This window comes from Humulus lupulus, chromosome X (genome assembly GCF_963169125.1).
Source record: "Humulus lupulus chromosome X, drHumLupu1.1, whole genome shotgun sequence".
NCBI classification, from domain to species: Eukaryota; Viridiplantae; Streptophyta; class Magnoliopsida; order Rosales; family Cannabaceae; genus Humulus; species Humulus lupulus.
In genome coordinates, this window is record NC_084802.1 from 38681462 (window position 1) to 38753550 (window position 72089).

Genomic DNA, 72089 nt, shown 5'->3' on the forward strand with positions numbered 1-72089 from the left:
GTGCATCCCTTATCTCCTTGGCCGATTTGGTCTCGGTGTAGAGGTCATAGATCCTATCGGAAAGGGCGTTGAGGATATGACCCCTACAAAGGAGATTGTCCTCCTCCCTCTTCCTTCTTTTCTCCACCTCCTCGGGAGTGTCCTTGACAGATGGCGTTGGGAGAGGTTCTAGAGTGGATTCTAGAATGTAGGCGATTTCGAGAGTGGTCAAAAGAAACCTCACCTTATCATGCCACCTAGTGAAATTGGACCCATCAAACCTATCCAACCTCACTAGGTCTTAATTCATTATCTTGATGGTTTCCCCTTCCATTTAAACAAACAAGGGTAAGCTTTTGAATGATAGGGAAAATAGTTTTTTCCCCAATGGAAATGGTAAGAAAATACAACTCTATGCAATATATTACAAATAAATAATGATTGATTAAAAAGAGTTACAACTCTATAACTAAAAAAAAATACAAATAAACAAGGAAAAGAAGAAGAAGAAGAAGAGAATAGTGAATAATACAACGCTAAGAAAAAGATTACAAGTAAAGTAAAGGTGTTTGAAACAAAAGAAAAGAATATTACAACTCTAAACAAATTTTACAAGTAAATAGAACAAGAGAATAAGAAGAAAAGCAATAGTGTAAAAAGTAAGAACAAAAACAAAAGTAAACTCTCACTTACACAACCTAAGTGAAGAGTGTTGGGGATCACCAACTTGAACAAGGTATAAAACCTTTGTCCAAAAGCTTATTTCCCCCTAACTTAAGCACTAAGGGATCTCTCTCAGATATTGGAAATGCTTTCTGGATTTATCAAGCCTCAAGGTGTTTCTAGCCAAGTGCTCTAATGGACAGAAATGTTATATCTTTCAAGTGAGCTATAGGCTCCTATTTATAGAGTTTAGAGACACCCTTTGAATTTCAAATTCCACCAACCCCCATGGTTGTTATCAATGATTAATTGGATTATTATGGAATTAAAAATGAGATTTGGGAGTTATTTGGGTTTTTGGAACCGTTCAACATATTTGGAAAAAACTGAAAAATTGGCTTGAAATGCACCTATGGCCACGGCTAGGGACATCAGTGGTCGCAGCCACTGCTCTCTGTCCCCCATGTCGCGACCACCATCATTCAGTGGCTGCGGCCATAGCCCAGTTTCAGCACACCAATTTGTGTTGTTTTTCTAAACGATTCTGAACCCTCCCAATTGATTTTGTAACCCCCAAAACACATTATTGGGGATAAAATCATATCTCTAACAGCCATTTCACATATGGCTTTATGAAATTCATCACAATATTGTGTAACACCAAATTTACACAATAAAGGGTAATATTTGGAAGTTACAAATTTGTAACACCAAATATGTTACATATTTGGATATATCTCATATATCTAAATATTGTAACTCTCTATTATATTTTACAATATGTGACACTCTTTGTCATATTTATTTAATCTAAAACATTATATTATAATATAATATTACAAAATAATATAACATAATACACATGCCAAAGCTGCCATAAATCCAATCCGCCCTCCAAGCTTATTTTCCTGCACCATCTAAAATCAAAGGAATGAGCCTAATGCCCAGCAAGGAAAATCTACTAAAATATAACATAAATCATAAGACTAAAAACATATACTATAAAACATATAGCATAAAAACGTATATCATATAAACATAGGACTACAATATTAATGATCATTAACTCATTGCCGTAGTATGTGATAAAACCATCTAAGTACTCAGTCTACTAATAGAGGTAGGTTATATCACAAAATAGTATATGATAAACCATCTAGGTTCTCAGTCTACTAATCGAAGTAGGTTTAATCATAACTCTAATCCACGATAGTGATAAAAATCTTGGGATTTGATTTGCTGTCTAAGCAACTATAATACCCAAGTGACTATAACATAAAAATTATTCATATACATATATAACATATCACTATAACATATCATATCATATAAACATATCATAACACATATAATCTATCCTATTTTCCTTACCAAAAACCGGGATATTGGAGACATGAACGGAATTGGAAAACTCCTAAAACCAACAGTAAGAATCATGAGTTTCTAAATAAATGGAGATGAAAAGGAGATCTAAACCATCAAGATAGAAACTTGCCGAAAAACCTTAAGTTTCAAGAAACTTAAATACCTAACCAAGAAGCCATAAAATCAAGTTAAGATCTAAAAGAAAATAAAAGGACTATAAGGGGTTAAACCTGAGGGTAAGAATACCTTGGATAGACTAGAACTTCGATCTACACCTCAATACCAAAATATCTCTCTATATTACTTCCCAAGTGTTTATAAAGCTTAGATTGAAAAGCTTTTAAATCCCAAAACCCTAGTGTTTTCTCTCTAGAATAAACTTAGCAGCTTGGAGCCTCTGAAGAATACTTGAATAATGAATGAAATGGCTGAATACTAGGTCCTATTTGAAGTACTCAAGGAGTGAAACTAACCCCTTTTAAAAAGAATAAATAAATGAATATAAATTGAAAAAATTGTAATTTTCGGTTCAACATATGCCTAGAGCTCGGTCAAAAATGTTCAGGAGAAAGTCTAGGTTGTTGAGGGCTATTTCTAACTCAGATTCAACGGACTTTCAAAATATGTATGTGGAGTCAATATATCGCCCACTATAGGCAATATATCGCCTCCCCCATATTCCCAAACCTCCGTGGCTTCAATCGTGCGAAGTCAACGTGTTTTCCGTATCAAATATAGGCGATATATTGGCCCCTATAGCTGGAATATATTAGAATACACTGATATATCAAACACGTTTTTGCACTCTTTCAACATATTTTGAATTTGTTTAAACAACTTTGACTGAGTAAAACGTGATCCTAACAGATCCTGGAAGGCCCTAGAGCTTCTAGATTTATCCTTTATTAAATTATTCATCCAAAATGCTTAAATCCTTAATAAACATGCTTGTGACAAGTGTGACTTCTTATTAGTTCTATCTAAACCTTAGGTTATAATAAATAATATTTCTAGGACCAGCTATATTAATCAAACCTTATGTTATAATTAATATTTCTAAACTATAGGTTAAACTTATAAAATCTATAACTATTTCTATGAGTTTCCAACTAAATCCCGGCTTGAACCAATTACCATGAAAACTAAAATCCTAATGAGAATGATTATTTGAGGATATATTTGGAGTTAGTGATAACTGGAGGGAATTCTGAGAATTTTGACAATTTTACCCTCGGCGGCATTTTTGGGACCCGAAGCCTTGGGTTTTATTTAAGGTTACTTGAGACCTAAGTAACCTGTCATAAACAGAAAAAACAAACGTTCAGTATTTTCTCTCTCATTCGCTCTTCTTGACGTCGTTAGCGTTTTTGTAGGAAACTCAAGTTTTAGGGCTCGAATTCAAGCAAGGTCAAAGTCATAACGATTTTAGGAAAGAACGGAGGATTTAGCGGAAAAATGGCACAATCAGAGGTAATCAAAGCTTTAAGTTTCTGAGTTTTAGTTTCTTTAAGTTTCTTGAGTTTTGATTTGGATTTTATGGTTCGGTGAGTTTTTAATCAATTTGAATGGCGGGTTTTGTGGCCTGGGACATTCTAGAAATGTTGTGTGATTGAATGGTGAGTTTGGTATGGATTTGAGGTGAGTTTTGGGTGGATTTGGAGCTGAGAAACCTGGGTTCAGGGGGTCGGGCAGCGGCCCTCACGAACCCAGGAGCCTGGGAGACTTCCTGAACTGTTATCGTGCCGCGGCCCGTGTCTAGAGTAGTTTGGGATGGGCTCTTTGCTTGGGGAGATCCACGGACCTAAGTGTGGGGGCGCCGCAACCCTAATTGGGTGAGTCGCAATGCACATAGAAGATTTTGTCCATTAAGTGTTTTAAGTGCAGGAACTCAAACCTTAGGGCTCGGGATCGATCCTACTACCCGGTTTAGTAGGATTCGACGTCCCGGAGGCTAGAACTCAGCCCGGAAGCTTTTGTTAACTCGTTATTGACCGGATTCTATATTATTGTTGTGACTAGGTTATCGCTAGGGCCTCGGAACCGGTATCATTCTCGAGGGTCGTTCTTTTGTAACCTGTACTTGGACCAAAGGTAAGAAAACTGCACCCGGTATGTGATACATGTAATTATGGCTTGGCCCGAATTGTTGAACAGGAACATGAATAGAGCATGCACGCCTGAGTATATGCATGATTATGATTATGCTTGAATTAAGCATGGTTAATGCTTTGTATCTGGATATAGGATATATGATGAATGTCTGTTAGCATTATATAATTGAGAAAAACATTGACGTATTAGTCAAGGTTGACAATTGCGCCGAGCGTTGGTCGAAAAGCATTGACTTATTAGTCAAGGAAGACAATAGCGCGCTGAGCGCTGGTCATTTTTGTTAGGCTAACCAGGAGCGCATTATATGCTTTTCTGACCTATTAGTCATGGAGAAATTCAACGCCAGGTACACTTATATAGAATATAGGGCTAAGGGCCCCCGGGTGACTTATTAGCCCACATCCTAGGGCTGCCCCAGCATTGACTTATTATTCAAGAATGGCCTTAGCACATTGAGTGCTTGTAGAGTCCAAGAACTTTACTTAGCTAGATAGTAGTAGCAATAGTAATAATTGTAGTATTTTTATGACTGTGGATTTTGGTTCAGACCGGGATTTAATTGGACACTCGTAGTAACTCTTGTAGATTTTCTAAGTTTAACCTATAGTTTAAGAATATTAATTTTAACCTAAGGTTTGATTAATATGACTGACATTGATGGTGATATTTCTTATATTATAAGGTTTAGATAGACCCAATAAGAAAATGACACTTGTCATGTGTATGTTTAATGATAATTAAGTATTTTAGAGGAATAAGTTTATTAAGAAAAATATTTGAATATCCTAGGGTCTGTCAGCAACTTTGAAATCATTAGAGGACTTAGTCAAGGTTGTTTACTCAATTCAAATTAGGCTGAAAATGTGCAATTTCGTGTTTAAATATTCAGCGTATGCCAATATATCGCAGCTATAAGGGGCGATATATCGCAATACGGGGATACAAAAAACACGTAACTTCACAGGACCAACTCGACAAGCCTTGGGCATATTAGCCCAGGTGATATATCGCCTACTAGGGGCGATATATCGGCTCCTTTGAATGATTTTTGAATGTTTTTGAAACCGAGCTTAATTTAATCTTTAACCTCTTAATAAGTCCAGCATCTTTCTGACCGAGTCTTCAGCCTCTGCTGAATGATAATTCAAATATTTTTCAATTAAAAAGCCATTATTTTATTCAAGTTAAATGAAGTTCTTTTCATTCTTCAACTCTATAAATAGGACCTAGTACCCAGCCATTTATTCTTTCATCAAGCTAAGTTCAGAGGCTGCAAGCTGCTAGGTTATTTTTGAGTGCTTAAACACTTGGGTTAGGAATATAAGCTTTAACTTTATAAGCTTAATAAACACTCGGGAAGTAAGGATCATAGTATTTTTCGATTCGAGGTGTATTTCGGTCATAGAAGCATTAAAGGTATTCCAAATTCTAGTTCATTTCTGTATTGTTTCCTTAAGTTCTTATAGTTTTCTACTCAAAATCCTAACTCTATTCTTTATTCTTGGTTAGGAAATCTAAGATCTTGAACATAAGGTTCTTGGTCAGTATCTTTCGATGGTATAGTTCTTTCATTATTTTCATCCCTTTTTCTTTAGTATACTCACCTTCCTTTGATGGTTTTTAGGAGTGTCCCAAAGTCCCAAACCTGTTCTCATATCCCGGTATATTGGTAAGGAAAATAGGATAGGATTTTATATGTTATGTTATATGTTATCTTATGATTTATGTGTTATGTTATATGTTATATTATGTATGATTGTAGACTTGGGCATATGACTTGTATAACTAACAAGCCCCAATAAATTTATGGGCATATGACTTGCTTAGCTAGCAAGCCCTGCAAATCTAATGGGCATATGACTTGTTCAGTTTACGAGCCCCAAGTAATAATGGCCATTATAGTATGTGTGACATATGTTTATGATATGTTTTAGTATATGTTGATATTAATATGATTTATGTGTTAGATTTTCCTTGCTGAGCATTAGGCTCATTCCTTTATGTTTATATGTGCAGGAAAGTAGCTATGGTGGCGGAAGGGTTCTTGGTAGCTTGGGGGTTGTGTATTGAGGCAGAATGGAAATGGATTGATTGAGCGTTCGGTTCGAGGATGAAGTCGCTTCTTAGTCTTTTAAAAATTATGCTTTATATGTATTTTCCGCACTTTATTTTGTAATCCATTTTAAAGTTATGTTATGTTTTTCTTTTAAAAACAATGGGATCCCATATCCTACATTAAATTTTATGTAGTTTAACATTTGTTTTTTTACAAGTTTTAATGAAGTTATGATTATTTCACTTGTAAGTTTTATTGAAAATTAGTGTCTATGTATAGTAGTCATTAATGGTCCAAAGCCTAGAGTAGTTAGGTCATTACAGTGCTGGTCATAAAGCATTGACTTATTAGTCAAGGACGGCCTTAGCACATTGAGTGCTGGTTGTAAAGCATTGGCTTATTAGTCAAGGAAGACCTTAGCACATTGAGTGCTGGTCGTAAAGCATTGACTTATTGGTCAAGGACAGCCTTAGCACGCTGAGTGCTGGTCATAAAGCATTGACTTATTAGTCAAGGATGTAAATAGCATGTTGAGCGCTGGTCCATATTGTTATCCCTAATCAAGGGCATGATATATGCTTGACCGACCTATTGGTCGTGGAAAACTCAGCGCCAAGTACGCTGGACCTTCTCCAAGGCTTGTTATATAGAGGATAAGGCAAAGTGCCTTGGGGTGACTTATCATTCCCATATCCTAGGGCGTGGAACCTCAATATGATTTATTAATCATATCATTTGGGCATTGGACCCTGATATGATTCATTGATCGTTTATCTTGGGCTATTAGCCCATATGACACTGTAGTCATTTATATAAACGGTATGCATGCTTGAGTAGGGTTATTACTGCTAGGTATGCTTATTATGATTTGGTAACATGTTATTAACTGCTTATGAGCATGTTTAAGTTTTCTTACTGAGACTTGGCTCACGAGTGCTTTGTGGTGCAGGTAAAGAGAAAAGAAAGTTGGACCATCCTTGAGTTGGAGAGCTTAGGTGATGATGTGTACATATGCGGCTGCTCGACCACCACGGTCGAGGGTTTAAAGAGGAACTATGGTCAAACCCTATTTTTCCGCTTAGGTCGGTAGGTTGTAATCTTTTCATTGTAATTAACCTTTTAAACGTATTTTGGGATCCCATATATCAAGTAAACATTTTAATGAAACAATGGTATCTTTAACCAAAATTTTAACCCTAAATCGTTAACCACGTTTAGTTACATGGTTATGGCCAAATGACTCATTTAGTGAGTTTAGTACTATTTAAAATACACAGTGTGACGGTACCTGAGTAGTAGAGCTTTATACTTTTTATATTATTTATGATAATTGTGGGTTGATTAAGAGTTAAATGGGTTGCTTATAAGGGGTTGTTTAAGGGTTGTTGAGTAAGTTGATTAAGAGCTGCTTTTCCCCAGTAACCTCAGCAACCTCACCAACAACCTGAGTTGAACCTCCAACAACTTCTGGATCTTCAGCAACATGGAAAGTAACCTCAGAAACCTCCACATCTTAGGTTGTAACTTCAACAAATTCACCAGCAACCTTGAACGCAACATCAATAACCTCACCAGCAACCTGAGTTGCAACTCGATCAACTTCAGCATCCTGGGTAACTTGAGATGGAACTTTACAAATATCATGACAATCATCAACTTGATTAAGAGTTGCTTTTAAATTTTCATTTGGAAATTATCAAAGAAAGGCATTAAATGATAACAAAAGATTAATGATAATAAATAAATAAATGAATAACTATATGAACACTAACATGGTCAACAACAAGCTTAATAAATTGAGTTTGAAAAGTAACTCTTAAGTACAACCAATAAGTATTTTGTCTTGGCAGCAATAACATATACATTAATAAAGCTTTCTCGTTGTCTTATTGGTTGTGCCTTGCTAGCTGCCTAATCACGACAAGCATATTCTCGTGCACTCTCATTTCCACATTCTTGATTTCCCATTGCATATGAATATAGTAAATAAGCAGGCCTAGATCTATGACATTCAACATCAAAATTAGATCTTGGAATCACTTTTCCACCAATGAAATACTCAGCAAAAGAGAACATATATATCGCACTATCTCTACATAAGCACAAAAAAAAAATAACATAAGTTAGATCCTAAAAACAACATATTAAAATATAATAAAATATTTAAGATTTCTAAAAATTAGAAAGAAAGTAAAACTCACATAGACGACCCACAAGGAATGTCATAATCCATAACTACTTTAAAAGAACCAACTTGAGGTCTCCCAATATAAGGCTCTGAAGAGAAGTCTACATCGGTACACTCATAAAATCCAATGATAGAAAAATAAGTAGGCAACAACACACGAAATGGTTCTATAGCTAGCAAGGAAACATGATCCTTAAGACCACAACTTAAAGATTATAAAAATGAATCAACCTTTCTTTGAAAGTCAATATAGCAAGGAGCCAATGATTTTCATTCTTAACTAAAATAGGAAAAAGAACATGAGCTACTTATAGCCAAGAAATGTTGCAACTCAAAGCAAAGCCCAACATAACATCAACAACAACGTGGTTGCAATTCATTACCCCATGATCGCGATTCTTCTTTAAAAAAGAATCATAAATGGCTTCAATCCTCTTTTAAAAGGTGGTATCAATTGTAGTGAACTTCAAAATAGTTGAATCACAATACATACATTTCTTCCTCAAATAATAAAAGACTACATCAACATGCTGCAAAGAAAATCAAATTTATAATACATTTTAGCAACTAAATAAAGAAAGTAAACTAAAAAAAATTTAATTAAATAGCACAATATAAACAAAAAATAAAAGAAAAACAAGAACACTTACTAATTAAAAAAAACGTTGTCCACTATATTGAAGTGCATGAAACCACATTTTTTTAGTAATAACATCAACCCCAAGTTACAACCTAGGAATGACAAGGTTGTCCTCTTTAGAGTAAAATCTCTATCTATTAAAAATCAAATAAATAAGATACGATTAGAAAAATTAAAGAAATAACTAAAACAGAGATAAGAAGAAACTATATAAAAAAACCTCACTTACTTGTTATTACCTTTCATTCCTTTATCAAGACATACGTAGAATTCTTGAACGGCGACAAAGTCAGGAAATTCACCAATTTAGTCATCTAATGGGAAAAGTCCTTTGACAACCTTGACCCCTGCTGTAGATTGAATCACACTACTTTGCCCAGAAGAAGAACAAAAAGTTTTCAAAAAAAGGTGATTGCAAGCATGGTGGAAGCTTCATTCACTACAAGAAAAAATGCTTTTAACAAGACCAAAAATGTGTTATCAAAACATACCATAACACTTTTTGACATGTTAAGACCGACTATGTTATCGTAGGTCAGGGTACTTTACATTACACTTTATCATTGTTATACAGATGTGTTATTATACTGTCAACGATAACATACTTTCTGTGTTATTTTAATAAATAGATAAGTGTTTAATTATATTATTTATAGTCGATTATATAACACATTTCAATACTTATAAATTTGTGTTATACTACACTTTAGTATAACACATTTTTTGTGTTATACTACACTTTAGTATAACACATTTTTTGTGTTATATAATGAAGTTTGCATAACAAAATTCTTTACTTATAAAAAGTGTTATTGTAATAGATATTATAACACATTTTTCGTATTATTTTAATATTTAGATAAGTTTAAATTCTCATTATATATTCATTTATATAACACTAATTTATTCTATTATATTTTAATTTTTTATTTATATAATTAACATTAGCTTTCTAATATATACTAGCATCATCAAATGAACTTGATTTTCAAATAACAAAAAGTAAAAACATTCAACATTGTATTAACAATCCACAAATTAGTTTAAAACATTCAACGCTGTCATCAACAACAAAATGTTCTTTAAGTATTCAAGTAGTCTTAAATATTCAACATATTGAAAAGTTACTACTTTCAGCACAAAATATTCTACAGCTGCCCAACACAAAGCCTTCAAAATTAAGTATCTTTTTCTATTTCGCTTGTCACATCTGCAAAATAAACAAAGAAATATTTTATTGTTATTATCTAGCATCACAAATTACTTCAAGAAAAATGCTATGGAAATTATTTCCAAGAGAGGACACCACATACAAAATAATGAATTCACAACTACACCAAAGCAAACAAAGAAACCAAACACTAAATTATAAGACATTGGTTCTTTTTTGAGTATGAAAATGTACCTCTTGGAATAACTTTTTTAGAAGGCCATGCAACTGTGGAACCAACTGCTTCTTGTATTGTAAGCATCGCATTATTAGGACGAAATAAGTAAGATTCTGGTACAATATACACATACGAACTTAGCTGTAACATGTGAGATATGAAATTAATCAAGCAGAAATTATTATTATCATCCTAAGCTAGCTTATAGCTTACTAAATGTGTAAGGATGTGTATTTTTAATTCAATAAGTTCATAAGTTGTAAAGGTTTAAAAATCCAGATGTGAGAGCACTAGCAATTACTTAAAGGTTCATAATCATCAGTTCGATGGAATGAGTATCAAAAGCTATACATGAACAAAATGAAAAGACAAGCACCAAATCATGATTGAAAATCACAAAAGTTTACAAATGTAATTATATGTTTAAATGAATGTTACAAGTTTCATCACCTGCTCTGTGTGGTTTGAACATGAAGTATGGTAGTATTAGTATATAAAACACGTTAACTACTGATCTTACAAAAGAATGGTAAGTCCGAAAGCATCCAAACTAAAGAATCAACCATCATATCATTGGTTATAATTTCAAACATGTCCTGTAGAACATTCACTACTTTACCAACAAGATATCCATTTCCCTCACCCTTGAAACATTTAATACCATAAGTTAGTAAGGTTTGGACTCAGACTACGGACTCCTTACTCTAAAAAATCAAGGAGAAGCCAGAAATATGCAGGCTTACCAGAAGTTCAAGCAACTCAACAAATTTATCTCGCAAATTTGGAAGCTCAATCATTCTAAAGTCCTCAAGAAAACTTGATCTTTTAAGGCTTTCTTCAACTTCATTTATTATTTCAGATATGACCCTAGAATGCAACACAAGGACCATCATAGAAGCAGAAAGAATAAGTAAGAAGCCAGCATTTGAATGTTCTATCAGGAAAAGAAAGAGGAAATAATGTATCTACATGGTAAGAATGACATAATTTAAATATTCAAATATGTATGCATACTAAACAGCATAAAGTTTTGCAATAATTTGTCTACCTCTTTTCCAAATCTCTCACAACGAGAAACTTAAGGATGTACTTCAGTGAATCATAGCACTCTTTTACATCATAGTACATGCATTTGTCTTTTCTAATATTTTTTAAATGAATTTCATCCTTCCCCACAAAATCCCTTGCAATGCACAGTGATGTAGATAACTAGAGTGTCAACGCTTGACTCCTGAGATAGTTAATAAATGATTAGCATGTGGAGATCATTAAAAATATAGATTAACAAAAAAGAAACATAAAAATTGTATACCACATGAAATATGTTTTGAAAGAAACATTTTTGTCCCTTTTTGTCATTTTTTTATGAAGGTGGAATCAGACAAGCATCAAATGTTGATGGCAAGGTGTGGAATCTGCTTCTCAACATTCCTAACATCCGGATTTATAGCACACCAGAGTAAGAACATTGCCAATGTACTCTAATAGTGAGAAATATAGAAGAAATGGCTTACCTCACCAAGGTGATGCAAAATACCATAAAGTCCACCAAATATTGTACAGAATACAGAATACCATATCTGTGTGTCCATGAAATATACCTGTAAAGTAGAAATAAAATAATGTGTCAAGCATTTATGCTAGACCAGGTTGATCTATAAACTAAGCTTCTAACTTCTTCCCTAATTCTTTGTTCAAGATATTTTACAGTGTTCGTAATTAATAAATTTAAACTAAGATGGGCTTCCATAACTAGTGCAGATATTATCAAGAAGTGAGTATGACAAACAACACTCACAACTACTATAGGAGCCCATACTGCAATTATTGCACCAGCGTTATTCTGTACTACAAGAGAAGCAATTTTTTTGGGGGTAAGATTTAGTAGCTATACCATGTCTCTGATTAATTTTTTTGGACAAACTATATTCAAAGGAATAGAGAAAACCTTTTGGGAAAAGCTCATGCCAGTCATAACTTTTCACACCAATTTTCACGATCTGCTTTGTTGGTCCTATGAGAGGCTTTATCTGCATTATTCCACTGGTCGCAATTAACAGTAAGTATGCTTTCATGTTTATATTTAACTAGCATAAGAATCAAAAAGATTACAATGAACAGAAATGCTAAGAATTAATTAGCTCTGATTTTATGTCGAAAGTTGAGAATTAGATAGTACAATTTCCACTAAAGAAAGATATTTATGGCAATCTAAAATGAAAGATTTATTAGTAAATTATCTAATAAATAGTCATGTATTATGGAGTTATTATGTAGTTTCACATGACAGCTTACCTCAAACCAGTAGTTGAAAGAAAATCTGCTCAATAGTACTAGTATCCAGAACAATGTGTACCTACAAAATACACAAATTATAACACATTAGGGGGAAATGATAAGAATAGAGACAACCCAATAGCTAATTTAGAAGGGAGAACTGGGAAATTACTTCAGCATAGAGACATGGCTTTCTTGCATCCCACGTCCCACATATAATCTAGGCTATGTGATAAAAACAAATATTTTAGGGAATATACACAAAGCTTTAAACCAGAAGTTGATCAGACAAAGAAAGTAAATTGAATATGGGTACAATTACATGACCAGTTTTAGCTGGCCAAATATGTGGCATACTGCATAATCAAATTTTGAGTTGATCTTTGGATATTTAATAAAAAAGATTTTAAAGTGTGTTGTTTAAGATGATACGTTATCTTTTTGTATTAATAAACTAAAATCTGTTTCTTGTCAAGAAAGCGAAATAATAGCAAAAATATGAATTCTAGTATATTTCTTAAACCTTCAAAGTAATGCTAGTTGCTAAATTCAACATCTACAAAAAAACTTGGTGCAAGATTGATCTAGAACTTTTAAAAAAAGAAAAAAAAGCTTTTGTGATGAACTTAATTGTGTCCAAGCAAGTAGAGTGAATATTCTCCAATTGGATACTTCAATGTTCTTTCTAACAGTAGGAACAAAATATAACACCATCTCAATTGCATTAGGTATCATATAAATTCCAACTGCAACCAAATAGGAAGACAGACACCATACTTCTAGCCAACTTCCATATTGCGAGGAGAAACAAGTGTATTTTCTTCTAGAATAAGCATAACGTGTAGGAAGAGCGATTGTCCATATCGCTGCAACAACAAGCTTCACCACTAGTCTTATCTTGTCACTGTATTCCATCATTTGTCTGGCTTTCCATGTAAAAGTTATGTCCAATATTGCTGCAAGACGAATATGGATGAAAGCTAAATGATTATGCCACTAACAAGGGTCCATGTGACTTTCATAATTTATGCCAAATCCCTCAAAAATAAAATGAAAAAATGTGATATCTCTAGTTTAAGGGAGAAGTTATTTATTTTTTTTATGTTTAACATCAATTCTTTCATTCTCTAGTTTGAAAAACCAAATTCAAAGAAAAACAAGGAAATAACTCAAGTGATAGTGCAAATTGGGTGGTAGAAGTATTCATAAGATTCTCTGCCATTCAAGAGCCACAAGTTCACAATTAACACCAACTAAAGTTTTACTTGTAGTCTTAAAAATACACAAGGAAAACTTTTTAAAACATTGAAACACATCTTAATTTCCTTAGTGTTAATTGAAGATATAGAGGATAAGTACATGGCATACAAAAAAAAAAGAGAACACAAATAGTTTAACCAACTAAATTAGACACCAAGGCATTCATAAGTTTGTGCATACAAAATACAAAGAATAGAAAAACATAAATGAGCAAAAGTTTCTTGGTGCATTAATTTAACAGTTCTAACCATTAAATATCTCAACATAATCATAAAACTGAAGCCATTAAAATTACTGAAAGCCAATCAGATATGTGTATCATTGTAGTCTGTAAAGAGCATGTAAAGGCTATAAAAGTCCAATCAACAATATGAGACTTTCTATTCAAGTGAGGCACATGAACGAGTTGATCTTAACTAGAAAGCATGGCAAACTTGGTTGATTAGTTTGTGTTTTTTTCCATAACAAGTGCCTAAATAGTGCTATGATTTAGGATTAAGGATTGATTTCTCTGTATTTTAAATACCATGTCAAAAAAAATCATTCTACTAAGCAAATTGAATATAATGTAACCTAATTCTACCTACAAAGAAAGGCCATCAATACCACATCACTATCATCCTTTGCAAACAAACACATAACCCAAACAAACAAAAAAAAGAACTCAGTGATTTCAAAACTAAATAAATACTTAAAAGATAAAGGAAAAAAAAACCAAATTGGAAGAGAATATTGCTTCACCTTAATTCATTGGAACTGAGAGATAAATTGGAAGAGAATGTTGCTTCACCCTAATTCATTAACATCATTCATATTGGTTTTTCAAAGAATTAAAATCTGAATTCATAATGCTATTTCTTATGAAAAAGCACTTGTGTATTTCTTTAAATAAGCTTGTGGAAATAGATTTTATACCTTGCACCAAAAAGGATATTCTCAAGCTCATATAACTCAGAGCCTATAGTAAGTCCAAGCATCAACCAAAGTTCTAGATCAAAAGATCTTGTGAAAAAAAAAAAAAAAAGTTGTGCATGGGGATACCTATAGCAACAAAATAAGTGGCCCATCTTGGCCCATATGAGAGTTTGACATACAACTTAAGGCCAGCTTCAACCTAGAGCAGCCAAAAATAACAAATTATTTAGTACTGGGAATGTGAGAACTGAAATTTACATTACCCATGTTTTAAAAGAAAAAGAAAAAATAACAAATAAGGCATACAACTTATTGAGTACAAATTTTACATGTTAAACCACATGAAGCGCCGTTAGCTTTCGAGAAATTGTTACTGTCAAACTAGATGTCTTAAATTAGATATTTATCATCTAAATTTATTGTCCTAATTTATTTTCTTCACTTTACTCGAGCATTTTCCTCGTATGAACAACATACAAAGTGAAAGTGTGAATAACTGATAAAATCAATTCTTACCTGATCAGAACCAAGATTGGTTAAGACAGCTACATTTCCCTCAGGGAATAAAATTTGCATGCTACAGGACCCTTCACTGACATTGCATTTGTAATTGGCTTCACTTGTATCATATTGGGAAGCCCTTATTCTTATTTTTAGTTTCACCTGTTAAGTTCAGATGTAAATATATATGGACCAAGAAATCTAGGTTAAATATATTCCTACATTAAAATAGTAAAACTAAGGAAAGAAACTAGCTTCTATTTCATAAAAATGGAGTCAATGAGATTTAAAGTGTTGTGATTAGTACTCATTATAACTACCCTTAAATCAATTTGGAGATGGCAGATATACCAATTGATAGGCCCCAAGTAGGGATCCTCTAATTAATAGACAAAAAATAGAGATAAACTAAATGATGAAGAAAGTGGAAAATAGGCAAATCTGAACATTGTTATAGAATGATTAAAGAGATAAAAAGACATTAGAAGACCTCAACTCTCCCTAGACGCATTTGAGAGACATCAACTTTCCCTAGAGTAAAGCTCTTTACAACATATCACTCAATATCCTCTCCTCATTCTTCTTAGTTCTGACCCATCTATATATACTACCCTATTCCAGCTCATTTACTACCCCTCACTACAGTGACCCATATACCCTTTAATTTCCTATATCCTACCAATATCTAGTGTCTATCATACACGTGCAGATATTAAATTACCTTTGGCAATTATCATTCCACCTCCCATGAAAAACAATATGTTGATAGTACAATTTCAATGTCATTGCTAAGTTCTTATGTTGAAATAACAGAACTGTTGAAGTCTGACTATCAAACAATCGATGTAACAGATACAAATGAACGGATTGTGAGAACATAAGATAACAGATCCTTTATTTTATTTACTTTAAATCAATTCTCTATTCCCATAATGAACCGGAAAGGAAAAAACTTCACTGCAACGAAAATTCATGCAGAATAAACAATCATTCAGCTGCACCTCCCAGGAAAAAAAATATATATATAAATGTATAATGTAAATATCAGATATAGGTGTATAAATTTTCCTTCCATTTTTGTGGCATCATGATAACAATTATAATCTATAATTAATTTCACAGGGCTTTACTTGTTAGAACTGAACACGCTGATGAAGTTGGAGAGCATTTAAAACTTAGTCATTTTCAAAAGACTTAGCACTTTTAAGCAATCAACTTTTAATTCATTGACCACAAGTTAGAAATGCTTATAATTCTCATAACTGTAACCGACTAGTAAACAAATTAATTTTGAGTTTATAGAAATATCAAACAAGATCTTGTGACAAGTAGATTACTCGGCCAGGCCTTGTAGGTTTGATTCTTAAGGGGTCTTACTTAGGAATATGCTAGAGTTTCTTGTCTCCACAAATTTTACGGTTTAGCAAGAGACCAAAGAAACAACTATGAAATATATTTACATGTTCAAAGAAATACCTCCACATCTTCTGAATTCAAGTTACCCATTGCAACATAATAACTAGAAGACTTTGAGATATCTTGGCGAATCATACCGCTTCCTGTGAGAAAATAATTGGTCATATAAGGACATAATAATATATGCTTAACAGACATATGTGTTGTATAAAATACTAAAATTTGGATTTTAATCCAACAATGAATGATATTCCATGATAAGGTAGAATTGACATATGTTGGCTACAATTAGGAGTTCTGGGTTGATTATTCTAGAAGTGAGGATGAAACTGGGGATGTCGAAACTGACAAATACAAAGTAAATCCCAAAGTTGACAAAACATGTAATTCGAAACAACAAAATATATAAATAACATAAATAAACTAATAAAATTGAAGAATAGTTGAGAGAGAGAGCTAAATACCACACGAAAAATTTGTTTATAGTTACCAAAAAATCACAAAAGAAAAACAAAAATACTAAAATAAATAATTCATAAATGAGAGAGTGATTACCAAATCTGCTCTTCACCCGTCGAAGATCGCTGATGCTTGACTCTACGGCGTCTTCTCCCTGGCTGAGATCTCGAATCCCTTGTCGTCGGCGTGAGGAAGAGAGGCACGATGTCGTCGGTGTGAGGGAGAGAGGCGTGGTGTCATCGGGCGTGAGGGAGAGCAGCACGGTGCTGTCGGCGTGAGGGAGGCACAACGTCTTCAGGAGATTGAGGTCGATCGGGGGAGAGGTGAGAGAAGAATAGGGAGAACAAGAGAGATGCAGGTGAGACAAAAACTAGGGTTTAGGGAGAACATTGCGGATAAAAACATTTGAGGCCCGCTATTTGTTTCAAACTTATTTTTACTTTACCGCCTTTTAAAATATTTTCTATAATACTTTTTCAATAGTATTATAATGATGTATTGTGGAAAGGGGTGTTTCGTGTAGTGATTGTCCTTTTTCTAGAGCAGGAGTAACATATCCCAAGTTACTCTTGCTACTGCTAACATAAGGGACAATAGTTGTGCAAGGAATAAGAGATACCTATAAAAATAACATAATTTTAAAGAAAGTAAACATAAGAAGAAAAAAATAAAAGTGAATAAAAAAATTGTAGTTTGAACAAAATCCCATAAAAAAGCATCATTACAGCAACCAAAAAAACCATATAAACAACCACAATAACCATAAGCCATAACAACATAAATCATTTACATAAAATAACTTTAAATAAAAACAAATAAATAAGGAAACAGTGACTAAAACTATACCCTAATTGCCTTTATCACATCTACAGCTTTATAGGCATTTTGCATAGCCTCTTCCAATTCGATGTCTGATAACGAATCCAAAATAGACACTTTTGAATCTTGAGCAACTGCCTCAGCAACCTCAGCAACATCACCAGCAACCTCGCTGGCAACCTCAGCAACCTCACCAGCAACCTCACCAGTAACATCAGCAACCTCGCCAGCAACCTGAGTTGCAACTCCAGCAACTTCTGGATCTTCACCAACTTGAAAAATAACTTCATAAACCTCAACAACTGGGGTTGTAACTTCAACAACCTCACCAGCAACCTTTAATGCAACATCAGCAATCTCACCAACAACTTGACTTGCAACTCCATAAACTTCAGCAACCTAGGCAACTTCATATGGAACTTTACAAATATCATGACAATCATCAACCTACAAAATAAACATACAAATAAGCAAGCAAAAATATATAAATTATATAGGTATATTTATAAGTATTTTTGCAAAATAAAATAAACTCATCCTTAGCATCTTCATCCTTCTTTCCTCCACTAGACTTTTCATCATTTTCATCTTTCTCTTCTTCGTTACTATCATTGTCTTCTCCAAAACACTTTTCATCATCATCATCATCTCCCTCACTTTCATCCTTATCTTCTTCCTCTTCTTCTTCAGACTCCTCCTCCTCTTTTTAATCTTCTTCTTTCAAATTATTTTCAACCATTTCATCAACAACAATGTTGGTATTGCACTCCTCCTCAATATCATTTTCTTCAACAATGTTCAACTCAATAATATTTTCTTCATGTTGTTTCTTGGTTCTTATCTCATTAAGATGACTATCATCACTACCATGAGAATCCTATTAAACAATAAAAATACAAAACAAAAATAAAGAATAAGGAACAAATAATAATAGGAAAAATCACAAAAAGTTCAAAAAAGATCCATAAAATAATACATACTTGTTTCCCTAAAAAAATGAGAACTAAATAGATTATGAAGCTTCAAATGTCCTTCCTGAACACGACTCTTCAATGAACACAACTCAAAAATGACAACCTTGTTGCTTTCTTCTAATTTCTTGTTGCTTACTTCTAATCTTATGTTGCTTTCTTATAATCTCTTGTTGCGTGAGCTCGCAACTGTGCATGCATGTTTCTTATCTAAACCTGAGGCATATCAGATATAGGAGATATACAACCACCGACAGTAGACAAAGGATGAATAGTAGGCAAAGAAGGTGAAGAACCACTAGCAACAGACCGAGGAGGTATCTCCACAAAGTCATCATCTCCTAAAGCAGCAACTTTAGAATTAGTTGCTGCAATTCCATGAGCAACTCTAGCATTTTCAGGAACACCACTGTCAACTTCAGTAGAATCTTTTTCTTTTTGAAACAAAGTCTTCATTTCTAAAAAATTTCTCTCCTCAGAAGTAGGATATATATTCCTCAATTGCAACTGCAAAAAAAAAAAAAGTAAAATATATATATACAAAAAATATATCATTAAAAGCATATTATTAAAAATAAAAATACCTCTACAACATTGGAAGATAACACCTCGACTACCTTCTGAGAATGAAAGCAGAGTGTTGCTTGACCATTTAATAATGTGTGGGATAGATCCATGAGAGAGCTGACAATATTTCTCATTCAAGTATGGGCAACACTCAAAAGACCATACTTGAAAGGCATATGGGAACCCAAGCAACCAATAAAAAGACTTGTCTTTTTTCTTTTCATCATTGTTGCTATCTTTTTTATTTTTCTTTCCAACAATCTGTTTCTTTAAAGATTCAATAGTGGCCTTGAAAACTTCCTTGCCCGAAGGAAATCCAGAAAACTCATCACTATCTATAATATTGAAATCTTCTTTTGGGACAATATTAGTATCAGAAGAACTAAGCAAGAAATTGTGCAAAAAATGTATCAATGAAATCTTCAAAGCACCCTCATCATTTTGCCAGTGCTCCTCATCAAAGCATTCCTTAAGAACTTTCTTATTGATCTTCGAATCACTACAACAAAAATGGGATTTCCCGACAGTTTTTAACTGTCCTATTGAGCAATGATGACAATCGACTAACTGTCGTATTTGCCTATGCCGGCGTAGGGTAGCTACGTCGACAGTTAATAAGTGTCGTTGTTGCTGGCTACGCCGACAGTTAATATGTGTCGTCATTGCTAGCTACGCCGACAGTTAATAGATGTCGTCATTGCTGGCTACGCCGACAGTTAATACGTGTCGCCGTTGCTGGCTACGCCGACAGTTAATACGTGTCGCCTTTGCTGGCAATGCCGACAGTTAATAGGTGTCGTCATAACATTGAATTTATATATATAATAATTTTTTGATATATATTTTTTAAAACTTTTAATTATATTTTTAACAAGTGAAGTTTGATATAAATTTAAATAAAAAAATTACTCACATAATTAATTATTATTACCATAAATTGTAAAAAAAATTATATTTATCATAATAAAAATTCATATACATACAACATTTATTCATAAAATTGAAATGTAAATAATACATCTAATCCCCATGAGACTAAATAAGTCTCAATGAAAATTCATTATAATTCTCAATAAAAATTCATTATTCTCGATGTAAATAATACATCAAATCCTCACTGTACATAATTCTTACAAGCAAGAAAGAAAATAATACCCAACAACTTGAAGAAGAATTTCGTGTTGCCTTGGTTCTCTTATATAATTGTCTTGGTTCTCTTAAATATCCAAGTAGAGTTTTAGCCTACAATACAGAATAAACACCATTAAAGTTAAACCAAAACTAAAATAAATAGAGAACTTGAGGTTGCAGAATAAATAAAAAGGATGATTGTGGTTTTCAGTCACAAAAATAATTTATATAAAAGTGGTATTTTTCTTATCAAATTGGATAGCCTCATGGCTTAAGTAGTTAGTCTTAATTCTTTTTTTTTTGAGTGAAATTCATAGAATTTTATTGGGCAAACAGCCAAGATGAAGCAAAAACATCAAACATAAAGAGTTTTAAGGCCACAGACATGAAGGCAAACCAAGCCACCAAACTCTAGGGGAATCAAGAGATAATGCAAGTTTTGCTAAGGAATGAGCTGTAGAATTACTAACTCTATAACAATGACCAATGGAAATGCATACCTGTCAGTCTCAATTTAAAAGTGCTCAAGCTAGTTTGTTTATGAAATCACATAGACATTAATAAACCAAATTACCAATCATTCATAGCACATTAGCAAATATACAATAAACATCGAGAAATTAATATACATATATACACATATAAAGACATTAATATACATCGATCATAATTTCTTTTGGTCAAGCATATATATTTCTTTTAATAAATAGCCATATAATTATGAATTTTATACAAGCGCAACATTTTTAACAAAGTGATAATCAATCCATTTTAGAAAATTTTCAATTGTTTAAAGAATACATTATTTCAACTAAGGCCATCGAACATGGTAAAAACAATCACAGTTTGGAAGAAAAAAATAACTTAGATATTATTTAAGTAAGAAAATGATCAAACTATTAGACTACAATGAAACACAAAGCTATACTTCAATTAAAATAAACACAAATTGAGATAGTAGAATTGGTGCAGAAAAGGAAATCATCGAGTAAATATATAAATATATATCCTATGTCTCAATTGATTGAACCCAAAACTCACCAATTGATTTTTTTAGAAAACTTTCAATTGTTTAAAGAATACATTGTTTCAGCTAAAGCCATCGAACATGGTAAAAACAATCACAATTTGGAAGAAAACAAATAACTTAGATATTATTTAAATAAGAAAATGATCAAACTATTAGAATACAAAGAAACATAAAGCTATGATTCAATTAAAATAAACACAAATTGAGATAGTAGTTCTAGTGCAGAAAAGGAAATCATCGAGTAAATATATAAATATATATCCTATGTCTCAATTGATTGAACCCAAAACTCACCAATTGATTTTTTTAGAAAATTTTCAATTGTTTAAAGAATACATTGTTTCAACTAAGGCCATCGAACATAGTGAAAACAATTACAGTTTGGAAGAAAAAAAATAACTTGGATATTATTTAAGTAAGAAAATGATCAAACTATTAGACTACAATGAAACATAAAGCTATGCTTCAATTAAAATAAACACAAATTGAAATAGTAATTCTGGTGCAAAAAAAGAAATCATGAATTATCAACCAATATGCTAATAACATCAAACTTTTGTATAGCACTTTATACTATTGAACCTACATGTGATCACAAGAACCAAAAGTGATGCTCAATGTTATAAATCACCTCACTAAAGACATTAGACAAGGGACAAGAAGAAAACTAACATATACAAAACAAGAAATACAAAAGGTTATGCTATATGCGTATGCCAACACGCAATATATACATTCATACAAGTATATGTTATAATCAAACCAATCAAACAAACACAATTCAATTATAGGATGATCATAAACAAGTCTACATCAATTCAAACAACACACAAGTTTTATTTCTTATCTCCGCAGCACACAAATTTCTCAGATCCTACTTCACTAAAACACACAAGTTCTCAACCTTCCGTTATCACCACAGCACACAATAACAATCTCAGAATCTACTTCACTATGGATGAATATTTAAGATATTCAAACTCCTCTAACATTTGCATAGTATTAAAATAAAAGTTAGAAGCATACCTCTTGCAAACTGTTGCAAAATAGTTTCTTTGAAGTCTGTCTCAGCACATACACACATTTACAATGTTATAATATAATGAAAGTGAGTCAAATCTGAATAAAATCATTAAATAATAATGCAAAGAAGAGAAAAACCAAATTCTCATCTTACTCTTTCTTCTCAGCCTTGGGTTGAGTCAAATACATTATTCTCAAGAATTAGAAGCATAATGTAGTAGTGTATTTGCATCCAATTAATCATTATGTATAAAGAAACATGATGTTAATAATATCAAGGTCTCAAGAATTAGAAATTGAAGTGAGGTTAATAATAAAACTTCAGCAAAAAAAAAAAAAAAGCCAGTCTCAAATAGCTTATCAAATATTAACACTTAAAATTTCAGGTAAAAAATTACATTTACCAAGGCTCATTTGAATTTCTATAAATAAGTCCTATCTCAAATTTCTTGATAATTTGTTAGGCAATGTCAAGTACTTAAACTTCATGGCATTGCATGACTATATACACATCATCTGAAACAAGAATAACAGTAGGGTATAAACTTTGTTATATTTCCGGTGACTAGATAAGCAAGCCAGAACCATTCTAATATAGCCACAGAAAATTATAGTCGAAAATAATTATAGAAGTTATCATATGCTAGAGTAAAATTTTTGCAATTCTATTAAAGACGAAATGAGATTTATACTTTTAACAGCAATAATAATATCTCAATTATTTCATCTGACATCTATCTAGTCATAAGTGATAGAATTCACAACATGCCAAAAAATGCTTATTAAGTTTCATAAACATGCTCTATGTACAAATATATTTTGTATAACAATGTTGCCAAATTTAAGCTATACATAGCACACTGCGATAAAATCTTTCAATTTATGATTCAAACAAATCAGCCATACATAAAACAGGAGTATATTTAATCATGAGCATTTTTTAAAGCCAAGTAAAACTCTTTCCGAGAAGAGCATAATAGAAGGGGAAAACATATTATAAATTGCATAGTGGGAGATTAGAATTTTTTTCAACTAACTTAACATTTATCAAGTTAATATAATATACTACCAGATCAAGTTAATATAATTCTTGAAACTCTGGTTTGGCCAAACTTTTGATGATGAATCAGAACCATACACACACAACCACTAAAAATGATTGAATGTGAACTCTGGTGTCAAGCATCAGGGGAACCAGTAAACAGAAAATTGCAGAGAAGAAATAATTAACACTAGTGCCCCCAACTTTAATTTTTGCAAAGTAAAAAAGAAAGAAAACCCACAAGGCTCCCACACTACGATAAAATACACATGAGTTTGGGCCAATTATCAAGGATATATATGTATATTTATATATAACAGGGCATTTAAAAAAGGTGTAAGAGATCAAGAAACAAGAAGGAAATAGTGTGTGCAACTCAAATAGGCAACACACTAAGTGTATTTTATCAAACACTTTGTGTGCAACACAAAAGCATAAACCAAAACATATGTAAAATACAAACCTGTGATAAAAAATCTCAGACAAGAAAAACTCTAGCCTTCTCTCCTCTCTCTGCTTTCACATACTGAAAAGCATCATCAAAACTCTGGCCTTCTCTCCCAATAAGATAAGCAATTACCAAAGATGTGGACCGGGAGACCCCTTGGCAACAGTGAACGAAAACCCTCCCTTGTTGTTCCCTAACATCCTCAAAGTAATCAAAAACATCATACAAGATACTAGTAATATGTAATGACCCACTAATCTAGACTATTAGACCATTATCAAACTATACATACAAATTCTTACTAAAACATACATTTGCGAAAATACTATAATTTATTATAAATTTGTAGAAACAAAGGTTACTCTCATAAAAATAAGTAGGATATGGGTACCCATTGTCTTTAAAACAAAAATAACTTAAAGTGAAAAGAGTTACATAGAAAATGCGGAAAATACATGTAAAACCATAAAAAAATAAAATGAGACTACATCATCGAATCGAATAACGCTCGGCCCCTTGACTCCATTCACCATCGATACACATCCTCTAAGCGTCACGAATCTTACCGCCTCTAAAGCTATTTTCCTGCACATAAAACAAAAAGGAATGAGCCTAATGCCCAGTAAGGAAAATCTAACGCATAGTCATACACATAAATTTCATAATAAACGTAAAGACATATCATAACACTTAATACATACACTTATTATAATGGTCATTATTACTTGGGGTCCCATAGACTAAACAAGCTTATGCCCATGAGATTAGTGGGGTCCTACTAGCTAAGTAGGCATATGCCCATAATCTTTTTGGGGTCTTGTTAGTCAAATAGGGCATAAGCCCAAGCCTACAAACATACACATTTATAGCATATTCATAACATATCATATTTCATAACATATACATAAGATAACATAAGCAATACACATATAGATTCTATCATATTTTCCTTACCAAAGTTACCGGGATATGATGGACTGAGTTGGGACTTTTGGAACACTCCTAAAACCATATGAGAAAGAGTGAGTCTTATGAAGAAGAAGAAATGAAAATGAATAGGAAGACTAAACCATTGAGAAATATGCTTACCACAACTTATGTGCTTAAGAACTTGGATTCCCTAACCAAAATAAGAATGAGGTTAGGAGACTGAGTAGAAGGCTTTGAGAAAGAAAACAACATGAAGCAAATGAAATAGAGTTTCGGGTTTACCTCAAAGACTTGCAAGACCAATCTATCCACAACCGAAATACTATAGAACCTCACTTCCCAAAGTGTTTGATAAGCTTATGATGTTTAAGTTTATGATTTTCCCAAACCAGGTGTTTACACTCTCACACTCACTTAACACTAGTAGCTTCTGAACTTAGAGCAAAAGGTGAATAATGGCTGGGTACTAGGTCCTATTTATAGAGTTTGGGAATGAAAGTATCTTGATTTTACTTGAATAAAAATAATGGCTTTTTAGGTGAAAATCATTTGAATAATCGTTCAGTAGAGGCTGAAGACTCGTTCAAAAGATGCTGGACTTATGAAGAAGTTTGAATGGCTGAAAGGAAAAGAATTCAAAAATGTTTGAATTTATGCTGGAGGAGGCGATATATCGCCCCCTATAGGCAATATATCGCCTGGACCATTGTTCCCGAGGCGACCGTGCATCGATTCGTGTTTTTTGTATCTACGTGCTGCGATATATCGCCCCCTATAGTTGCGATATATCGGCACACGCTGAATATTTAAACACAAAATTACACATTTTTAGCTAAGTTTGAATGGAGTAAACAGCCTTGACTAAGCCTTCAACGTATTCAAAGCTGCTGACTGACCCTATAACATTCAAACTTTACCCTTATTTAATTTAATCCTCAAAAATACTTAATCCTTAATTACCCATTCATAACATGTGCTTAAAATCCTATTGGTTGATAAAATAAATATAATCCTTAATTATCAGTCATATAATCAAAGCTTAAGTTATACTTAATATTCTTAAACTATAGATTAAACTTAGAAAATCTATAAGTACTACTATGAGTGTCCAAATAATTCCCGGTCTGAACCAAAAATCCACAGTTACAAAGATAATACTAAACATACTATAATATTACTAAATAATTAGCTAAGTAAAGTTCTTGGACTCTACATAATATCCTCTGACGGACTATCTTGTAACCACAAAGTTCTATACTTATATATTTATACTCAATATATACTCATCAACTCTCACAAAAAAGTACGTACACATGCATCTCATTTATCAAGATCGTAATTATCATTTATATATAAATTAAATATATATTGATACATAATTCAAATTCAAGATTTTTTTTTTCATCTTCATATTACATGCTAAACAGTAATTAATAGAACAACAAACATTAATTCAAGACAATAAATTCGACATTTAATATATATATATATAAATAAATATAGAAGAGGCTATCTCCTAATTGTGAATTGAATGGCCAACGCCAGGGCTGTGACCAGGAGCAGTTGGCCTGAAGTCGGTGGGGTCATGGGCAGCAGGTGGCGGTGGTGGTGGTGGAGATGAACCAATCGCCACCTGATGATCACTTACAGGTGCGGCAGGAGGAGCGTTAGCTAGTGATGAAGGCACCACTTTGTTGGCTCTCTCAACTTGCATTTTACGAATATTATTATTGTTATTGTTATTATTGTAAGAAAGCTTTTCGGTTTCGGTCTTAGTCTTAGCTAAGTTCATCATCAAAGACCTTCCCTCAATAATGGGAATTCCATGAGTGAAAATACTAAATAATCACCTGCTCAATATATATAAATTTACAAGATCAAAGAGTCCACTTTTGCACGGAAACCCCTTTCTCCAGTCAAATTTTTTTTTTAAAAAAAAAAGAGGAAAATAGTCTCATAAAAGATTATAGTAAACACCACAATTTTAAAATTCAGAACATCATTTTTAGCAAACAAAATAAAGTAAGCAAATAATTATAAATATATAAGTATATATTCAAGAGAAGGGACATACCCAGCATAGTCCGTGCTCAACTTCTTCACCCCGGCCAGCGGGGGCGATGGGACCGAAGGAGGCGGCGTCCCGAGCAAGCAGAGGTGGCGCTCAACTTCCATTGACCCACCAGAGGAGACGAGGATGAGCTCGATTCAAAGGCCATTTATTCGGAAAGGCTAAAGGCGATAGTCGATCGTGCGAGAGGTGCAGTGAGAGGCTGGAGATCGGAGGCATGGAGAAATTTAGGGATTGAGAAAGAGAGATATGAGGGATTTCAGAAAGAGAGAGTTAAAAATAAAATAAGAAATAAAGTATTTAAATCAAATAGTGGAGAAATGAAAATGAAAAAGTTGAAGGTTGGCGCCCAAATTTTTTAGTACCCGCGTAGCATAATATTTATTTATTAGTGTTAGATTTTAAATTATAAATAATGTTATATTAAATTAAAATGTTTTCTTATTTATAAAAATTAAATTAATTTTGTTATTACAAATAATCAATTTATTTATTTATAGTTCAAAATTTATAATGTATGTAATAATAATAAATATACTTTTTTAATACTTATTTCACACCCAAATAAATTATATATATGTATAATTAAATGTGCTAAAGAATAATATAGTTAATAATATAATTAATTTTATAAATATGTTAAAGAATAATAAATTTAAATTTTGATATAAAAATTATTATAATTACAAAAAAATAATAATATGAAAAATTCATAAACAAAAAAATTTAGTTCAAATTTTTTTTAATAAATACATAATTTAGTTTATTTTTAAAATTATACTATTTATTAATTTTTTTACAATATTTTTTTAATTAATAAAACAACTATATTTTAACTAATACAAATTTTATAAATATGTTAAAGAATTATATAGTTAATAATATAGTTAATTTTATAAATATGTTAAAGAATAATAAATTTAAATTTTGATATAAAAATTATTATAAATACAAAAGTAAATAAAAATTTAGAAACAAAAAAAATCTAGTTTTAAAATTTTTAATAAATACATAATTTTTATAAATATATATTTACAAAATTTAGTTTATATTTTTAAAATTATACTATTCATTAATTATAATTTTTTATTTGAATTTTGGCGACATTTTATGACTATCGGCATTAGACTTTTATTAACTGTCGGCGTTGGGGTCAATAGCGACACATTTTAACTGTCGGCATTGATCTAGAATTAACTGTCGGCGTTGGGCTCAATAGCAACACATTTTAACTGTCGGCATTGGTCTCGAATTAACTGTCGGCGTTGGGGTCAATAACGACAATCAAAAGCAACGATGACAGTTATTAGCTATCGGCGTTGGTCTCTATGCCTACAGTTTTTAACTGTCGGCGTAGAGTCCCGCTAAGCAACTACGACAGTCAACAGAGTTGACTGTCGTGGTTGGGTGTCGGGAAAGCCCAGTTTTGTAGTAGTGGAATGGTCCAAAAAAAAGAATAAAGACCACCATCCTTCGTAACATATTTCATCTTATCTTTAGATCCCAAACAATGTAAACCTGTGACCAATGCAAACTCCATCATCTCAAAATGAAGCTTCATTCCATTTATACCAACCCAAATCTCAAGTTCGTTGGTTTGTTGCAACTCTCTGAGCAATAGATTATGGATAAGTTTATGTTTCATTGTGAGCATTGCTAGAGTTAGGAAATGGCCAATACATGAATTACCAAATTCACTAACTTGCTTCGGTGAGAGCTTTTGGAGGATAGCTTGAATCTGTGAATGTTTGATTATAGAAGAAATTTTTGAAGAACAACGATTATTAAGATTAATTAGGAAATTCATACCCTACAAAATATAGCAAAAGAACACAACGAATTAAATAGCAAAATAAAAATATTAATAAATTAAGCCACAATCAGCAACTCATAAAGAAACATTTTAATTAACCATCGAAACTACAAAATCAACCCACAACAACTTATTAAGCAACACAACAACCTATTAAGCAACACACACAACAACAAATTAAGAAACTGTTGAAACTACTAATCACCCCATAATATGCAATAACAACATATAAAACAACCTGGTAAGCAACCTTATAAACTACTAAGCAACCCATAAAGAAACATTGTAAGAAACTCACACAGAAACTAATTAAGCAACCCTTGTAACAATATAGCAACATATAAAGCAACCTTATAAACTCCTAAGTAACCCATAAACAACATGGTAAGAAACTCACACAACAATCTCTTAAGTAACACTTGAAACAGTACAGCAACCCACATAGCAACAAGTTAAGGAACCCAAACAACAATCATTTAAGCAACCATTGAAACAATATAACAACCCTATATAGCGACATATAAAGAAACCATATAAACTCCTAAGCAACCCATAAATAACATGGTAAGAAACCCACACAGCAACCTCTTAAGCAACACGTGAAACAATACAGCAACCCACACATCAACAAGTTAAGCAACCCAAACAACAACCATTTAAGCAACTCTTGAAACAATACAAAAACCCTTTCTAGCAACAAATAAAGCAATCTATAAACTTCGAAGCAACCCATAAACAACATAGTAAGAAACCACACAACAACCTCTTTAGCATCCATTGAAAAAATACAACAATCCCTTATAGCAATTCTGAAAACACTCTACATAGCAACTCACACAGCAACCAGTTAAGCAACATTCTAAAGTCCTAAGCAACCCATTACACTCATCAACAACATATAAAGAACCCTATTAATCAATCCTATAAACTCCTAAGAAACTCATAGAGAACATGGAAACCATAAACCCACACAGCAACCTATTTAGAAAATCCTGCAACTATATAACAACATAGAAATCAACCCTTAATAAATATAGCAACCCATAAAGCAACCTAAAAACAAAAAAGCACCAAAATAGATAATAAACAATCAATCTAAGCAGCCTAATAATACCCACCAAACAATAAACATAGGGACCTCAAAAACCATTGCTAAAGTGAAGAAAATTGAAAGTGTACCTCAAGAGTAGATTCACAAGGTTCTTCAATAGTTAATTGGCTCTTTTTGGTTCTTTTTGCTTTCCTAGCTTCATGTTTGCTATTATAGAGAATTTTCTTCACTAGAACAAGCAACTGCAGATTTCATATTAGATTTAGAAGTTGGAATATTGGTTTGGGATGGAGCAGATGCGGACGAAAATCGTCTATGAACCAGACTCCTTAAAGTTGCTACAACCTGAGAAAAACAAATACATTTACCAAAAATGAATTAAAATACAACAAAATTTGAACTATTAAGTCTATCTAACATTGAGCAGCAGCTAAGTAAGCATTCAACAAATGGTTGCTTACCTCTTCAATTGGTTTCCTTGCTTTTGAAATTAAAAGCCACTTTTATTTTGTTATAACGCGTGTTTCAAAATGATTCGCCTTGACTTGAGAAAGTTAGACATATGCCCTGTGAGTCAAAAGAATTAATTGCTGCATTGAAAAGTAATAGTCACAATTAGTATTAACATTACAATAAAATGATTCAAGGAACATAATGTCAAGATAAATGAATAACGCCATAAAAAATAAAATAGGACCAAATAACACGTATTACTAAGCCATCACAACAAATGTATCCAAATTCCCAAAATTAGTGTGATATGGAGAGCTCAATTCTTAGTTGTACAGAAAAAGGATGCTATAGATTTGGTCCCTGTAGAATAATTTATTTCATTTTGAAAAAAATATATATTTTCCACTCTTCAATAAAAGCAATAAATTTACTAATGTTGGAAAGAAATCTAGACATAACAAGCATATCATTTTCACTAGATCTCAATTTTATCACCCAAACATTGCATACCTTAAAACAGATTGTGCCTGCAAATCTTTCACTGTATGTCTCATTCAAGAACTTATCCCAAAACATGGAATTTGCAATAGAAAATATTGATTGGTACAAAAACTCAATCACACCCAGCCTAGAACAAATTAAGGAGAAATCAATAAGAAGAGAAGGAAGACAAGAAATTCTTTGGTTTTGTCGGATATATATACTTAATAAAGTGTATCCGATCCTACATACAAGCAGTGACAAAGCTAGAAATTGTACTCAGTGATGGCTTGAACAAAAAATTAATTCACAATTAATATATTTTAATACTAAATTTATCTTTTCAAATATTCATATATATGCTCATTTAAAGAAAAAAAAACATTGTCATAAGAATAAACTAAAATTTGCATTTACGAATATTCATGTTTTGAAATCATTGGATGATACACAAGTAAACAATATATTAAACTTCTATTTTATTTTACAATTGATTCTTCAAAATAATCATAGAAAAGAATATTCTCTCTACTATAATAGTATCAATTTTAAAATTCCTCTAACCAAACATTGTTTAATGCTCTTGATTGAATTCTACATTTTATCAATGGAAATACCTTGAGGTAAGGTTTATAAAGAACTTTTAGTATGTATGCTTGTTGAACTTCATCACAATTTTTTTAGAATAATTTAAAATTAATGTTCTCAATTCTGGTCATTTTCAAAATTTTGAGGATTTACGTTAAATCCACATAGGTTAATTTTATAATGTATCCTTCTTATAACTCAAAATTGATTAATCTTTTATATTTTTGCAATATGTTTTTACCATATTTTTCAAATTTTAATAATATGACAATATATATAAATTTAATTATAATTTTAAAGCAGAATAACTTATATATATATATTTGCCTTAGTCTAATTAATGGACTACTAATATGTTCTTAAGATGAGTTTAACAATTTAGGAAGTGAGCTCTTCTTATATTAAAATTAAGGCAAGTAAATATAGACTCAATAATTAAATATTATATACATATGCTTATGCTTTTTTTTTAATATTTCAGTGTAGGCTTGAGCCTACACATAACCAAGAGTGGCTCCGTCCCGCATCCAAGGGGGTATACATCCACTTGATGAATCTATTATTATACAATATAAAGTTTATTCAACACAAGATAGTAGGAATGCAAAGCTCTTTACCAAGATTAAACTTCAATATCAAACGCACAACTCTATATGTTTTCTCTCATGCACCAGTTTCCTTTGAAATTGTTGAAAGTAGTAACTAGAAAACTCAACTTAATTGTACAAAATGTAGAATGTTATTATAAAACTAGTCCAGTACTAAAATACCTTTTATACTAACCTATGTCAAGTTAACTTTGTTACTTAGTAATTAAACTGTCTTGGTTAGATATGTAGCTGGTTACGGAACACAACAACTAAAACTTAGTTACAGAGCAACCGATTCATAATCAAATTACAAAATAACCCATAATTGGACATTACATTTTAAAATGGAAAATTTTCTGTTTTTTGCTCAAGTTTTCTCTTACACATACAAAATTTTTATTGCAAGTATAAACCAGAGTCCCTTATCGGACACTAAGATTTTGTATATATTTAATTGTATGTTTGTTTTTGCTTCAATGAATTTGGGAATCACTTTATTACATTTGCTTTTCAGTTAGTTGTTTTACCCAAAATGCATAATATTGGTGAGTAAATATATATAATAAAAGAAATATTAGAGGGAAAAAACTTGAAAGTGTAATCATATCACCCCCATTGATATCGTTTGCTCACATTGAACTTTGTCTGTAGGTTTGCTGATGATCAGCAGCATGTTACGCCAAGTATGAAGATCATGCTTGACAAAATGTCTGAATCAATTTCTAACTATTTCCAAAACTAAAGAGAAAATGTGATTTTCAGCCACACACTACACAAACCTGCCAATATACGTGAAAAATATAAGCATAGAGAGAAAATATAAGTGTAGTGGGACAATAGGGTCTTCGAGAGCCAGAATCGTTATTGGGCAATGGTAGTGAAGGTCTTAGCCTCTGTTTCGTGGTTGTTTGGAGCTGAAGATTTGGACCAAAACCAGTGGGTTTTGCTGAGAAAAGGAGAAGAAGAAAAAGTTGCTTTAATTTGGACCAAAACTAGTTGGGTTTCATTGTCGTTTGGGGCTTTGATTTGGATCACAACTAGCCAGGTTTTGCCGAGAAAAAGAGAAGAAGAAGAAAAAGAAAACTGGGTCTTATTTTGCAGAGAAGATGAGAAGACAAAGAGGAGAAAAATGGGTTTTGGTTTAGAAATCCTAAAAATGAAAATAAAAAGAATTTATTAACATACAAAGGAAAATACCAAAATGGGAAACAAAAAAAATACCATATAAATAGAAAAAAAAGTAGTTAAAATTATTGTATGTACAGTGATTTCTCAAAAAAAATATATTATTTTGTGAAATTCATATTTCACCCTTATCAATTAGTATTTATTTAATAAAATATACCTTTGGGGACTTAAGTGAGCCAAAAAATAGAGGTTGGGAATCTAATTGCTACAGAATAAAGGTTAGGACTGTAAAACTTGAAAACCTCAAGTGTTATTTTCTCAATATAAAAATAAATATTGGATCATATTAATTTACAATAGGTATAAATTTGAAACGAAGAAAAGACAACTAATATATTAATTCAAAATTACAAGATCCACTTGAGATACTTTGATATTTCTAATACTTCTGCTTCATTTGTATACAGTCTCTAACAATAATTGGTTGGTGTGATCCATTCCGCCAGTTTTTGAGACAAACTAAAGCTTCCACCATTTTCGAAATAAGTGATAAACTAACAAAGGAAAAACCATTAGAGAAAAAAAATAAGAAAGAAAACATCTCATCAGAATTTTTGCAAAAGCTTATCATCACTTATATGAGAGGGAGAGATTATATTTATTAGAGAGCTAAAGATCAAGATTAGAAATCAATAATTAATACAACATAACCAACTAACTAATTGAACAAATACAACAGAATAAACTACACCTAACAAATACAGTTAACTTAGATAATTAACAGTTGTAACCATTTGGTTTATCAAAAAGTTTGTATGGCATGGGCATCTACCATAGAGAAGTCTAGAGTTAGTCTTAGTTTGAATGTAAATTATTAGATTGCTATTTCGAGAGTAATCTTTCTTTTCTCAACTTTCTTAATTTATAGACATTTTTTAATGTTCACTTACAGTCTTTCAGGTTGATTAGAGAACTCAACAATGATGCGGCGGCTACTAGCTTAGATCGTTAAATTCTGGTTATGAAGAAATCTCAGGGTACCTCAAGGGTTTCTTTTCTTAGTATCTTCCTTTTAGTCTAGCACTTAAGGGTGATATAATGGCTGTAATTACAGCAATAGCATAGCTAGCAATAAAAGGTTAGTTTATGGTTGCGAGTAACTTACTCAACTTTAGCTGTTAGCTACCTCTTTCGACATTAATCAAGATATAAGGATGTTTATTATATTGGCGAATTCCTTCCAAAGGGTTGATATGCATGCCCTCATAATCTTAATTTCATTGCAGTTGTTGCATTATATATAAATATATATATATATATATATATCTCTGTGTGTGTGTAAGTGTTTATATTTTTACACTCGGGAAAGAAGTAGCTGATCATGCTGGCTCACTACTTGTGATTTCCATTGTGTGCAAGTATCATGATGATACGTGCTTCTACTTGTTTTATTCAAATTTCGGTCTTGTGAAACCTAGTTTTTCTATCGTCTTCTTTATTTCATTATATTTGTGTATTTTTTTTCATTTGGATTTTATCTACGTGGGTAGCATATACCAGGGTGCTTGGTTTTTTTATATACCTAGTTTTTTATTTGTATTTATTTCTTTCTAAATCAATAAAAGCTCCTTTTTCTTTTTAAAAGTTTGTACACAGATATGGGTGTCTAGTATTGTTAGACATTAATTACATAGGTCTTAATTAATTTTAAGAGAAATGCTAAGTGGCAGCAGCATTGGTGCCTAACACCATATAAAAGCAGTATACTGTTATTAGTGCAGTTGAATATTATGGTCCACACAATTTAATTTAATAACTAATATTTAGTATTGCTAACCAATCGTAAAAAATCACTCATTGTGTTAGGCATCTTAAAATATCAAATAACAACATTCTATCTAAACAAACAACTGGAACCAAGGGCGACACAACCAGTATCAAAGCCAACTGCCAACAATAGAATAAACTACTACTAAACATAATACACGTGGAAGGGGGAAAAAGTAAAAGTAACTACAAAAAATAAAATATACAAACAAATATATATATAAAACAAGAACAATACACATATAAAATTTAGTACAAATAAATAAATATAGGGTAAATCTCATGTGCACCCCTTAAAAAGGGGCACACCACTGCAACATTTCTCCAGTTTTTTGCTCGGAAAATATTTTTAACTTTTTATGGTTGTGTATATTATTGTAGTTCTGTAGAACATTCTGCAAATTTTTAAGAAATTTTGAATAATTTACAGTGCCGAAAAACAAGGTTCAAATAGTTTGTTGCACGCGTGACTTTTTTATGCGAGTGGAAAGTAGCTTATTTGAACATTATTTTCGATACTTTAAATTATTCAAAATTTCCTAAAATTTTGTAGAAAGCTCTAAATAATTACAATATACATGGCCATAAGAAAAATTTGTGCCGAAAATACTTCCTGAGCCAAAAACTAGAGAGATGGTGCAGCAATGTGCCCCTTTCTCAGGTAGCATATATATATATATATATATATATGGAAAAACATTTTGTTTATATATATATATATATTTATATATTCATTCAAATATTACACCAAAAGTTTACACTCACCTATTTTTATTTTTATATTGATATGGTACATTTAATTTTAAATAAATATATTTAATCAAAAAAGTTATCTTGTCATAATGGTATAATATTTAATATTATTATTTTTTAAAGCATTGAGCATAAACCTTCCAAAATAATAATAATATCGTTCGCTAGCACATTACAAGCAAAATTTGCATCGACATTATTTGCAGCAACATCTCATTGCCGCAAATAAGGGGGTCACTCACTACTACAAAAAAGACTTTTTAGGACTCGCGGGGCGCGAGTCCTCTATTTTAGAGCCTTAAAAAATTGGGGATTTTTAGGACTCGTGTTGTAAGTCCTAAAAGAATGTTTTTAGGACTCGCATTGCGAGTCCTAAAAACAATGCGAGTCCGAAAAGAATGTTTTTTAGGACTCGCATTGCGAGTCCTAAAAATAATGCGAGTCCTGAAAGAATGTTTTTTAGGACTCGCATTGCGAGTCCTTAAAAGTTTTATTTTTTATTTCTAAAAAATTAATTTGTGGGTTTTGAATCCGGTGGCGGGGCGCCGGCGACGGTGGCGGCGCCACCATTAAAAGGTGGTGGTTCGGAAAACAAACTATTGGGTTTTAAAGCCCAAGAAGCAAGGAGTATGGTGGTGGTGGTGGTTTAGCTCGTGATGGCTTGAGGTGGCCGGAATATGCTCGGAAAGTTTGGGAGAAACCCATGAACGACCGAACTTCAAGTGCTCCGTTGAGGGCCTTAGGTCGCGCGTGATGTCACCATCTTCGGGGGTCGGGGGTTTCGGGGGACGGCGCTTCCATTGGACCGGCGCGTGACGGTGGCCGAAGGTGGGACGGCGGCGTTCGGCAGTGGCACTTCGGGAGAGAGGGAGAGAGAGAAGGTACTTTGGGAGAGAGAGAGAGTGAAAATGTGGGCTGTGTGATTTTTTTGGTTTTTTTTAATATATAATAATAAAACTTTTGTTAAAAAAATTTGGAGGAATTCGAAATTTTTCAAAATTCAAAATTTAATGATACACATAAGTTTTTAGGACTCGCGAATAATGTTTTTAGGACTTGCAATACGAGTCCTAAAAACATTCTTTTAGGACTCGCAACGCAAGTCCTAAAAAACTCCAGTTTTTTAAAATTCAAAATTTTATGATACACATAAGTTTTTAGGACTCGCGAAGAATGTTTTTAGGACTCGCAATGCGAGCCCTAAAAACATTCTTTTAGGACTCGCAACGCGAGTCCTAAAAAACTCTAGTTTTTTAAAATTCAAAATTTTATGATACACATAAGTTTTTAAGATTCGCAATGCGAGTACTAAAAACATTCTTTTAGGACTCGCGTTGCAAGTCCTAAAACAAATTCTTTAAGGACTCGCAACGCGAGTCCTAAAAGGTCCAGGAGACTTTTTTAGGACTCGCATTTATGTGAGTTTCCTAAAAATGTGTTTTTGTAGTAGTGACTTGTGGCAACATAATCTTTTCGTCACAAAAAATGACTCCGTTAATTTGGTTGGTGATATAGGCAATTGCAGCGACACTTTTAATAGTTATGGTACCACTGTTGCACAATTGATGAGCGAGAGTAAAGAAAATGATATTTGTGTCATGACTGTTTATTTGCGGAGTATTTTTGGATATTTGCAGCGACATATTTTACGATTCACAACGACATTGCAGACAAGTCTTAGTTTACTTTGTTATATAAAAAGCACTAAATTATATTAATCAACATTAAGGCTTGGATAGTGGTACATCAATAGTTAATCATATAATACACTTTCTTTTACACAAATACATATCTGTAGGAGATATTTACGGCGAAAATACTTATGCTTTATTGAAAGTTGCACTAAAGTACCAAAGTTTATTTTTTGACAGCAAAAATACATAAGATCAACTTTTAGTTGCACCGTAAGTACTTGTTCTTAGCCCTCCCGTTAGATACTGACTTGGCAGATTAGTTTAAAATGATATTTGTGGCGAAAGTACCCAACTACGTACTGTTAGATGTTGTAAAAATTTAGGTACTTAAGTGCAACTTTTAGCACAACTTAAATATTTTCGCCGCAAATATCTCATTAAACCAATCTGCCACGTCAGCGTCTAACGGCAAAGTTAACGATAAGTACTTACGGTGCAACTAAAAGTTGATCTTAGATACATTTACTGTCGAAAAATAAACTTAAGTACTTCACTGCAACTTTCAGTACAATTTAAGTATTTTCCGCAAATATCCTATATATAAATATATTAAAAGCACTCGCATCATTTTATCTACTCAGATCTTAAAAAAAACAATCCAAAAAACATCATTTTCTATTTTGCCTCAAACTTTTTTATATTACCTTGTATATGAACTTCACTATTTTTTTCTATATCATATAAATATTCTATTTTTTATATATTTTATTCATTTTTTAAAATTAGAATATTTAATTATAATAATGCTACACATATGAATATTATAAAGTTAGGAAAAAAATTAATAAAATATTTATAGAATAATGCATAGCTTATCTCTAAATGTAGAGAAATATTATCGTTGAGGTAAAAAGAATGCAAAAAAACTCGCTTGATGAAAGCCCATTTTCACCACTTTTTCTCTATATTTTAGAGAGTTAATTATTTTACCTCACCTATCGGGGTGCTTTGGGAAGCAACTACACATACTGAAAACAATTTACTTTCAACACACTCAACCAAAAACCTAAAAAATAAATAAATAAACTAAAACATCCAAATTTATAGAAATAAGAAATGGCACAAAGCTGGTTTGCAGTACACGATTAATTATATCTTATCCACACCAACACGAAATAATTGATAAATAACAGAACGAAAAAAAAATCATATTGTAATATAGAACATTTCACAACTTCACTACTTAAAATCACAAAAGACTATAACTTGGAAGTTAAGTTCAACTATATATGCCTTAAGAAGAAATATTAAATAATTAACTAACTCAGCTTAATTTTTCAAGCTAGCCAGCTATATAATTCTTGATCATATTATATAAATATATATATAATTATAATTATAATTATTATTATTATTATTATTATTATTATTAGAAGAAGAAGATGAAAAGAAGAAGAAGAAGAAGAAAAGGCAATACGTTATACTATGGCCCAAGACGGTAATGACCATCGCCCATGTAGTGACCATCCATGTAGAGAGCGGCGTTTTGTGGATGCAGACCATCCATAACCATGAACTGCATGTCTTCGGAAGGCTTCCAGTGTCGCTTCCTTTGATTTATGAACCAATTATTTATTTGTTTCTGATCCAAACCGGTTGACTCCGCCAAAGCCACCTTCTCTGTCTCCTGTACGTACGTACTCAACGTAAAAAATAAGTTAATATTTTGATTAATTATGAAGAAGAGTACGTTTACTCATTCGTAATCAAGAAAATAACCCTACTAATTATACTTGAAAGATGATGAGAAAATAATGTCAAAGATGAAGAAGTATATATATATATATATATATTTATGTATATATATTTATATAGTAGTGGGTACCGAAGGATATGGCCACTTGTAGTGTAACTCCCACCAATTGAGAAGCTTCTGTCTAGCATCTTTGGGCAATTTGCCTTTTTTCTTTTTCTTGGAAAGCTCTTGCTTAAGCCCACTCAAGTAACCACTGTATTTCCTCAACAGGTGGTTCTTTAGCTCTCTGTCTTCAGCACGTGGGTCTATTTCTGGTACTTCCGTTTCTCCTCCGCTGTTGTCCTGATCCTCCTCCGACGAACCCACCCCTTCGCATTTGTCATGATCTGCAATATTATTAGAGTATATTTGCTCCTAATTAACCACAGTTATATGAAATACTAATACACAGTGTTGACCCCACTTCGTCATGTATAACAGTTTAAATTCTACACTAATGAATACTGATTTCAGTGCAAACAGAGATTAAGTAAAACATGCGCACAAGGATTTTTAATAGCAGTATTTAATTGAAATGCTATTCATGTATAGAGAAAATAGTCAATATTGTCAATAAACGGCATGATTATCATAACCAAACTAAAATTCAAGCATTCAGGGAAATTAACCCTATAAAAGAAAAGACAAAAAGCATCCACTAACATTTTTAAACAAATATATTCGGCAATTTAGTTTTGACATTTAATTTATTAATTATCAAAATATGCAAGTTATAAATCTGCATTTATAGATAGGTATATATTATAGTAACCCTTTATGTTATGCCATGTCATGTCTCATCCAATTTATTGAATCAAGAAAAAGTATCAACATACATACAGAGTTAGGTTTTTTTTAATTTTTATTATTATTAATATTAATATTCAGATACGCAAAAAGTTTGTAGCATATATACCAAAGATAAGATTAGATTAGAGAAAAAAAATATATAAATATATAATTTCTTCTAAACAAGTAGTTCAGTCGATGATCATCTAAATCGTGCAGGCACACGTTATAATACAACTCAAATTTCAAGGAATTCAACGACAAAAATATTAAGGGATTCCCAGTTGCTTTTTTGTTTCCTTGTGAACCCTTTAAAGCTCTCACTCCAATAATTAAAGAATTCGTCTCTTTGGGTTCAAAAGTGTGTTGTCAAAAAGTTAAGAAGTGACACAAAGGAAAGGAGGACACTTAGTTGAGTGTATATATAAAAATAAAAAATATGATGTACTGAAATTAGGAATATTATGAATACGTATTACGCACATATATATATACAAATACAATAATAAAGGACCTAGAGAAATGCAAATCCTTTTGTACAGTATATACAATAGGTAACAATGATAAAATGAATTATATTGCACTTCGTACTAGTGTTGGCTGAAACTGTGGAGTTTACAGTTCACAGGCTTTTTTCGTAAAAATTTCTAAATTGAAAACATATCATGCTAATGAGGTTTTTTCTTGAATTTTTTTTTTTCTGTTCTTTTCTCATGAAGTAAAAGGTACTAATTCGCATAAAGTAGTTATAACCATAGCAGTGACCAAGGAAGCTCTAATTTACATCCAAGAGAACCAGACATAAAAATAAATAAATATATTTGTCAAATCAGAGTAGATGTGTAATGCACTGCCTATTTTTTTTTTTGAAATAACTGCAGAAGCGCCCGTATGAGACGCTTATAATATCATAAATAAATAATAAATAATAAAAAATCATTTTTTAATATATATATATAAATATTTTACTGAGTTTTTTTTTTTTTTTTTCCTGGCTGGGCATCAGTGTCACTTAGGGTCAACTCTCAATTGGATTGGATGGTCTAAATCATTGAAAACTTAATGGGCCAGGGCTCCTAACAATCACCATTCTATACTAAAACATTCTAAATGCTAGAGCAAAGCCCTTATGGTGAATAATAAAGTAGTAATTCTAGTTTTAAGACTTATATTGCGTATGAATATCCACGCAGATTGTAATCAGCCTAGTATTTAAGCAAAGCAACTCAACCTTTTTCCTTTTCTTTTCTCAGCTGGAGTTGAATGTAAAGAATCGAATTTTCTGCTACTTCATCTCTTTCCTAGTTAATAGTACCAATAAAAAGGATCTAGATATATATATATATAAATATATATGAAATCAACTGTAATGAAAAGACTATATCAAAACAGATTTTGGAGAAAAATGAAAATAAAAAAGGAGATTTATCTCTTCCAAAATTAATACCATGTTGATCATTTGTAAATATGTAAATTAATACATTGGTAAAAATTAAAAGATTTTTTTCTTTTTATGATCTATTACTTAATACTAAACATATTTCTTGTGTTTTTTTCAAAAGTAAATAAATAAATAAAAAGAGACGCTGAACTAATAATGTCATGATGGTGTTAATGAATGTGGCTTCACGTGGGGGCGAATATATGCACAAAAGTTTGGTAAACACAAGTCCACAATCATATGTATATAGCAGGAAAAATCACTAAGTATTATACAATAATGATGTTTAGGAAAGTAACATATATACATTGTTATGACTTACAGTCCAATATACGTACTATATTCAGGAAGAAAAGTCATCTTTGATCTTCATGAACAAACAATTTTTATTTATAGAGCTAATAATGACAGCAACTTATCTGTTCTAAAATAACGAAATATATCTATAAATAAAGATCGAAAATCAAGATGTAAAGCAATATTATACGAAGAAAAATGCATTAATATCATATATGCATCCGTACAGAAAATACATGCATCATGGAATAGCTCAGATTTAAACGGCATCCAATGTATGTCAATTCTATCAGCTACCTCAATTATTTTGACCACACTAGTTCATAGACTAATTGACTGTGAAAAAACAATAAATAATTAAACAAAGAGTCTGGAACACCATGAATACAAGAATGATGTTACAGCAAAAATATAATTTATAAAATAGAAAAGAAAAAGACTGAAGAGGCTAGCTTTTATTAAGACCTGAAACCCTAATAAGAATGACGTTCTGTCAGAGAGGACAGGCTATATATATTATTTGTAGAAGCTATAAAATTCCAAATGTTTGGATCTTACCTTTCTTACGAGACTTTCTTAATAATAAAATTAATTAAAACCACGTTATTACAATTAGGCACCTCATTTTGTCTTGTTTGTCAAAAAATAAATAAAAATAATAATTAAATTAAGAGTTTCTCTTATCCTTGATTCTCCTCTCGTCTATTCTGAAAATAACATATATACACATAGCAAAGTTAAACATGATTAGGGTTTTGATGTTCCACTCATGACAACCCCGGCCCCAAAAAGCAAAAACAAAAAATGGTTTATTGATATTACCTGATCGTCAGTGCTCACCAGCCTTTTTTTGGGTCTGGTAGAAATATAAATAATGTAATACATTTGCAAGGTGTAATATCTACTGGGCAGTCAAAGTTGCCTTATTCAACGAGAATGGAATTTAATGACTGGTGAATATGAAATAGATACTGACAAGTTTACAGTTCTCAAGGAGACCCCGGACACTCGAACTACCAGTTTTTGCACTATTGTCACTTTCTTTCTTTCTTTTTTTCTCAAGCAGTGTCAAAATTAGACCAAACAAACTCATGTCTGCTACTCTGCTAACAAACTCAAGGTTCTTTTAAAAAACCAAAAAAAAAAAAAAAAAGTTTCGTGCAAAAGAAATTATTAAGTAGCGAGTGAGATATATAGAAAGTAGTACCGGAAGTGAAGATCCGTACAGGACCACCATTGTTGAGCATGTTAAGCTGAGTTTCGATCCGTCGCATGAAATCCATAGCTTCTTGAATGGGCCTAGTCAGTTCGTCCCGATACTTTACCAACAAATCGTAGTAAGCTTCCTGCAGTTTTATCCCGATTTTTTGCTAATTAGTGGAGCTCCATTTTCATTATATTATTAATTGGACACCCCCAAAGAAATATAATATAATTAATATTTATATATATATAATATGGTTATGAATTTTTTTGTTTTTTGTTTTTTTTTTAAAGAGATATGGTTATGATGATTAATTACCATAAACTGATCGAGTTCTGGGTCTTTTGAAGTCTCTCTAGAGCTAACTAGAGATCGCTGCCGCGACTCAAAATCCTGACGAGCAGCTCCGAGCCGAGCCACCACTTCAGGCGGAGCACCCACCTTCATTGAAATGGAAAAAGAATGAGAAAAAAAAAATTATAATTATAATTAAAACTAAAACTAAAACTCAAGTGACTTAAACTTTACAAGTACACATGGATCACAAAAAGTATTATAAAGTTAAATTTATCTTGAGAACCTTTTGACAATCCATGTAAGCTTCCAAGAGATTGGAGTACTGAGGGTGAGCTATGATCTTGGCTTTAATGGTCTCAACTTCCTTATTAGAGCGGTGAGGTTGATCATCCTGGTTTTCTGGCAACTGATGATGATCGTGAACTTGCTGAACCGTCTGATGATGGTCCCGAGTCATTAGATTAGGATCGTAGTGAAATTTCTGAACATGTTGATGGTGAGAAGTGCTAGCTTCAGTCTTCACTATGGGGAGATGGTGATGATGATGATGATGATGATGATGATTAGGGCCCCCAGTAGTACTGGACTGAAAAGCACTACTACAGTGATCTCCTCCACCTCCAGCGGTGGTTGACTGAAGGTGAAAGCTGTTGACCGACAACTGATGATCATGATTTCCTCTCCCGTAGTTACTATTAGCTCCCATATTTGCCGATGAATACAGGAAATTCCCTCTTGAGGCTGAGTTCTCGTCCATTTGATTATAATCCTGATTATTCATTTTCTCAACCCACCCAGACGGATGATCTCAATCGGCCTGAAAAAGAGAAGACCAGAATTCTTTAAACTAATTAGCTAAAGCCCTAAACAAAACACGAAATAAAAATAGCTAGCTAGCTATAGTCTGAGAGGTTAAGAAATTGAAACCCTAGGAAATGAAGAGATCACGAGTGTTCCCCCGCGAGAGCTTGACTTTGGTTTCTTTGTTCTACATGAAATAGAAGGTCGTGAAAGAAAGAATAAAAAGAAATATATAAATTGGGAACAATTAATAATAGTAGAAAAAAGTAGGTTTAGATGAAGGAGCACCAGAAGGATAATAGGGATGTTAACAGAGAATTAAAAGAGAGAAGAGATAGAGAGAAGGGAGTTAAGCAACATGGGATAGAAGCTCTCACATGGTGCGAGAAGAGAGAAAGAGAAGTGGCGGAGACAGAGACGGAGCCTGAGCCGGCAACCGAGCGCTTCGTGGTCTTCGTTGGCTGACAAGACTTTCTTTTGTTGGGAGAAAAAGAAATATTTGAAAAATTCCTTAAAGCAACCAAGCCTATAGTAGGCCTAAAGATAAGGCAACTATAGATTTTTATTTTAATAAAATAAAATAAATCAAAAATATTTATTTTATTCTCCAATTACTACTACGGTTGAAGATGTTCAAAACTTACACACCCATTGTTTCACGGATTTTATTTTTAGTGTTCTACTATTTGTTTTGCTGATATTTGAAAGATATCGTATCATAGGTAAAGTACTTTTATATTAATTAGTTTTTGTTTCGGTTCTATTGTAAGAAACAACCACAAATACTATAATTAGTGGGCTTTCAAAATTTTAACACAATCTAGATCCTAGACAGTGCCAACATAATTCAATAATATTTTTCCAATATAAAATGTAATCATTGACAGTTGCCACACTTTTTTTCAATAAAAAAAAAAAGCTAACTATATATATAAATTATTTGATAATGATATCAAAATGTACACCAACCAAATTTTTAGACAGTAAAATAGCTCATAATTTTTAACATAGGTTCCATTTTAAATAAATATAATTAGTTATAAAATCATGTCACATTTATATTAAAAATTATATACCATGGCAATTTAAGAAAAAATTCCATACTTTTTGTGCACATATCATCATTACTTGTGTGTGTGTGTGTGTTTTTGAAGTTTTTCATCCTGCCTTACAATGACACAAAATAACCTGATGATCAGGAGGTGCACTGTGCGGCCGTCCCCACTGGAGAAGGCTCAATTGCTCAACATTACCCTAGAAAGCAACATGTGGGCCAAGATGACGTTGGGAGCTCAGCATCATGCCCACAAAATTCTCATCCAGGATACCTGACAGTCGTCGAGATGGAAAATGCCCAGTTAAGGAGCCATCTTGCTCAAGCTAATAAGCAGATTGAGGAGATTTTGACACGATTACTCCTTCTGCAACCGATGTTAACATCAGAAGGAGGCAAAGTGGGTCCCATAGGTCCCACAAGAATAATCAACCCAATCATAGTGGCTCTGTCAGAACTGCAACCCGAGCTCCATACCTTCAGAGTGGATCCAGGGAAATACTCAACCTGCTAATACTCGTAGGAGTCATCAACCTCATGTCAGGCAATTTTTTTGAACTGCAACCCTAAGCTCCGTACCTTCTAAACAGACCCCACGGAATGCTCAACCTACCAACCCTCATAGAAACGATCATTCAACTCACCCTCCCAGGAACCAACCTGGCCAAACAGGGCGAGTTGGGACCAATTCATTGAGGCAAGACACGGAGAAATAAATCGGTCCTACCTCCAACCCGAGAACTTGGAGTAGATCAGGGACGAGCTAATCTAGTGTGCCCCAATGGAACGAGGATGTTTCACCAATAAGACATCCACTGTCACCAGTTCGACATCCAACACTGCCTCGCCCACAAAGGAATGCTCCAGCTTGAGGGGATGGCAGGAGAAATCCTCCTCCCTCAAAGGACATCTATATCCCATGGCCTCGCACTAATAATCCAGGTTCTCGATCCCAGCCATGGGTTGTAAGCTTCGCTAATGGAAGTTATTGGACAGAGAGCCAACGTGGAGGCAGGCACGAGAGCGACCTGAGGAATTACTTGAGCTCCTTACAAAGTCTTCGTGTCGACCCACATCCCGACCTGCGTGATCATCTGAATTTACAAAGAGGATATCCAGTTCTCCATGATGATTTCAGTTATACTCAGCCTAGGGGAGATCCGTCTATCCTACGCAACAATGGGAATGTCCCACCTAACTAAGCTCAAGCTTGGAGGGGAAACAACTCATCTAATGTGTACAACAGGATGGGGGTTGATAATCAATTCCCAAATAACCTAGATGCCAATGATCCAACCCTCTAGCGACTTGCCTTAATGGAAGAACAGATGAAGAAACTCCTATCTAGAAAAAGAGTCGATGAGTGTGATTCCGATGAGGAGCTATAACCTTTTTGTAACGTCCCAAATCCCCTAATATGGCTTAGTGCCTAGATTAAGGGGCCAAAAGGGAAATAATTGGTTCATTGTGTTATTATGTGATTATATGCATGACTATGTGATTTATATTATTATATGGTGGTATCTGCATGCCTGGCAGGTAGGCTCGTTTCTTATTAGAAGGGCACTTCCATAATTTTGGCCCGTTGAGGGCATATTTGTATATTTATGTGCATATATGTCATATATGTGTGGGATGAAATTATTATGTGGATAAATTTGAGTTACTCGGCACGAGGCGATAATAGGAGGCAAGTTAGCAATTTAGTCATAAAGGGGTCAAATACCGGACTCGGGGTGAGCCTAGGGGTAGTTTGGTACTTAGTACATTATCGGGAATGAGCGAGTAATGGGAAATTATTTGACAATTATTTGGGGATATTGAGAATGACAGTAATTGTGAGACGTTAATTATAATTAATGGGAAAATTGGTAAAAGATCAAGCTGCCTTTAAGGGGCTTTGAGTAAGTGATGTGGCCTTAGGGGTATGGTGGTCATTCCCTAGCCTAAGGGAGGATTTATACAGAACATTCTAGATTTCTTTTTGTTCCCTCTCGGTAGTTCTCTTTCTCTTGATCTCTTAAGCTATTTTTTTTTTTTAGAAAAGCAAAGAATCTTTGAGGCTAAGCTTATGGATTTAAGATTGAATTACTGCAGCTGAGAGGCTTCAATTCATAGCTGAGGTAAGGGTTTATAAACTTTATTTTAGTTGGTTTTCTCTATGGTTTTGGATGTTATTAAGCTTGAAAGTTTAAGGTTGTGATTGGGTTGTTGGTGGTTTTTTGAATGTGTTAAAGCCTGGGTTTTGATCTTGATAGTGTGCTGATAATGGTTGGGGGTTTTAGTTTTGGCTTTGGGAAGGATTTGTTATGATTTTGGTTGAGTTTGGGTTGAAGGAAAAACAGGGGTGCTAGGTTCGTAGGGTCGCGCCGCGGCCCGGTTCTTGGGCGTCATGGCCCGTGCGAACCCTTGGGGCTTGGTGATGCTCTATCTTGAGCCGAGGCCCTCAAGTGCATGTCGCGACCCGCCCTTGTACTCAGATAGGGGGGCTTTCTATTTGGGAGGCGCGTTGTGGCCCTTGAGGGCAGGTCGCAGCCCGCCTGGTCCTCTTTGTCCAGCCTAGGTTTTAATGACGCAGTTTTGAACCATAAGGCTCGGGTTTGAATCTACTACCCGGTTTGGTAGAATTCGAGATCCCGGAGGCTAGGACTTGGTCCAAAAGGCTTTAATTTCTCATTATTGGTGGGATTTTATATTTAAATATGACTAGGTTACCACTAAGGGCTCAAGATCAGGATCGTGCTCGAGGGTCCTTCTTAATTTATTTTACACTCAGACTTGAGGTAAGAAAACTACACCCATCATGTGACATACATGACTAGGGCTTGGCCCGAATGTCGAATATTATTTTGATTGGGCATTGGCCCCTGTAAATGTGCATGTTTATGATTATGCATGTGATTATTGATGAAGCATGTTGAGTGCTCTATATATAGATATTTTTTATATGATGAATGCTTGTTTGCATTATATACTTGAGAAAAGCATTGACTTATCAATGAAGGACGGCAATAGCGTTGAGCGCTAGTCGTAAAGCATTGACTTATGAGTCAAGGGTAGCAATAGCGCGTTGAGTGTTGATCGATATGATTAGATCTAATCAGGAGAGCATTACATGCTCGGTCGACCCAATGGTTGTAGAGAACTAAAGTGCTTGACTAGCTCTATGGCTAGTTACTCAGAGATAGGGCAAAGGACCTAGGTTGACCCCATGGTCACATAGCTAGGGCAAAAGGCCCAGGTTGAATCTATGTTCATCCAATTAGTGTTGCGAGCCCCAGAATGATTTTATAATCATTTATTTGTACTTGTATGCATGCATGAGTAGGTTATTACTGCTGGGTATGCTAGATATACATCGGAATCTGTATATATTGTTCATGCCCTTGTATTAAGTTTTCTTGCTGAACTTTAGCTCACGGATGCTATGTGGTGCGGGTAAAGGAAAAGAAAAGTTGGACCAGCCATGAGTTGGAGAGCTTAGGTGGTGACATGTACATATGCGTCCGCTTGACCACTACGGCCAAGGTTTCTTAGAGGAACTAGGGTTTAACCCTATTTTTGCCGCTTAGGTCGAAAGATTGTAACTTTTGAGTTGTAATGACAATTTTGGAACTGTAAACAACTTTGTAAACGTTATTATGGGTTCCCATGTATAGTTTAATATTTTAATGAAACATCCATTCCTTTTAACCGAAATTTTTAACCCTAGACCATTAATTACCTTTAGATGGACATTTATGGCCTAATGACTCGTTTAGAGAGTTAAGCACGATTTAAAACACACAGTGTAACAATCTTGGTTAACCAGGGAGTTACATTTTTGCTCCTAATATTGCAGCAGCTCCGTATGCTATTGTCTTTAGGATGCCGACTATGCCCGCATATGATGGCAACACTGACCCGTCCAATCGCCTCGAGGCATTCAACACATTAATGATGGCCCACAACGTCGAGTTCGACTTGAGATATATCTTGTTCCCCGCAACACTGCTAGACCGGCCAGATTATGGTCAACAAGTACAAGAAACATTCAATCACCTCATGGCAAAACTGTCTTCCAAGTTTAATAGACAGTTCTGACTTGCGAAGGAAAATTGCGTTGAAGCCGATTCGCTAGCTAACATTAAACAATAACCTGGTGAATCCCTTAAGGCATATCTGAACCAGTTCATCAATGCGGCAGCACAAGCTAGGGATGTTGATGACAACTCCAAGCTTATGGCTATGACGACAAGGATCATAGTAGGAGGTGATTTATAGAAAGAACTTCAGCGGAAAGGAGTAAAGAGTGTAGATGAATACTTGACTCAGGCTCAGGAATGAATAAATCTAAAGGAGGCACAATCTGTCATCGCAGGAAGCAGCCAGACTCCTGTCCAGCCCGCTGGAGTGGTGGTGGGTGTTGCAGCTACAGCTCAACCCGCTACCCAGAATAACCAGACGGGGAGCAATAAGTGGGAAGGGGACTGATGAGAGCATCCAAAATGGAACAAAAAAGAACAAGCTCGGTGAAAATTACAAGTCTGTCTATACCACCTATACCGACCTGACAGATATGCGAGAACGTGTCTTCCTGGCAAATTCTAATCGCCTTCCATGGAAGAAACCGAAGCCCTTGAGGCACCAGAGGGCGAAGAGAGATACCGCCAAAAAATGTCGATATCACAACGACATTGGCCATAATACAGATGATTGTCGTCAACTAAAGGATGAGATCGAGACTCTCATATGGGCTGGACCGTTAGCACAATATGCTTGAAACCGAGTAGTTCCCAATTAGCCAACCAAGAAAAATATTCATCCAGCTCCAAAAAATTCGATCAGTCAACCCGGGATCAACCAGATAAAAGGAACCAAATTGTGCCCCCTCTAGTAGAAGGGTGGATATAACCACTATCGCTGGAGGACCTCACTTGGCGGGCACGAGTAATGGGGCCCATAAAAGGTACAAACAGGAGCTAAAAACCCACAATGGCAATGAGTTCATTCCAGAGCAAAGTTTATCAAAACAACAGCGGTTGGAGAAAAAACCAGTCATTTTCACGGAAAAGGATACTAGCCACGTCCAGTTCCTACATAATGATCTGCTGGTGATAATGGGAGCTCTATAAACGTGCTATTCAGGTCCACCCTAGAAAATATGGGACTATTTGTAGCCGATCTTAAGGCGACCTTGATGACCCTATATGGATTCTCAAGAGAAGGAACAACAGTCGTAGGGACAATCAGGCTCATAGTTACGCTAGTAGATGATGCGCGAACTGTTGCTAAAGTATATGTACAATAGTCGTAGGAACAACAGTCGTAGATGATGCTCGAGTTCGTCATAATCGACTGTCCGACCGCATACAACGCAATTTTGGGATGACCCGCACTGATGAATTTGGAGGCTATCACCTCAATCCAACATTTAGCATTGAAGTTCCCCTCGACCTCAAGTATATGTACTCTAAGAGGAGATCAGCTCACTGCCAGAGAATGCTATAGCATTGCTATGAAGGGAAAATCATAACCCGGGCAACAGGCAATGGTCATCATTGAGGGAAGTGAGGAACCTTGGTTAATGGAAATTTCCAATGGGGCGAAAGAACCTCAAGAATGAGGTAACGAGGTCGCCCAATAGGATGACATTGATCTATGATTAGGCGAAGATGGGTCTAAAATCCAAGCATTGGAGGAGCTCGAGGAAATCAGTGTCGACTCAGAAGTACCTTCAAGGGTGGTAAAGGTTGGAAAGAATCTTGGAACTAAAAGGAAGAAAGATTTGGTTGAGATTTTGAGAAATAACATGGACGTCTTCACTTGGTCACATGAAGATATGGTGGGAATCAATCTGAATGTTATAATGCAGACTCTGAATCTGGACAGGAATATGCGTGCAAAGGTATAGAAATGAAGTCGAATTGGGAAGGAGTGATCAGAAGCTTTAGAAGAAGAAGTATCTCGCTTACTTAAGTATGGATTCATAAGAGAAGAAAAATATCTGACCTGGATTGCTAACCCTGTTTTGGTCCCAAAGCCCAATGGAAAGTGGCGAACTGGCATTGACTTCTCCGTCCTCAATAAGGCATATCCTAAGGGTTGTTTTCCACTACCTCGAATCGATCAGTTGGTCAACGCAATAGCTGGTCACGAGCTCATGTCTTTCATGGACGCATATTGTTGATATAACCAGATCGCGATGAACCCTGCAGACCAAGAGCACACTAGCTTCATGACTGAGCATAATGTCTACTGCTACAATGTTATGCAATACGGGCTGAAGAATGTTGGTGGAATGTACCAACGACTAGTTAACAAAATGTTTGTTAACCAGATCGGGAAAAACATGGAAGTGTATGCTGATGATATGCTCGTTAAATCAAAGACTGACAGTAACCATGTATCCAACCTGGAAGAATGTTTTCGCATGTTAAGGAAATATAACATGAAGCTAAACCCTCAGAAGTGCACCTTTGGGGTTTCATCGGGGAAATTTTTGGGCTTCATAGTCAACACAAGGGGGTTAGAGGCAAACCCAGAGATCAAGTCATTATTAGAAATTACTTCGCCTAGGTCACGTAAACAAGTACAGAGCCTAACTGAGAAAGTGGTGGCCCTAAACCGCTTCGTTTCAAAATCGACTGTCAAGTGTCTCCCGTTCTACATCTTTCTCAGGGAAAATAAAAATTTTGAGTGGACCGAAGAATGTGAGCATGCATTTCAGAATATGAAAACTCTCCTGGCTGAACCCCCCATATTATCAAAACCAACAGCTGGAGAATGTTTGCTCTTATACCTAGTTGTGATAGAAAATGCGGTCAGCGAAGTATTAGTTCGAGAAGAAAATCGGGCCCAAAAACTGGTGTACTACGTGAGTAAAAGGCTTCTTGGGCCTGATTCTAGATACCTTTTAATAGAAAAACTCACGTTCTACTTGATCTTGGCCTCGAGAAAACTCAGACCGTATTTCTAATCTTATACCATCCACGTCTTAACCGATCAACCTTTAAGTCAGGTCTTACAAAATCCTGAAACATCGGGATGTTTGCTTAAGTGAGCCATTGAACTCAGTTAGTTTAAGATATTATATAAACCGCACATAGCAATAAAAAGTCAAGTGCTTGCTGATTTTGTGGCAGAATAGACAGGTTTTCAGGACGAGCCAATGAGAGAACCAGTGCAAGAAGTTGTGGAAACTCTTCGTTGATGGATCATCTAACGAAAATGGATCCGGAGCTGGGATAACTCTGATCTCACCTAAGGTACATCAGTTCCATACAGCCCTGAGGTTCGGATTCGAAGCATCCAACATTGAAGCAAAGTACGAAGCTTTATTGACAGGAATACGGGTGGCGAAAGAACTTAAAGCAAAGGCGATCCAATGTTATAGTGATTCTCAACTCGTGGTTAATCAGATATTGGGAGAGTATCAAGCTCGAGGTATCAAAATGGTGGCTTATCTAGCTAAGGCTGAAGATGGATTGTCCAAGTTTGAGTTTTGCTCCATTGAGCATGTACCCCGCGAGCAAAATTCGAATGTTAATGCTTTAGCCTGACTTTCCACCACCAAAGAAGTAGATACACTAAATGTGGTCCTAGTGGATTTCTTAGAACAACCAAGAATAACAGAAGAATTAGTTTAAGTCAAAGTGATTGACACAAAACCGACCTGGATAACCCCCATAGTAGAATATCTCACAACTAGTAAGCTACAGAAAGATCAGAAGGACGCAAGAAAATTGTTATATTAGGTCCCACGATATGTTATGGTTGAGGGAATTATATACCGACGAGGGCATTCGCTACCCCTCTTGCAGTATGTTCTGCCTGAGCAAGAATAGACTATCCTACATGAGATACATGAAGGATTCTGCAGAGACCATGCTTGTAATGCCCTACTACCTAGGGACCGTTACTTTGTGCATTTTAAACAGTGCTAAACTCGCCAAACGAGTCATTTGGCCATAATCATGTAACTAAATGTGATTAACGGTTTAGGGTTAAAAAATTTGGTCAGAGATACAACGTTTCACTAAAACATTTACTCTATACATTGGGATCCCAAAATACTTTTCAAAGGTTAATTACAATAAAAGATTTACAACCAACCGACCTAAGCGGCAAAATAGGGTTTAACCCTAGTTCCTCTTTAAACCTTCGGCCATGGTGGTCGAGCAACCGCATATGTACACATCGTCACCTAAGCTCTCCCACTCAAGGATGGTCCAGCTTTCTTTTACCTTTACCTGCACCACATAGCACCCGTGAGCTAAAGCTCAGCAAGGAAACTTAAACATGATTATAAGCATATAACAACGTGTCACCAAATCATAACAAGCATGCCTAACAGCAATAACCTTATTCATGCATGCAGATAAGTACAAATAAATGATTGTGGAGTCCTGCGCTCTGAGTAGATGACTAATAAGTCTCTCTCTCTGAGGTAGATGACTAATAAGTCTCTCTGAGGTAGACGACTAATAAGTATCGCCCTGAATAGATGACTAATAAGTCTCTCTGGGTAGATGACTAATAAGTCTCTCTCTGAGGTAGACGACTAATAAGTCTCTCTCTGAGGTAGACGACTAATAAGTCTCTCTCTAAATAGATGACTAATAAGTCTCTCTCTGGGGTAGATGACTAATAATTCTCTCTGAGTCCCACGCCCCAAGCCATGTGACGTTTCAATTACTTGAGCCTTTTAGCCCTGGCTCTAAGTAACTAGCCTTTAGACTAGACAAGCGCTTTAGTTTTCTTCGACCAATAGGTCGGTCAAGCATTTAATGCTCATGTTGATTAGATCTAATCATTTCGGCTTGCGTTAAACAAGCAAATACTGCTCTTGACTCATAAGCAATATCATACGACTAGTGCTCAGTACTACTGCCAATCTTGACTGATAAGTCACATCTTCACGACTAATACTAAACACCAATGTCGTTCCCTGACTAATAAGTCAATGCCATTCCCAAGTAAGTCATGCTGCCATACATTTACAATGCAATCAATGTCCATTTATAGAGCACTCAACATGCCTCATCAACAATCATTAGCATAATTATAATCATGCACATTCAAACATCCAGATATAAGGCATTCAGCATGCTTAACCAATAATCACAAGCATAATCATAATCATGCACAATTACATAGACTCAAGCTCTAGTCAATTCCATATTCAACATTTATGCCATGCCATATCCACATGTGCAGTTTCCTACTGGGTGCAGTTTTCTTACATTTGGTCCAAGCATAGGTTACCAATAAACGACCCTCAAGAACGATCATGTTTCCAAGCCCCTAGCGATAACCTAGTCACAACCATAACATAAAATCTCATCAAAATGGGTAAATAAATACTTTCGGACCTAGTCCTAGCCTCCAGGACGTCGAATCCTACCAAACCAGATAATAGGATCGATCCTGAGCCCTTAGAGTTAGGTTCCCACGACTAAAAACCCAAAATGCCAAAACTGCCCTTAAGCGCCCCCCCCCCCCCCCCCCCAGCCTTGAGCCGCAGCCCACCTCCAAACAGAGGTCGAGCCCCTTCTCTGCCTGTGCCACGCGCTGCAGCGCACCTACCTTGCGTCGTGGCCCTAACTGCCCATCAGCCAACTTCATCATCTTCGTCAAGCCTGGGCCGTGATGCCCAAGAACAGGGTTGCAACCCGACCACAAACCCAGCCATAACCTGCGTATTCTCCCATTTAATATCCTCCAAAATCCTATCCAAACATATCCAAATCCCAAAATCAAAGTTCCCAAACATCCCAATTATCCAAAACCATTAAAACCCAAGTCTCAAACCATCCAAAAACTCATCAAAACATAAAATCCAATCAAAGCTTAAAAACTTGAAAACTTAAAACTTGGATTACCTCCGATTAACTCGTTTCCCAACTAAATGCTCCGGCTAATAAGTTTCTAATCTTCCATAGAATCGATATGTCTCGACCTTGCTTGAGTCCGAGTCCTAAAACTCAAGTTTCCTTCCAAAATGCGAACGGTGTCAAAAAGGAAACAAGAGAGAGAGACAACGTTCTGAACGTTCTTTTTATTTCTAACAGGTTACTTCGAGCTTAAGTAACCTCAAGCAAATTCTAATGCTCGGGGTCCCAAAAATGCCCCCCGGGGTAAAATAGTCAAAATTCCCAGAATTCCCTCCTGGTCTCACTAACTCAAAATTTATCATCAAATAATCATTCTCATTACCCAATATCTCGGTAATGTGCTAAATGCCCAAAATACCCCTTTACTCACTCCGAGTCAAGTATGGATCCCATTGTGACTTTCCCACTAGCTTGCTTCCTAGGATCGTCTCGTGCCGAGTAACCCAAACATACTCACATAATAATGTGGTCTAACACACACATATATCACATATATGCCAAATATACCCAAAACGGAGCAAATTATGAAAATTGCCCAATTAAACAGAAATGGCCCAACATGCATATTTAATACACCTAACACATGCATAACAAGTCATATTATAATATAACTCACATAATCACATAATAATACACATAAATATCATGTAATCACGTAATTCCGTAATTTTCCATCCTGGCCCCCTAATCAAGGCCCTAAGCCTTATAAGGAAATTTGGGACATTACAATGCTGGGGGGGGGGGGGGGGGGCAAAATCTGGCTCTAAAGATGTTGAGGCATGGATATTTTTGGCCTACGCTCAAAAAGGATTCGGCCTCATACGTACAGAAATGTGATAAGTGCCAAAGCTTTGCCATAGTTTCTCGGGCAGCACCCATGGAGTAAACCATGATTTCATTGCCTGGCCATTCACAGTATGGGGGATTGACCTGATTTTTTCATTACCTATAGGAAAAGAAGGAGTTCGCTATGCAATTGTCGCCATCGACTACTTTACAAAGTAGGTTGAGGCCGAGCCTCTAGCGACCATAACCTCGAAGAGAGTCTTGGATTTCATCGTGAAGAACATCATATGTCATTTTGGGCTCCCAAAGAAGATCATATCTGATAATGGAACTCAATTCGATAGTGATATTTTCACGAACTTTTGTGAAAAGTGCATCATAACCAAGAGTTTCTCTTCAGTGGCGTATCTGCAAGCTAATGGATAGGTCGAGGCTGTAAATAATACCCTAAAGGCGAGTTTAAATAATGACTGGATGAAGCCAAGGGACTATGACCCGAGAAACTCCTGCAAGTACTTTGGGCCTATAGGACCTCATATCGCACCTCCATGGGGCACACTCTCTTCTCTTTAACCTTTGGAAGTGAGGCTATGCTCCCAATTGAAACACTAGTAATGTCACATAGACAAAAACCTTCGTTCAAGATCAAAACCACGATTGCTTAACGCATCTATGTATCTGATAGAGGAAAATGGGAGGAGTCACAATTACAGCTTGCCCATTATCAGCAGAGACTTACTCGTTACTTTAACTTGAAGGTAAAAGGACGCAGACTCGGACTGGGTGACTTAGTGCTTCGAATGGTGTTTTTGGAAAGTAAAGATCCTAAAGATGGTGTATTGGGACCGAACTGGGAAGGACCATACCAAATCATGGAAATCTTACGTGAAGGAACCTTTAAACTAGCTCGGTTAAGTGGAGAGCTAGTCCTACAGATATGGAATGCTCTACATCTTAAAAAATACTATCACTAATAGGACGACTTTGTTAATTTTTAATGTTTTTAGTATTTTTCTGTATAAAACTTATTTATAAAAGCCATTCTATTTTAAAAGCACTAGATTGCTACGTAATTTAAACGTAGAACCAATATATTTATCTTATTCTTGCGATGTATCACGTGCTCATTTTGTAAAAGCAACCTAGAATATTATTAATTATGATCGCTTAGGGGGCATATAACCCTCAAAGAGTCTTTAAAAGTATTTAGCATAGTTGGATAAAATTCAAAACTTAGAATTTGGAAAATTGATTATTCAACGACTTTTTAAAGCATGAATTTTCAAAGAAATTCCTAATATGAACTATGTTAAGAAAATTCATAGAAACAAAACCTAGAATTCAACTAGGAAATCTTGGATATAATTAGGTTTGAGACCTGATTACTAACAGGGATAACACTATTAGGCGAGCAAACTCCTGGATATAACCAGGTCCTAGGCCTGATTCGTAATAAGTATAACACTATTAGGCGGGCAAATTCTTGGATATAACCAGGACATCGACCGGAATTAATTTGTCGAGCCATCAAACATCTATCTCGATCTAAAGATAACCCCTATGAATGCAAGTGTGCAAGGACTTAAAGTTCATAAGCATAGCAAGATAATAGGTTAAGGGGAACAAAAATATATCATAAAATAATAAACATGTATTAACAATTATATGAATAACTTGAGGAGAAATAACCTCGAACTAGGCCTGAAGACGATTGTTTCAGCTTTTGAAAGCTCAATTACAAGGATTTAAGAAAAAATCCATAATAAAACACAAATAATAATAATAATCATAATCATAATCATAATCATAATCATAAGATGAGGGTGCCCTAAACATCACTAAGCTCTGGTAACTTACCATTGTGATGTCACCTCATCGTCACTCCCTTCAACAGCTCCAAAAGCCTCCACGGTCTCGGAAGGCTCTTACAAGAGTCAGCTCTGGAACATAATAAGATAACTCCCCCAGAGCTCAGCATCCAGAAAGGATAAATCCCCTTCCTGATTGTATGCCCAGAACCGGTATAACATCTCCTCCAGGGCATTCGTTACCTCGACAACATCCATCTTTGTCTGCTCGGGATCCTCCTTAGTTTTGTCTTTGACCACAGACAATTTCTTTTTGAGCACATCAACTTCCTCAATTTTCTTGTTGAGGTTGTCGACCTCAACCTACAGCTGGTCTTGATGCTAACTCACCTCAATAGCCTACTCCTTGGCAACTCGCTCATTGTCTTGGGATGCTGCCAAGGCAACCCTAACCTCATCTCTTTGAGCTCGAATCCGATGGATACCTCAAATTTGAGCTAAAAAAGACTATAATAGAAAAATACATGACACGATTAGCTCTCGAAAATAAAAAAAGGTAGCAGGGAGGAGGACAACTCACAGTCAGATTCATTCCCAAGGTTAACTGCAAGACATCCCCTGGGGAATGCTCATCTATGGCCCTCAGGTCCTTGACGTTCACTTTGTTGGCGTGACCCACCATGTGATTCGCCATGTTGTGGAGGGGCCCACAAAGTGCTTATGGGATCCTTGCAACCTCGAGTAGCTTGAATAGGAGTTGTAAGTCCATAGACTGCGTGTCTGGGAGCTGAGTTGTAATGCCCCAAATTTCCTAATGTGGCTTAGTGCCTGGATTAGGGGGCCAGGAAGGTCATAATTTATTTAATGTGTTATTATTTGATTATATGTATGATTATGCGCATCGTATTATTATATGGCTATATTTATATATTTATGTACATGTATGTGATATATGGGTGAGACCACATTATTATGTGCATATATTTGAGCTATTTGGCATGAGACGATCCTAAGAAGAAAGTTAGCATTTTGGTCATAACGGGGTTAATTACCGGGCTCGGGGTGAGCATAGGGGTAATTTGGTGTTTAGTATATTACTGGGATTAAGCGGGTAATTGGATATGATTTGGTAATTATTTGAGGATATCGGTAATGACGGGAATTGGAGGACGTTAATTATGATTAACGGGGTAGGTGGTAATGAAATTTTTTCCCTTGGGTGGCTTTGAGGGGTTTATATGGCCCTAGGGGCATTTCGGTCATTTTAGGCTATGTTAGATAGTTTTGATTTGAGGAAGGTTGTAGAATAAATAGGGTAAAAAACAAAGCTTTTCTCTCTTCTCTCTCGATCACCTTCTCTGTCACTCACTCAGTTTGGATTTTGATGCTAAATTAGAGAATTCAAGCTTGAGGATTAACATTTGGAGTCTAGGATTGAGTTTCAGCAAGTGAAGGGATTCAGTTCATAGCTAAGGTGAGTTTTCAATTTTGTTTTTGGTTGGTTTTAGTTATGTTTATAAGCTTGGAAGTTTGATTATGGAGTTGAGTATTTTATGGTGTTTTAGGTGTTATGAATCTTGGGTTTTATTGCTAGATTGGTGGTTATGTTGTGTTGAGGTTTGCTTTTGATATTGGGACTGTCGGGTTGTGTTTTTGGCTGAGTTTGAATTGAGGAAAATGCAAGGGAGCTGGGTTCGCGGGGTCAAGTCGCGACCCAGTTCATGGGTGCCGCAACTTGAGTGAACCCCAAAGCCTTCACTGGGCTCTATCTGGCAGGCGCGCCATGACCCCCAAAGGCAAGTTGCGGCCCGCTCCTGGCACCCAGACATGGGGCCTATCTGTCTGGGAGGCGTGCCACAGCCCTTGGGAGTAGGTCGCGACTCGCCTGTCTGTTTATGGCCAGGCTTAGTTTTTTTTTTATTTTAAGCGCGGGTTTTCAAACCTTAAAGCTCGGGGTCGAATCTACTAACCGTTTTAGTAGGATTCGAGGTCCTAGAGGCTAGGGCTTGGTCTGGGAATCTTTTATTACTCATTTTTATTGATGAGATTTCATATTTGGTTATGATTAGGTTACTGCTAAGGTCCTAAGGCCAGGATCGTTCTCAAGGGTCGTTCTTAACTTATTTTATGCTCAAGTCTGAGGTAAGAAAACTGCACCCATTATGTGACATACATGATTATTGTTGAAGCATGTGGATTGCTCTATATTTGGAAATCTGTTGCATTATGAATGCTTGATTTAATTGTGTTATCTGAGCAATGCACTTACTTATTAGTCGGAAATGACAATGGTGTTAAGTGCTGGTCGTGAAGCTCTGGCTTATCAGTCAGGATCGGCAATAGTACTGAGCGATTGTCATATGGAGTTGACTTATGAGTCAAGAGCAGCAATAGCTGTAATGCCCCGGATTCCCTATTGTGCTTTAGCGGCTGGATTTGTAGGCCGGGAGGGCCATAATTGCTTAATTACGCTATTAAATGTGTTTATGCATATTTATGAGAATTATATTATAGTATAATGTTAATTGTATGCATGTCGGTGATATATGTTGAGACCACATTATGATGTGGGTTTGTTCGAGCTGTTCGACATGAGACGATCGTAGATTATTGATTAGCGGTTTAGTCACAACGGGATTAAGTGTCGGGACTTGGGTTGAGTCTCGGGGTGATTTTGATGATTAGAGCGTTACCGGGAAATAAAGGGTAACGAGATGTGAATTATTGGTGTTTATGATTTTCGAGAATATCAGGAATTGGAGAGCGTTAATTATGATTAACGAGTTAGGAGGAAAGTACCAAAAATGCCCTTAGGAGCCTTTAGAAAGTATTAAATGACCTAGGGGTAAAATGGACAATTCACCCCTAGGATAGATATAACCTTATTTAGGTGGAAAAGGTGATGGAAAAACAGAGTATGTTTTAGAGTTCTCCCGTACCTCCTTTTTCTTACTGTTCTTTGTGGTTTTTGAGCCAACTTTGAGGATTCTAGCTTGGGAAGCAAGCCTTGGAAGTTTGGGAGTGTGTTCCACTATTGAAGGCCATCATAAGCCAAGCTTTGGGTAAGTTTCTAACCATAGTTTCTCTGGTTTGCTCTGTTTTGGTTTTGTTTTGCAGCTGAAATGTTTAGGGTGAATTCATGGGTTTTGTTGGGAGTTTTGGCTAGGGTTCCCATGCTTGTGATGTTTGGGGTATGTTGGGATGGTTTTTGGGTCCATTTGGCATCAAGAATAGGCTTTGGAAGCTTGGGAATCGAGTTAGAAACGAAAGAGATGAAGAAGGTCGGTTCAGGGAGGTTTTAGGCTGGAGGTAGCGCTACAGCGCCCACCCTAGGGTGCTATAGCGCTCCTTAGGAGGCTTTCTGGTGCTTGGGAGTTTCTGAGTCTAGCGCTGTGGCGCTAGGGGTTGAGCGCTGTAGCGCTACCCTGTTCCTTCCAAACCCCGTTTTGAGTGTTTTTAAGGGTTTTTGACTTGGGGTTTCAATTCTTAAGGCCCGGGATCGATTCTACTCACCGTGTGGGCATGTTTCGAGGTCCCGAGGGTGGTGCTTGGGTTAAGACCCTATTATTGTGGATTCTCATTAATGGAGGTTATAATTGGTTGTGATTAGGTAACCGCTAAGGAACTAAAAGACCGATCGTTCTCAGGGGTCGTCTTTATCATACTTCTCGCTCGAACTTGAGGTAAGAAAACAGTGTATGGTTACAGTTGCACCCTGTACAGGTATATGACATGCATGGTTTGATATTGAGGCGTGTTGGTTGAGATATATGAACGTGGATTTCATATTAAATGTTAATGAATGCCGATTACCTGTTTAAGACACTGACTAGTCAGGGACCGACTCTAAAGTCGATGATCACGCATTGAAGGGCTCTATGGCATTAATGCGGGACCGGCCCTAAGGTCGATGAACTTATAAGCGCTTGCCTGGTCTACGACCAGAAGACTATAGCCAAGGTATATGACCCCGGTGACCGTTTGTCACGTGGCTAAGGGACGTTGTCCATAGCTTCGACTCTAGAGTCGTGAGGAAGGTTATGTTGGTGACTAATCACCATGCACCTGTCCTGATCGAACATACGAAAGAATCACTTAACTGTTAAGCCCTGGTGACCCTATCATCACATGGCTAGAGGGAGCGACGCTCGTTATTGTAACTGTTGGCTATTGTCACCTATTTGTTGGACTGATAGTCCTGAATGGTTACTATGATCGTTGTTGATATTATATCATGTTCTATTATGTTTTCTTGCTGGGCCTTGGCTCATGGGTGCTATGTGGTGCAGGTAAAGGAAAGGAAAAGCTTGGCCAGCCTTGAGTGGAGAGCTTGGGCGATGTAATGTACATACAGGGCCGCTTGACTGCCACGGTCAAGGAGTTCTCAGAGGGACTAGGGGTTTACCCTATTTTTGCCGCTTAGGCCGGCGGGGATTGTATATATGAACTGTAGCAACTTTTTGTGTAACATGAACTACTTGTAAACGTTTTAAAAACGCTCATGAGCAGTTTGTTTACTTAATAAAATGTACCCTTTCCTTTTACTGGTTCTCACCTTAACTTGGTAATAACACTTAGATCACGTTTTTAACCAAAGGACTCGGGTAACGAGTCAAATTTCCGGTTCACCGTTCACCGTAACTGTTCTGGGGGTAGCCAGGGCGTTACAACTTAGTATCAGAGCAATGCCAAGGTTAGGGTTCCTGTAGACTGGTTGGGTATGTACACACATCGTCGAAGACAAGCTCGACTCACGGTTTGGTAACTATTTACGTGGTTACATGAATAATTGTTTAAACGTGATATATATGTATTACCTGCGTGCATGAGATATTATGCTGAGCCTGTGCCCTGAAATATCATATCTTCAGCAAATGTGTACCGATTGGTGCTGAGATTGCTGGCGCCTGCTTATTAGTATGGTTGTTTATGAGTTATTATGTGATACATGCTGAGTGCTGAATGCCATAAACATGTATCTGATTGTGAATACTGAATGACTGTGGAATGTAATAGTTGTCTGTTGTTCTTGGACCGTGAGGCGGCAAGAGGTTTAGTTATTACTACCTGACTGGCCGTATTGATTATTGTTTTAGTAAGGTATCAGTGACAGAATGAACTCAGGACAGACAGACATGTCAGCTGGCCAGAGTGATCCAGGCCAGAATAATAACAGTCAGGGTCAAGAGAATGACCAATCTCAGGTTCCACAGCCAGCACCTGCAAACTGGCAGCAGTTGTTTAACGATTTGCAGGCTATAATGTTAAAACAAGGAGAGGAGCTTCGTCTCCTAAGACAGCAGCAAGTGCCTGTAGTTGCCAGTGTTGCAGAGGCACCTTCTGTGTCGGTGCCAGTTATTGGGCCACTGCCTGGGGTTGAAAACAGATTGGAACCTCTTTATGAGCGGTTCAGGAAACAGCAACCTCCTGTGTTTGAAGGCAATGCCGATCCTACCAAAGCTGAACAATGGATGAGCATGCTTACCACTATGCTTGACTTTATGAGGGTAGTTGGTAATGAGAGGGTGGCCTGTGCTGCCTATATGTTTCGGGAAGATGCCCGGATTTGGTGGGAAGTGGTTGGCCAGACCAAGGATGTTAATCTCCTGAGTTGGGAGGAATTTCAGACTTTGTTCAATGAAAAGTACTACAATGACGCCATTAGAGCGGCGAAGGCTGATGGATTTATGAGGCTACTTCAGGGAAACTTATCGGTAACCGAGTATGCCTTAAGGTTTGATCGCTTGGAAAAGTTTGCCAAGGAGTTGGTGCCCACTGATGGGACCAGGAGAGAGCGTTTCTTGCAGGGGCTACAGCCCAGGTTAGCCAGAGATGTGCGCATCACCACTGGGGCAGGAGTGACTACTTATGCTCAGGTGGTGGAGAAGGCGCTTACAGCTGAAACTGCAGAGATAAAGATCTGGCGTGAGAATGCAGCCAGAAGGGATTTCAGAAGGCCAGGTCCTCCATTTATGGGTTCTGGTAGGGGTGTTGGTCCCAGTGATCAGAAGAGGAAGGTTCCTGACACCTTCCCAGTTTCAGGTCCTGACAGGAGACCTCGTGGTGTTACAATAGGTCGTCCTGGGGGCAGTGAAGCCTGGAAGTCCTATCCCGAGTGTCCTAGATGCAAGAGGCATCACTTGGGAGAGTGTAAGGCAAGGGCCTGCTTCTCTTGTGGAGCAGTGGGTCATCTCAAGAAGGATTTCCCTAAGGCAAGAAAGGAAGAGCCCAAGAAGGCAGACAGCTCGGCCCCAGCGCAAGTGTTTGCATTGACTCAGGCAGAAGCTGAGGCTTCCCCCTCAGTTGTTACAGGTCGGCTTCTTAGTGCAGGAACTGCTTATAATGTATTGATTGACTCAGGTGCTACGCATTCCTTTGTTGCTAGTAGCGTTATTGATAGATTGTGTAGACCTTGTGATTTCTATGCTGTGGGGTTTGGTACTTTGTTACCCACTGGGGAGCTGGTTGTATCCAGGAGGTGGGTCAGATCTTTGCCAGTGATAGTGGAGGGCAGAGAGTTGTCAGTGGATCTTATAGAGTTAGTTATGACTGACTTTGATATGATACTGGATATGGACTGGTTGGCCAAGTATGGAGCAACCATTGACTGCAGAAGGAAGATGGTCACCTTTGAGCCTGAGGGTGAGGATCCTTTTGTATTTGTTGGTACTGTGCATGGACCCCGTATTCCTATGATTTCTGTATTGAGGGCTAGGGATTTATTGCAAGGGGGTTGCATTGGATTCTTAGCCAGTGTGGTTGATACCACCAAGGTCGTGCCAGTGAGACCAGAGGATACTAGACTTGTGTGTGAGTTTCTGGATGTGTTTCCAGAGGATTTGCCAGGGTTGCCACCACACAGAGAGATTGAGTTCGTTATACAACTGGCCCCAGGGACAGAGCCAGCGTCTAGAGCACCATACAGAATGGCCCCAGCTGAGTTGAAAGAATTAAAGGTACAGTTGCAAGAGCTGTTGGACTTGGGTTTTATTAGACATAGCTTTTCACCTTGGGGTGCGCCAGTTCTGTTTGTGAAGAAGAAAGATGGTTCTCTGAGGATGTGTATAGATTACAGGGAACTGAATAAGTTGACAATTAAGAACCGGTATCCTTTGTCAAGGATAGACGTTCTGTTTGACCAGTTGCAGGGTAAGACGGTATTCTCTAAGATCGACCTTCGTTCTGGTTATCATCAGTTGAGGGTTAAGGAGGGAGACATACCGAAGACCGCTTTTCGCACTACGTATGGGCATTATGAGTTTCTAGTTATGTCATTTGGATTGACTAATGCCCCTGCTGCTTTCATGGACATGATGAACAGGGTGTTCAAAGATTATTTGGACCAGTTTGTGATCGTCTTTATCGATGATATTCTGGTGTATTCTCAGACTGAGTCAGAGCATGAGCATCATCTGAGGTTAGTTCTACAGAGATTGAGAGAACATAGGTTGTTTGCAAAGTTCAAGAAATGTGAATTCTGGTTGTCTCAGGTGTCCTTCCTTGGGCACATTGTCAATAAGGAGGGGATTAAAGTGGATCCATCAAAGATTGAAGCGGTCAGAGATTGGCCAAGGCCAAAGAATGCTTCTGAGGTTAGAAGTTTCCTTGGATTGGCAGGGTATTACAGACGTTTTGTGGAGAGGTTCTCAAAGATTACTATTTCGTTGACTGAGCTGACACGCAAAGGTCAGAAGTTTGTGTGGTCAGACAAATGTGAGAACAGCTTCCAAGAGTTGAAACAGAGGTTGATTACAGCTCCAGTTCTGAGTCTTCCGACAGACCAGGAGAAGTTTGTGATATACTGCGATGCTTCTGATCAGGGCTTGGGCTGTGTTTTGATGCAATCAGAGAGAGTTATAGCTTATGCTTCTCGTCAGCTGAAGGAGTACGAGAAGAGGTATCCTACTCATAATCTAGAGTTAGCAGCGGTGGTTTTTGCTTTAAAGATATGGAGGCACTATCTCTATGGAGAGAAGTGTGAGATTTATACAGACCACAAGAGCCTAAAGTATTTCTTTACTCAGAAAGTGTAACGCCCTGGATAACCAAGACCGTTACACTGTGTGTTTAAAATAGTGCAAGACTTGCTAACCAAGTCATTCAGACAAAGTGTAAACTCTATACCATTATCAGAGTAAGAATAAAAAGATTTTGGTCACAAACAGGCTATTTCCCTTAAAAATGACGGTTTAATACATGGAGACTTAAAACAGGGTTTAGGTGTCTTAGATACAACAAATTCTAGAAGTTACAAATAGTTCAAGCCACTCTAATGGCAAAATATACATTTTAGGTTTCCGTTCCTGTACAATCTCTCGACCGTGGCGGCCGAGCAGCTGACGATGTACACCTCGCCCCCAGAGCTCTCCAACTCATGGTTGATTCAGCCTACCGTTGCCTTAACCTGCACCACGTAGCACCCGTGAGCCAAGGCCCAGCAAGAAAGTATAATAACATAGCAAGATCAGCAACACTTATCTAATATTTTACAATGCTCAACTAAGAATTCGATATTTCATAACATTTATCCAATCAGTAATAACAGTTTGTCATCCAAACAGTCAACCAACTATATTCATAACACAATATTCACATTCATAGCCAATAGATTGTCACAACCATCAAATAACATTTAGGGTTGGCGCCCTTAGTCGCACCCTCTATTTAACACACTGTCTTCGGCTCATTAGGGCCGCCCCCAGTGTAATACTCACTGACTCCGGCCAGCTTAACCGAGCTCAGTGATAAATAAGCTGCCTCAGCTACCAGTGGCCGAGCCGCGCCCCAGTGCACAAATATTGATTCCGACACCCTTAGGCCGGTAATCGCATGTCCCATGGCATAATAACACCATCACACGACATGATATAAAAATGGAGGGAACTCTTAGTCCCATCATGTTCACATGGTTAATCACATTCACATAACAATGTATACAAGCATAGGGAACACTTAGTCCCAACCTAACCACATAATCAGGTGCAGCTTTCTTACCTTTCAATTCGCTAGCTTTGATCCCTCGACTCCTTCAGCACGATCCCACTCGAGCCCTAGCGCTTACCTAATCACAATCATGGCCAAAGTCATAATAGATTCTCAAGTTTAAAACCTAGCCCCGGGGCCAATCCCGAGCCCCCGGGAAGTCCTAGTTCCACCAAACAAGGTGATGGAACCAAACCCCAAGCCCTAGGTCAAAAACCCTTGCAAACAACCCAAAAATCCCCTTCAGAAGGCAGGGTAGCGCTATAGCGCTCTTGGGAGGGCGCTACAGCGCTACAGACAGAAGCCAAAGTCCCCTCAGCATTATGGCCTAGCGCTACAGCGCCCAAAGGCTAGCGCTGTAGCGCTAGTCACAGACAGCCCAGCACCATTTTTCTCTTCTGCGATTTTTCTCAAACCAACTCGAACCAAAACTCTTCCAACTCTCTCCCAAACTCAAAAACAACCTCATGACCATACTCCACTCATCCCAAGCACCCCAAACATCTAGAACTTAAGCACATGCATCCACAACCTCAGAATTCACCATGGCCACTCCTAAGCTCCAAAACTCAGTCAAAACTAGCTGAACTACAAAGTTAGAGTTTAGGCTTTATACCTTTGATAGAATTTCAACCACAAGCTGCCTCTAAACCTTCTTGGCTTGCCTCTCCTCAGTCTTAAGCCTGAATTCCTAAAGTTCCATCCAATTCAACTTAAACACCATAGCTTAAAAACCAGAAACAAAACCAAACCAGCAACTGAAGAGATTACAGAACCTTACCTCAAGTGATGGCCTAATCCTGCTAACCCTTGCCAAATCCTCAATCTTTGCTCAGTAACCTTGTGGCTTAATTGGACTAACTTCCCTCTGAGTTTTACTCCAGAAATCCACAAGAAATTGGTGAAGAAAACATAAACCGACTTAGAGAACTCTCTCTGTTTTCCCTTCTTTCTTTTCCCTTCCTTTTCTTTCTTTTTCAGACTTCTCCAATATTCTACAAATCCCACTAACATAAAGCCCTGGTATTATTTAACTTCTGTAAGCTAAATGACTAGTATGCCCTCCCCCAATAAGTCTAAACCCTTTAATCCACTTAAGGGCATTTTAGTCATTTTACCCAATTTCCGCTAATTCCTCGAGTGTCTCTAGTATTTCCCACTTAATTCCCGATACCTAATTAGTTATCAATATTATTCCTCAATGTCATAATAGACTCCAGTATATTCGCTAAATTCCCATTTATACCCCTAAGCTCACCCCGAGCCAGGTATAAATCCCCGCCATGACTTTTCGCCATTTTGCTCGCTAGGATCGTCTCGAGTCACAGATCACAAATATATCCACATAATAATGTGGTCTCAACATTAACCTACCAATATACACACAAATACACAATTACGCTCTCAATGAGCCAAATTACCATAATGCCCTCACAACAGAGTATATATAGTCCCATGCACGCCTTTATCATCATATAATAATATGACCCACACAATCATGCATATAATCACATAATAGTACAGTAAATCAATTATGGCCCTCCCGGCCTCCTAATCAAGTTCCTAAACCTTATTAGGAAATTTGGGTCGTTACAGAAAGACTTGAACATGAGGCAGAGACGTTGGCTAGAATTAGTAAAAGATTACGATTGTGAGATTCTGTATCACCCAGGGAAAGCCAACGTGGTAGCCGATGCTTTAAGCCAGAAGGGTCCGGGACAGATTCATGGTATTAGAATGATAGCCAGGGAGTTAGCTGATGATATGACCAGAGCTGGTATAGAGTTGCTGGTGGGCCAGTTGGCCAATGTTACGCTACAGTCTACGCTGTTAGAGAGGATTAAAGAGGGTCAGTTGAGTGATCCACAGCTGATTAAGATTAGAGAGGATGTCTTGGCTGGAGCATCCAGAGACTATACAGTGTCTAATTTTGGGTTATTGAGATACAAGGGACGGATATGTGTTCCATTGGACACTGCATTGAGGCGGGAGATTCTGGATGAATCTCATACTACACCTTACTCTTTGCATCCAGGCACCACTAAGATGTACCAGGATGTGAGATCGTTGTATTGGTGGCCAGGGATGAAAAGGGATGTAGTAGAGTATGTGGCTAAGTGCTTGACTTGTCAGCAGGTCAAGGCTGAGCATCAGAGGCCGGCAGGGTTATTGCAGCCTCTGGATATCCCAGAATGGAAGTGGGAAGACATCATAATGAACTTTGTGGTGGGTTTGCCCAGGACTGTTGGTCAGCATGATTCCATTTGGGTGATAGTGGATCGCTACACCAAGTCAGCTCACTTTCTACCAGTGAGGACTACTTATACTGTTGACCAATATGCAGATCTCTATGTGAGAGAGATCGTGCGCCTCCATGGAGCTCCTCAGTCGATCGTGTTTGATCGGGACCCTACTTTCACTTCCAAGTTTTGGAAGAGTTTACAGACAGCCATGGGTACACGACTGAAGTTCAGTACAGCTTATCATCCTCAGACAGATGGGCAATCTGAGAGGACGATCCAGATATTGGAGGACATGCTACGAGCATGTGTGCTGGACTTTGGTGGATCATGGAGTAAGTATCTGCCTTTGATAGAGTTCTCCTATAATAACAGTTACCAGTCTACCATTGGTGTTGCACCTTATGAGAAGCTGTATGGTAGGAAGTGTAGATCTCCCATTCATTGGGATGAGACAGGTGAAAGGAGATACTTAGGTCCTGAGGCGGTTCAGAGGACCAGTGAGGCTATTGATAAGATTAGAGCTCGGATGCTTACTTCTCAGAGTAGACAGAAGAGCTATGCAGATCCCAAACGCAGGAACGTGGAGTTCCAGGTAGGAGACTATGTCTTCCTTAGAGTCTCACCATGGAAAGGGGTGAGAAGGTTTGGGAAGAAAGGCAAGCTGAGTCCCAAGTTTGTAGGTCCATTTGAGATCTTGGAGAGGATTGGTCAAGTGGCTTACAGGCTAGCTTTGCCTCCGGCGTTGTCGGCCGTGCATAATGTGTTTCATGTATCCGCTCTTCGGAGGTATGTATCTGATGAGAGACATGTTTTGAGTTATGAGGATCTGGAGCTTGAGCCAGATCTCTCCTTTGAGGAGAAGCCTGTTCAGATACTTGATCAGAAGGATAAGGTCCTCAGGAATAAGACAATACCTTTGGTTAAGGTATTGTGGAGGAACAGCAGGGTCGAGGAGACGACCTGGGAGCTGGAGTCTGATATGCGGAGTCAGTATCCCGAGCTGTTCAGGTAAATTTCGAGGACGAAATTTCTGTAAGGAGGGGATAGTTGTAATGCCCCGGATTCCCTATTGTGCTTTAGCGGCTGGATTTGTAGGCCGGGAGGGCCATAATTGCTTAATTACGCTATTAAATGTGTTTATGCATATTTATGAGAATTATATTATAGTATAATGTTAATTGTATGCATGTCGGTGATATATGTTGAGACCACATTATGATGTGGGTTTGTTCGAGCTGTTCGACATGAGACGATCGTAGATTATTGATTAGCGGTTTAGTCACAACGGGATTAAGTGTCGGGACTTGGGTTGAGTCTCGGGGTGATTTTGATGATTAGAGCGTTACCGGGAAATAAAGGGTAACGGGATGTGAATTATTGGTGTTTATGATTTTCGAGAATAACGGGAATTAGAGAGCGTTAATTATGATTAACGAGTTAGGAGGAAAGTACCAAAAATGCCCTTAGGAGCCTTTAGAAAGTATTAAATGACCTAGGGGTAAAATGGACATTTCACCCCTAGGATAGATATAACCTTATTTAGGTGGAAAAGGTGATGGAAAAACAGAGTATGTTTTAGAGTTCTCCCGTACCTCCTTTTTCTTACTGTTCTTTGTGGTTTTTGAGCCAACTTTGAGGATTCTAGCTTGGGAAGCAAGCCTTGGAAGTTTGGGAGTGTGTTCCACTATTGAAGGCCATCATAAGCCAAGCTTTGGGTAAGTTTCTAACCATAGTTTCTCTGGTTTGCTCTGTTTTGGTTTTGTTTTGCAGCTGAAATGTTTAGGGTGAATTCATGGGTTTTGTTGGGAGTTTTGGCTAGGGTTCCCATGCTTGTGATGTTTGGGGTATGTTGGGATGGTTTTTGGGTCCATTTGGCATCAAGAATAGGCTTTGGAAGCTTGGGAATTGAGTTAGAAACGAAGGAGATGAAGAAGGTCGGTTCAGGGAGGTTTTGGGCTGGAGGTAGCGCTACAGCGCCCACCCTAGGGTGCTATAGCGCTCCTCAGGAGGCTTTCTGGTGCTTGGGAGTTTCTGAGTCTAGCGCTGTGGCGCTAGGGGTTGAGCGCTGTAGCGCTACCCTGTTCCTTCCAAACCCCGTTTTGAGTGTTTTTAAGGGTTTTTGACTTGGGGTTTCAATTCTTAAGGCCCGGGATCGATTCTACTCACCGTGTGGGCATGTTTCGAGGTCTCGAGGGTGGTGCTTGGGTTAAGACCCTATTATTGTGGATTCTCATTAATGGAGGTTATAATTGGTTGTGATTAGGTAACCGCTAAGGAACTAAAAGACCGATCGTTCTCAAGGGTCGTCTTTATCATACTTCTCGCTCGAACTTGAGGTAAGAAAACAGTGTATGGTTACAGTTGCACCCTGTACAGGTATATGACATGCATGGTTTGATATTGAGGCGTGTTGGTTGAGATATATGAACGTGGATTTCATATTAAATGTTAATGAATGCTGATTACCTGTTTAAGACACTGACTAGTCAGGGACCGACTCTAAAGTCGATGATCACGCATTGAAGGGCTCTATGGCATTAATGCGGGACCGGCCCTAAGGTCGATGAACTTATAAGCGCTTGCCTGGTCTACGACCAGAAGACTATAGCCAAGGTATATGACCCCGGTGACCGTTTGTCACGTGGCTAAGGGACGTTGTCCATAGCTTCGACTCTAGAGTCGTGAGGAAGGTTATGTTGGTGACTAATCACCATGCACCTGTCCTGATCGAACATACGAAAGAATCACTTAACCGTTAAGCCCTGGTGACCCTATCGTCACATGGCTAGAGGGAGCGACGCTCGTTATTGTGACTGTTGGCTATTGTCACCTATTTGTTGGACTGATAGTCCTGAATGGTTACTATGATCGTTGTTGATATTATATCATGTTCTATTATGTTTTCTTGCTGGGCCTTGGCTCATGGGTGCTATGTGGTGCAGGTAAAGGAAAGGAAAAGCTTGGCCAGCCTTGAGTGGAGAGCTTGGGCGATGTAATGTACATACAGGGCCGCTTGACTGCCACGGTCAAGGAGTTCTCAGAGGGACTAGGGGTTTACCCTATTTTTGCCGTTTAGGCCGGCGGGGATTGTATATATGAACTGTAGAAACTTTTTTTGTAACATGAACTACTTGTAAACGTTTTAAAAA

At 36.2% G+C, this 72089-nt stretch overlaps 1 protein-coding gene and 3 long non-coding RNA genes across 6 annotated transcripts; all 4 read right to left on the reverse strand.

Annotated features, from left to right (window-relative positions):
- Positions 1–9974: 9974 nt before the first annotated feature.
- LOC133805194 (uncharacterized) lies at positions 9975–10516 on the reverse strand. Its single transcript, XR_009878886.1, has 2 exons — positions 10409–10516; positions 9975–10213 (listed from the first exon to the last, which is right to left on the reverse strand). It is a non-coding gene; the product is annotated as an uncharacterized LOC133805194 (long non-coding RNA).
- A 4843-nt stretch (positions 10517–15359) lies between these two features.
- LOC133805363 (uncharacterized) lies at positions 15360–16885 on the reverse strand. The gene is made up of 2 exons (XR_009878943.1): positions 16821–16885; positions 15360–15506 (listed from the first exon to the last, which is right to left on the reverse strand). It is a non-coding gene; the product is annotated as an uncharacterized LOC133805363 (long non-coding RNA).
- Positions 16886–20600: 3715 nt separating this feature from the next.
- On the reverse strand, positions 20601–27598 carry LOC133804097 (uncharacterized). 2 transcript variants are annotated; one of them, XR_009878305.1, is made up of 2 exons: positions 27255–27598; positions 20601–20818 (listed from the first exon to the last, which is right to left on the reverse strand). It is a non-coding gene; the product is annotated as an uncharacterized LOC133804097 (long non-coding RNA). The 2 variants fall into 2 exon arrangements; XR_009878306.1 differs by lacking the exon at positions 20601–20818 and adding an exon at positions 24564–24835.
- An 11133-nt stretch (positions 27599–38731) lies between these two features.
- On the reverse strand, positions 38732–44717 carry LOC133804090 (homeobox protein knotted-1-like 2). 2 transcript variants are annotated; one of them, XM_062242243.1, is made up of 7 exons: positions 44570–44717; positions 44319–44379; positions 43675–44208; positions 43413–43535; positions 43098–43236; positions 39454–39710; positions 38732–39255 (listed from the first exon to the last, which is right to left on the reverse strand). In XM_062242243.1, exons 3-7 carry the CDS (start codon positions 44170–44172, stop codon positions 39052–39054), a joined length of 1221 nt encoding a protein of 406 aa, XP_062098227.1. In that variant the 5' UTR covers positions 44173–44208; positions 44319–44379; positions 44570–44717; the 3' UTR covers positions 38732–39051. The 2 variants fall into 2 exon arrangements, with proteins under 2 accessions (XP_062098227.1, XP_062098228.1); XM_062242244.1 differs by lacking the exon at positions 44319–44379 and having other exon boundaries at positions 44570–44687.
- Positions 44718–72089: the final 27372 nt, after the last annotated feature.

What these genes read in the sequence shown, in the direction of transcription:
- LOC133804090 (XM_062242243.1), bottom strand. Translation starts at nt 44,172, where the DNA reads ATGAATAATCAGGATTATAATCAAATGGACGAGAACTCAGCCTCAAGA. An exon ending in CAGAACTCGATCAGTTTATG is followed by an intron (nt 43,237 to 43,412) that starts GTAATTAATCAT and finishes ATAAAACTGCAG; the next exon opens with GAAGCTTACTACGATTTGTT. An exon ending in TGTACGGATCTTCACTTCCG is followed by an intron (nt 39,711 to 43,097) that starts GTACTACTTTCT and finishes ATAATATTGCAG; the next exon opens with ATCATGACAAATGCGAAGGG.